At 43.0% G+C, this 71893-nt stretch overlaps 3 protein-coding genes and 1 long non-coding RNA gene across 5 annotated transcripts; 2 read left to right on the top strand and 2 right to left on the bottom strand.

The window, feature by feature from the left end:
* Positions 1-15741: 15741 nt before the first annotated feature.
* Positions 15742-19590, top strand: LOC136499918 (WUSCHEL-related homeobox 6-like). The gene is made up of 3 exons (XM_066495408.1): positions 15742-16696; positions 17834-18009; positions 19115-19590. The coding sequence occupies exons 1-3, from the start codon at positions 15949-15951 to the stop codon at positions 19130-19132; spliced, it is 942 nt and encodes a 313-aa protein (XP_066351505.1). The 5' UTR covers positions 15742-15948; the 3' UTR covers positions 19133-19590.
* An 11772-nt stretch (positions 19591-31362) lies between these two features.
* LOC136545713 (uncharacterized) lies at positions 31363-37018 on the top strand. Of its 2 annotated transcripts, none has more exons than XR_010781136.1 (5): positions 31363-31487; positions 33787-33876; positions 34324-34828; positions 35488-35602; positions 36597-37018. It is a non-coding gene; the product is annotated as an uncharacterized lncRNA (long non-coding RNA). The 2 variants fall into 2 exon arrangements; XR_010781137.1 differs by having other exon boundaries at positions 36601-37018.
* LOC136545701 (myb-related protein 2-like) lies at positions 31865-34658 on the bottom strand. The gene is made up of 7 exons (XM_066537695.1): positions 34520-34658; positions 34194-34407; positions 34038-34114; positions 33901-33958; positions 33732-33819; positions 33595-33664; positions 31865-32768 (listed from the first exon to the last, which is right to left on the bottom strand). Exons 2-7 carry the CDS (start codon positions 34405-34407, stop codon positions 32214-32216), a joined length of 1062 nt encoding a protein of 353 aa, XP_066393792.1. The 5' UTR covers positions 34520-34658; the 3' UTR covers positions 31865-32213.
* Positions 37019-38494: 1476 nt separating the features above from the next.
* LOC136466379 (two-component response regulator ORR1-like) lies at positions 38495-39856 on the bottom strand. Its single transcript, XM_066464760.1, has 4 exons — positions 39830-39856; positions 39112-39453; positions 38736-39010; positions 38495-38620 (listed from the first exon to the last, which is right to left on the bottom strand). The coding sequence occupies exons 1-3, from the start codon at positions 39854-39856 to the stop codon at positions 38861-38863; spliced, it is 519 nt and encodes a 172-aa protein (XP_066320857.1). The 3' UTR covers positions 38495-38620; positions 38736-38860.
* Positions 39857-71893: the final 32037 nt, after the last annotated feature.

Genomic DNA, 71893 nt, shown 5'->3' on the forward strand with positions numbered 1-71893 from the left:
GGCAGCACGCAAGGAGTCATGGTCATCGCTCTCTGATTGGAGTTGACCCCACACCTCAAAGAGTTGCCCCTATAGGACTGCCCAAGCCAAACATCAAGGAGCGTCAGAAAACTGACTACGAACGTCAAGCAAAAAGGTAACCAGAGCCTTACCTTTCACTTGCTCCTCGATGACCGACTTCTCCCTCTAGAGCATGCCAACATCCCCAGTGTAGGCGGCGGCCAGGCCCTTGGCTTCTTCCTTCAACTTTTGCTCAATTTCGAGCATGCGTCGAGCGTCGACGCCCACTTGACGAGCAAGGTCAAGGGCTAGGCGGAGTCGTTTAAGCCCCGTGGCATCTTCCCTGACCTTAGCAACCATAGCCTTGAGCTTGTCCTCGGCCCCATTGGCATGTTGATGGGCTTCCCATTCCTTGGTCTAGAGGCTTGCCACCTCCTCCTGTAGCCGCAACACTTCGGCAGCAAGCCCCTAGACCTTCCTCTCGTGATGGAGGAATAGAGACTTCTCCTAGTTGCGCATCAGAAGGGACTATGAAAAAATTAGGTTAGAATTATATAAATAGGGCTCAAAAGTAGAAAACATGTAGACACGACAAACTAGGCTGGCTGGGGCAATGCCATCCTTCAACGCCCCCAACACATCGGTCAGAGAATGGACCGTGGACTCAAGTCCCGAGCGCGTGCTCGTCCAGTCCTTCACCTCCATCGGGTCATCGAGGGTGAACACCAAGTTGCTTAGGTCCAGCCGCCTGGCCCAATGGAGCTGGTTTCTTCCCCATGCGAGCGGATCGTTGCTCGCCCAGACAAGGGACCAGGAGGGCCCAGCCCTAGCCAAGGGGTCTACCATCGCAACCATTGGCATCGGCCCGACGGGAGCTGATGGTACCTCCTCCGTCATCGGCGCTCCCTCAAGAGCGGACCCTCCGATGGCAGAGGAGGCTGGCAGCTTGGGCTTCAAAGTCCGAGCCATCACCACGTCTATAGGGGATGCCTCGATCGCACCTCCCCTCATCTACTCAACCTCGAGCACATCGATCGGCATGGGCGTCGATTGTAGGAGCGCCGCCTCTGGCACAATTGGTGCCTCTGCCTCCCCCGCTTCCTTAGGTGGCGCTGTGTCTGCCTCAGTGCCATCACGGCATGCCTCGGCACCATGCCAGTCAGCACCTGGGGGATTGGCCGACGTGCCAGAATCTTCTACGGCGCTAACTCTAGGCTATTGTTGGGGCCAGTCCTATGGAAAGCACCAACGTCACATGACAAAATCCAAGAATGTAATGAAAGGGCAAAGAAGTCGTTAACTCACATTGACACCATTATCCGAGAATGCTTTGGGGCTGGTCACCTGACTCTGACTCCGCCATGTTAGCAATTGGCCGCTTCGATATCCTGGTGAGGTCGGTCGTAGCAGGGCGGACTTGCTCCTCCAACCTCGGGGGCGCGACCTCCCCCGTTGATCTTGGAAGCACATCATCTTCGGTTTGTGCCGGGCGTGCTATGGAAACAGGGTCAAATTGACCTGCCCCACATCGGCCTACTCCTCTTCATGCTCAAGCGCGTCCTATGGGATGTTGGGGTCTGACTCCTCCTCCTCTTCCTCCTCCTCGTCGTCACCGCTCTCCTCTGAGCCTTGCCGGCCTTTCCATGCTACAGCCTCACTCGCTCCTTCTTCGCCTTGTTCCACTCCTTCCTAGCCTTTGCCGCCTTAGCCATGGCACGGTTCGCCGCCCTCCTAGCCACGTCCTCTAGCAGTGGTGGGTCAGACTCATGTGCGAAGAGGCCGGGCTACAAACCCTAGCGCTTAGAATCTAAGAACAGAGGAGGGTCGGCCAAGAAAAGAAACTCGAAGAAGACTTACTAGTTCAACAAAACTCACATTCGGCCACATCGTGGGATGCCTTAGGACCGGGTACACCGGGGCGAGATCCACCGATGGATCCGCCGGACACTCCATTGCCTCCATAATGTGTTGTGCCATTTCATTGATGCTGAGGGCCTCACCGGCGACCATCACTATCCCTTCAGGCGTGGAATCCTACGTCATCTTGTACATTGGAAGGGCGCGCGCCATCAACGACATCAGCCTCCTGATGTGGTATGCTCCGACGATGCTAGTCCCACAAAAATTGTGGCCCTTCAGAGTCATGATATACTTTGAGGACCGGCTACCTCGAAGATGGATGCTCGCACATCCCATCGGCACAGCCAGGTCTAGCTTCTTCCTCTCCTTCTTCTGTAGCTCGACGATAAAGAAATACTTCCACAGCTCAAAGTGGGGCTTGACCCCTAGATACCCCTCGCACAGCACAACGAAGGCTGAGATGTGCTGAATCCCGTTGGGATTTAGATGCTATAGCTTAAGCCTATAGTAGTGCAGCATCCCTCAGAGGAATGGGTGGGGAGGAGTCATGAGCCCATGCTTGTGGAAGGGGACGAAGGAGATGACACAGCCATCGGGTGGTGATAGCTCATCATCGCCACCAGGTACGATCCACTCCATCACTGCGGCCCTTGTGTGGAGATGGCCTTTGTTAACTAGACCCTCCATCCACTGGTGGAGAACATTGGAGCGAGGCCACATCTCCATCGAGGAATGGGGATGGCGATGCGGAAGATTCGATGGTGGCGTAGGGCTGGAGAGCGAGGGCTTTGCTGGTGGTGGAGCAGAAATAGTGGAACGAAGGCTGGAACTCAAGAGTGAAAGGCAGAAAGATTGGAGGGGTAAGGATGTGGCTACGCATACGGAAGCTGGGGAGAAATGGTTCCGTTTATAAGGTAAGGGCGGAATGGGTGAGGGGTGAACCATCCTCCTAAATTAACATGCCCCATGCCTTGCCAGATTCATTTCCTTTGGGGTCATGCCCTCACCGTTCCATGCCACGTCAGTCGTATCGCTGCCTCGAGAGACGAGCTATGGCAGAACCGCCTGAAATAACTCACTTACGAAGGCACTGGTCTTCCACCAGACACTAAGCACCCTGAAAGCAAGTCACAGCAGGTGGGTTCCGTCGGGCACACCCCAAGGGCGAGCTCGAATAGTCCACATTTTTCCCCAAGGATCCAATAATGAGAATGAGTTATAATACTTAATCCATTTCATACATCCAGAGTTCTTAGAAATTCATTATTACATTGCCAAATTCAGAGTGCGGAATATTAAATAGCGGAATGATAATAAACATCTATCGATAATGAATAAGGATCCATCTGTGCCCACCAGAAGAATCCTTCACACAACGAGTACTCCTCAAGTGGAACCTACAACAGGGGTAAATAAACCCTGAGTACACAATGTACTCGCAAGACTTATCCGACTAGTGGAAATAATTTCCCGACTCCAAGGAATATGCAAAGCTTTATGGTTTGCTAGGTTTCTTTTTGTAGAAAGCAATGCTAATAGTGAATCCTTATTTATGTTATTATTAGCAGTCATGATTAATTCTTTATCTAGCCATTCTATGTAAGCACTTGTTCAACTTTCAAGCAAGGGTTGAGCACTTAGTTCCATCTCATCATCTTTTAGTTCTTACTATGGTGCTAGACTGTAAACAAGCCGTACTAGATTGTCTGGTGATTCGTGAATCAATGCCCCCAGCTGGGTACCCCAAAAACACATGCCCCATTTGTACCCCAGGCACAAGCAGGACCAACCCACCACTCTCCTGTCACGGGGTCCAAGTCCCCGTCCAAACTTAGACTCCAAGCCCCCGCTCCTGAGTCCTAGACTCAGTGCGGTGCAAGGACCTCCACCATCCCTACCTCTAATCAGTCGATCCGAAAAGAGCCAAAACCCATGACAAGAGAGCAACAAGTCTTCCCTACGCCCATACCTAAGTATGTGCTCGGGATAATAAGTCTATGACTTGCCTAGAACCCAATGCAACGATCGGTCCTTAACCGACACAGATAGGGAAAAAGTGTAACAAAGTTATGCCCTATTGGCCACAGGACACAACCTCTTACACCCACCAATACCCAAACCATATCCCTACCCGGTCTCCATTTTTTCTTTCCACCATTTTATCATGAGTGATCAACATTATCACCTATTGTGAGTAACAGCAGGTTACTTATGCTACCGATACTCTGAGCATAGCAGCTACTCTTGACCTATACTAGTAGGACTCATAGGTAAGTATATCTATGCATGTAGTTTCCATAAAATGTCTGTAACGTAAATGCACATCATATATATTCAGTGATCATTCAAAAATAGGGGTTATGCACCGGGGCTTGCCTTGGGCAGGCGATGTGTCAACAAAGTCAGCAATGAACGGCTCTAGGGCTCCCTCCTGTACGAGAACCTCCTCCTTGTACTCCTCAATAATCTCCTTGTAGTCCTATTCGTCTGCAGGCACGAACTCTACCAACTCATGATCTACATGCATAAAATGATGATGCAACACTTAGTAATACGGCTACAACAACTCTTAAAATAAAAATACATCTATCAAGCTACTAATCTAGTTCTACCGACTAAGGTGCTAAGTTACCTACTGTTACCACTAACAAATATGAAGCATGACATATATTATCTTAGCAACTAAAGGTATTCTTACTCTTAATACCGATTTACTCTATATATGATAAAACAAGGGGTACTAGCTACTCTATTTATCAACCTACTCTCGGGCTACCAAAATTATAGTTAACACATAATAATCTAATGAGCCTACTATAAAAATTTCATGGCTAAAGCTATCACCAATTTGCCACAAAAATTCCTACAAATATTAAGCTTAATAATACTAAGCTTTCTAAAGTGAATTTATGATTCTATCATTACCATAGCTAACAGTAAACTAACTACACCAACAGATAGATAGCATTTTTATGAACCTAACAAATTTTATTTCACTATTTTTGGACACCTATAGAATTTACTATAAATTTTCAAAGTTCAGCTCAAAACTAAATTGAATAAACATTTATTACTTCCCTGGAAAATGAAAAACCGAATTCAAACCGTAGCCCACTAATCACGGCGTGGCCCATGTCTGCACGGCGCGCGAGCGCCTACGCTCCACCGGCGTGGCCCACGTGGGGGCACGACCTAGCCAAGCGATAACGGCACGCGATAGGAAGGCCCACGTGTGTCGGTGTATTTGTTGAAACACCCTTTCTCTAATATCGAATCCAACTGAGGTCCACAGCACTATTCCCTCAGTCAGCTATCTTACAATTCCACCCCCCCCTTTCAATCTTTACCATGGCCATACCCTCGCCCCCCCCCCCCCCCCGCGCGTGCGCGCACTAGCACGGCAGCGCTGGCACCGAGTGGTTACGCCGGCCAGACCAGTCCCTCCCCACTCTATCTAAGGAGCCGATACCTGCCTAGGCGCGAACGCAAAGCACTAGACGAAGAAAGCGTGAGCCGAGATGCCATAGCAAAGCCGATCCACGGTGGCGGAGCTCCTGCACTAAAAACGGTGATGTTCCAGTGAGCTACAACAGCGCCAGAGAAGTTGGGGTAGCGAGTGAGCTCAAGGAACTCACCATGGACATAGACGAGGTGGTGGTTCAGCTAGAGACGGCCCGAGTCGAGCTGGCCGCATGCGCGTAGACTATGCGGTGATGCGCCGTAGTGGCAAGACTACGTCAGGGGTGGCTAGGAGGTGGTAGCAACTTGGCAAGGGTGCGTAGGGTGATGAGTAGGTGGAGGCAAAGTTGGCGGTGCAGCAAATAGAACACGAGGGGCACTAGAGTAGGGACCTTGCCATCGACACATGCCATGACGGTCTTAACGACCCAACGAGAGGAAAGCTCCAAATTGGAGCATGGCTCAACGAGTAACATCGCTCGATGGGGTCAGGTGGCTGGCTGACTACACCGTGAAGCCATGGACCAAGCTAATTGAATTGAGGTGGCTCCACCAGGCTGAATTGACAGGCGCAGTTCCAACAACCACGGCGATAGAGGAATAGGGTTAGACAGGCACGGCTAGGCTCATCGCTGTCGTGGCGGGACGTGGCTGACAACTCGGTGCACAAACACGCACGGGCTATAGGGCAATGGGGGGACAATGAAACATGCTCTAGATGTTGTTCGCATGGCCATAAATCGCAAGCCAACGACGGAGTCTTGGTCCTACGCGCCGCAGTGGGTGGCGCCGGTAGCATAGCATTGCATCGAAACGGATGTGATGGCAATGCAGGCGGGGCAAGACCACGCGTGGCAAGGCGACGTGCGGGTAGGGCCATGCGCCGGCCGCAGTAGGCCAAGTGTGGCCACGCACGCACGGTACCGCATAGGCGAGTGTGAGGCGACAAAGCGGCTAGGCGGACGCGACGGTGGTGGCAGAGCGCATGCGGGCAACTTCGCACAAGCGACCGCAGCTAGCGGTAGCGCTGTGATGCGACGCACGGAGTCAGCGACATGGTGAAGCGGTGGCAGTGGACTAGCTAGGGCAACAGGCCCGCGACAACAGTGGTGGTGGCCGAGCGGCCAAGTCGCTAGGCACGGCGTGCGTGTGCGTGCTTGAATCGCGTGCCCAAGGCGCGGCAACAGCGGTGTGGCCTGCGCAGCGGTGCGCATGTGCACGCCAGGACAAGCCCACGCTGTGGCGCCGAGCCAACCCGAAGCCTAGTGACCACGTTCAGAAGCTGAAGCCAACTGGGAACATGCCTTGCACGCTTTTTAAAGCATCCTAAAAATCCACCTCAGGGATCCAATTGCTAAACCACCTATTTAACACTCAAGATGGTATGTCAAGCTACTAGAACACACCCTAAGACCATACCACTACTTAGCCCGATTCTTCTACAAAAATTGCCGAACTTAGCTTCGTCAAACCATTTTCTAACTTAAGAAATGTGACTACGTCTTGATCGGTTTCGCGTCAAATGCGATTTCCAAGCTATTAAGTAAGCTAGCTAGTGAATCCTGTTCTCGACCGCACATATTTCATCATCACCTATGAATCTTATACTACAAACGTTATTAAAGTTCCGTATATGCATTCTATAATATTTTTGTTCAACAAAAATTCGTTTAGAACTCTAAGCGATATAAAGCGACATGAAATATAGCATTCGTTTCGCGTTTTCGATGAATGTTTCGAGTCACAGGAATTGATTTACACACTATAATTCAGACACTGTCACATAAACATGATGCACATGTAGTGTTTTAGCAAAAGATTTATAGTGTAACACCAAGGGTGTTTACACGAGCGCATGCCTATCTAAATCTTCCTCGCGAAGGATCCACCAGGTGACAGTTCGCCTTCAAAGGCTATAGGCCACCGCAGGTAAGTGGGATACGGAGCTAAAAATGCTCCCACAGCCCATTAACGCCTAGGAGTTCAAAGGCGGGCCCACCAGTGGGTTCATGGCCGCTCCAGGGCACCCTAGAGTAAGGGGAGGTTAAGGACGGGCCCGCTTGGGGCCAATGCCTGAGGTGCGCAAAGTGCCATGGGCGTCCCGGCCCTCGTTTCGAGTCTTGGATGATGCAAGGTCCATGCTTTTTCCCCAAAAGAAAGGCATCGAGCCCTTGGACTGGTCGAACGGATCCGAGAACTATATGAACCGGCCACCAAGAATCTGGAGTCAGTCACCAGCTGATCTCGAACCAGACCCCCATGAAGGGGATGCCGGGGCTCCACTCGAACAAGCCCGTTAAAACTCACCGAGCATCGTGCTCCATCTAGTGAGGAAAGCACGGCATGGCTTAGCCCCTCTGTTCTAGCGAACGGACCCATGAGAGACAATGATCACAAGACGAACCGACCCCCCGACCGGACCCCTGCTACGCTCGGGGGCTCGGCATCACAAAGAGACCAAACACGCGGTCGTAAGCAAACGACGAGTCACCTCTGGTTGCGGAAACCATGGATTGATTGCAAAGCGACAGTAACGAACAGTACTCCCGTGTGCCCTCAAACGATAGATCATAAAAAGCCTTTGCAGGAGTGTTTCACTCCTCCAAAGGCTTGGGGGCTACTATCGGATATCTATATCCAGGTATTCAAGCCAAAGGATTAATGAGTGTCATATCGGCTCATCCGATGATTAAAGACGCAACTACGGCCTTATCTGACCTCTAGGTTTTCGCCTCGTCTGACCCCAAGGAAGGTTTCCGCCTCGTCCGACCCCAAGGCGTGGGCTCCGACTCGTCCGGTCCCACGGGGAGGGCTCCGCCTCGTCTGACCCCCGAGGGTTGGATTCCGTCTCGCCCAGCCCCCAGGGCCAGATTTTCGCCTCACCCATTCCCTGGGGATCGGATTTGCTACCGGACAAAAGTAGTGGCCCCAGGGTGGGACCCAAACCGTTTTCAACCACTACGGCATGGAGCGCACGCCCGAGAGCACGTCTCGGGTGCATCCTGATGCGACTGACGATCGCATCAGGCCATGCTGGGAGACTCATGTCGCCCATCGCGTCAACAGGCCAGCACTGTGCTGCCAACTCCCTGCCTGACCACCGTCCAACGTCAGTCAACCAACGTCAGTTGACTGGCACTGTACCGCCAGCCCCCGTATGGCCTCTGTTAGGGAACCCTTTGACCATTTCGTCTGCTCGGATGGAATGGAAGACAAGAACGGCGCACGACGCCCGCACGTATACTGCAGCGGCCAACAGGACCCCGGTGCGACGTCGCTGCCACCACGATCTATAGGGGCAGTGGGACCCACGCGAAGAGGAGGACGACATATCCCCGGGAGCCTTATTTCTCTTTCTTTGTTTCCCTCTTCCCCTTCCGCTGTAACCCCTGCTTTTTCTTGGCCTATAAAAGGGAAAGCAGAATGTCCCACTAAGGGGCATCGCACATCGCGGCTATGGTTCACCGCACCGCATCAGATCAAGAGCACTAGCGTCAAACCTCAGGCAAATAGCTGAGCAGAGACCAAGCTCTTGGCATCCATTCGTTTTTTTTTACCAGAGACATGGGACTTGTTTCTCTCTCGCTAGTATGTAAACCCCTACTACAAACTCAGTGCTAGTAACACGAGCAGTCCGAAACTGGACGTGGGGACATTCGGCCCAAACCATTATAATCCTTATGTCCTCTTAACACACCATCCAAGACGGACGCGTAATCATACAAATTTGCTCGTGGATGGTTTCTCAAAAGACCGACGTATACGAACAGGCACACTGCCAGAACCGGCATGCAACTTGCTTTAGCGCGTGTTTAGTTGCCCAAATTTTAGAATTTGGGCTACTGTAGCACTTTTTCGTTTTTATTTGGTAATTAGTGTTCAATTATGGACTAATTAGGCTCAAAACGTTCGTCTCGCAATTTCCAACCAAACTGTGCAATTAGTTTTTTTGCGTCTATATTTAATGCTTCATGTACGTATCGTAAGATTCGATGTGATGAGTACTGTAGCATTTTTTGGGAAAAAAATTTGGAACTAAACAAGGGATTACGTTTTTTATCCCATCGTCGTACCGGAAAACGACAGTCCTAATCTCCTGGACTCGTCGTGGTTCTCGGAAAGATTTCAGGTTGGAAAAGCAAGGACTCCTACCAAGCGTGTACGTACAGTACAGTAGTAGTGGTAAAGTACAGCTACTGGATTGATCGAGCAGAGTAGTACAATTTTGTGCAGGAAGTGGGAGCCTGGAAGCAACCAAAGTGCAGTGGGGATGGGACGGACCGGCTCTGGCGCACGCACGCATGCATGCCAGCGGGCATCGGGATCCGATCAGGCAACGAGAGTACAGTACTACTGGTAGTAGCAGGACGGTTGTACGAGTAGTAGGAAACAAACGCGGCGAATGGTCAAACTCTCGGCGCTGCGGCAGTACTAGTAAAAACTTTTGATGGATGGAATACTGGATGGATCCCGCGGATCCCCATGGCGAGAAGAGAACGCATGCCGCATGGGCGCCCGCACAACCGCCAGCCGGCGCGTCGACCCAGGTCGAAGCGGACGCGAGACGAGAGGCAGGTCGGCGAAAAGCTACAACGTGCGGACGCGGACAGGGCCAGGGTCGGGCGAGCCGCGAGCGGAAGCGGCACGGAAACGGCAGCACTCGGGTGGCGACAGGCGTGACGCCGTGCCCTGCACCCCCGGCGGACCCGCGTCGTCGCCTCCCGATCCCGGGCGGGGCGGCACCGGCACACCATTTCTGGGCCTGCCGCGCTGTCTGTCGCTTTCCCTGCCAGCCCGGCCTCCTAGTCCTAGCGCGTTCCTGCATGCGTCCTGCGGGGTGAGCCAGCGTCGAGCGAGCAGAGCACACACGGCCTGGCGCGACCGACCCAGGAGGCCAACCCGCATGCACACGCCGCTGCGCTCCCTTGTCCTCTACCTCTCCGTCGCGTCTGCGGGCTCTGCATGCACCCCCTTTTTCCCCTTCGGTTTACGCGGGAGACGTGGACGGCCGTGGCAGAATGATGGGTCGTCGTCGCGCGAGCCGAGAGGAGGATCTCTTTCGATCGATGCCTTCGCCGCGTTGCACTGCTGCTGTGCCTGCAGGAACTGACCCTTCCGCCTGTTACTGCCACTGCCAGGGCCGGCAAGGGCACTGTCACGTCCACTCCACACCACGTCAGCCCTAGTCACTCTGACATTGGGACCACATAGGCTTGGAGCCTTGGATTCTCTCGATTTTAATATGACTCCACTCTTTCTATGGGCTGTACTACCTCACGTTCTACAAGGAATACAATTGGTCTAAGGCCTGGTTCCTGCACCCTAAAATTTCTGTCATATCGAATGTTTGACACATGCATAGAGTATTAAATATAGACTAATTATGAAACTAATTGCACAACTTGCGACTAATTTACGAGACGAATCTTTTAAGCCTAATTAGTCCATGATTTGACAACATGGTGCTACAGTAAACATGTGCTAATGACAGATTAATTAGGCTTAAAAAATCGTCTCGCAAATTAGCCTCCATCTATGTAATTGGTTTTATAATTAATCTATATTTAATGCTCCTTATTAGTATCTAAACATTTGATGTGACATAAATTTTAGAAGCGACTAAAGAACCAAACACCCCCTAATAAAAAATCAAACTATCATAAATTTGATCGATTTTATGAAAAATAGTATCAAAATATATAACTTCAAATAACAGATGTACTAAAATTTGTTTCATGACGAATCTAATAATATATATTTAGTACAGTAAACATTATGTCCTTTTATATAAATTAGTCAAATTTGACAAACTTTGACATAACACAATTATAGATTTGCATTCTTTTTAGGACAGAGGTAGTATTTTCTACTAGCAGTTAACTATAAATAACTTCGAAGAACAACATTCGTCATCATGGTCTCCTAGGATAACAATACACTTGTGTGCACCAATGTTCGAAACCAACAATACACTACTATAGAAAAAAAAAAAGTCTCTGTAACCACTTCTTTTCACATGCAGCTATAGTAGCAGTTGAATAACACCAGACTAAAGGGTTGGTTGGGCGAGAACGGGTTGTGATATGCTATATCAAGCTAGCATAACCGAATTGTGTGCCACAAACCGGTTGCAATGCCTAAGGTGGCCATCACAATCGATTTGTGGCACAATCCGATTAACGATTGTAAAGGTCCTTGTAACATAATTGGCTTGCTTACAAAAAAAACGAGTTGTCACCTAGGATAAATTAATCTCTAACTTTTAAAATATACCGAAATGCTCCTTTATAGATTTGTGTAGCCATTTCCTTTGCACTTTCAGACTTTTGGATTGCTTGCTCTTCTTCTGCTTTAAATATACACTAAAGTTTCATTTCTCTCTAGAAGACCTAATGTTCCTATATTGAGCAGCTAGTTGTTTATCGTCTCGCATTGAGTAGCAATATATATGGTTTGATTTAAGTTGGACCCTGCAAATCCTGAGACAGAGAGAGTAATGTTCATATATTGAGATCTATATGTTGCCATCTTTGCGTTCAGTAGCATTTGGCTTGATTTAAGTTGGACCCTACGAATGCTCGGTAATATCACTCTTCCCTATGGCTAGTTATTTCCTATATATGTCAATTCCAACACAAGTAGACATGTGTACATGATATGATTGAACTAACTCACATTTATGTAATAATTATATATGTGTTGTGGACACGTTATAGGTATGATTTGTTGCCTGCATAAATCTAAGCATGCATAGTAGCTTATACATGATACCTTAATCTAGACAATTGTATGCAATTAGATGGTGTTTGTTCGCCTGTGGCATAGCCCCCTGTGCATTGTTAAGTCTGTAATTGATTGACTGTGTAAGTGTTTTGTCTGTGTCACGTGTTACATATATGACACCAGCATAGCTAGATATGGGGAAATCAATTGTTTTGTCAGATATAACTTGGATCTGCATATGGGTTTATGCAGAACAAAACAAGCGAGAAGTGTAGTATGGTGGCCTGGATAAGAGATAATGCAGGCAGGAAGTGTAGCATATGGTGTAGCACTTTCACTGTCATTTTTTTAGTTGGGAGTGATATTGATACCCCAGGGTATCTGAGTAGAAATTGATTCTGAAGGGATGTTGCGAACCGATTGTAAAGACCATTTCTTTAGCAAAGATGCTTATTTCTAGAATAAAGCAGCTTTGCTAACAAAAAAAAATGTTTGTATGTACTCTACCTTATTTTTATAGACTCTAGTCAAGAGGTAACGGCTAGAGTGCATTTTTAACCGACCTAACACATCATTAAGCTATTGAGCAATGATTATATCATTTCACCAGATGCCATAACGACGGTTGAAGCTTGTGATCTATGCATAAACAATGAATCCGCCGTCCAAAGTAATATCAAATTGGCAACTCCGATCCCGTCTTATGCACCACCCGAGGCTTCCGACCTTGGATGCTACTCCACAACAAGGTGAGGCTAAACCCAACACATAAAAGATCGTTAAAAAATTACCAAGAATTTGTTTATTCTGATAAAAAATCATGGCATGAAAAGTAATCTATTTAAGTCGCAATAATAGTTGAGCTACCAATTTGGCATTCTATATTCTAACAAAGTTTGTCTCCAAAAGTAAACTATTGATGAACAATAGGACTATATATATATAGCCAAATTTTGGAATCAAACCAAGAAGTGATAAGAAGTTTGGTTGAGCTAGCTTGGACACTCTTAGCATAACAAATAGTGTTTGGTTTATCTGCCCATGGCAAAAAGGCCAAGGGCAATTCATTGTTAAGCATGTTTGTTTCAGTATAAGATTGTTGATTTTATTATAATTCCTAGCTGAAACAAACAGGCAAGTTTTGACCCTAAATTCATAATTCAGTTTTTCCTAGATTCCATAATCTAATAGTTTTTAATCAAATCAAAGTTTTACTTGACTGTGACACAATATTTAACTCTTATACCCACATGTAAAGTGAGATAAATAGCTATAAGTTTTTGGACCCTCAGCTTTCCACAATCCATCTTATGGTCTATCTACAAGCTGCTCGCAAATCCAATTTTAAAACAAACATGCTGTAGGGAAACACAGGAGGGATACTGTTTGCAGGGACCCATCACTATCACTAAATAAGGTCATGGCAAAGCCAAATCTTGGGACCCACCTGTCCCGTCCTGATTCCTGCCTTCTAACACCACATGTGATTTGGACTCTCTTTGGGTACCCATCACTATCACTAATAAATAGGAGCATCTGCCCTAAAGAATGCGAGGGGGAGTCCTCACTTTATTTAACATGCATGGTGAAATAGGTACACATCGCTAGATTTTCTTTGTGTTGGATTCATATTAAATTAAGCAGTTAATTTTGGCATGCTTAAACTATAACCATTATTATATACTGATTTTCGTAGACAAATACCTGAAAGTTGGGTACTCTATTTTGAAGTAACCCTGCAACTAACTTCTGCCTTCCGGCCGGTGACAAGGACAAGACAGTTAATTGGTGGTCCGTGTTGTGGTTGATGTAAAATAAATCGAAGCATATTTCTGTTGTTGATTGTCGACAATTAAATAACAGACATCTTATCTTACTATTATAGATTTTTTGAAGCTCCCATGATAATATAATCTTCATAAGATGCACAATGAAAAAGATAAATCCTAGAGATTCTCACAAAAGTTAATGTAAACCCTATTCAATGGACTATAAGCATCATATCTATATCAAAATATCTATTCAATATACTCTATTTTTTTAAAAAAAATATCCACACCTGCCATCACGAAAAATATAATGTAACCCCCTATATTTGTATCTAAATTACTCACCTCTATCGTTATGAAAAAAACCTAAATTTTCCCCTAATATGTATCAAATTACCCACTAGTGTGTATGTACCTTTAGAAAAAAAGAACTTTAATTTATAGGCTTTATGCTTTTATATGCAGAGGTTGGAAGTTGATCTAAAAGTGGCTGTATACTTGTATCTTAACTTGATGTAATTATCCTGAGTTCGATAAAATGCTTCCTTAATAGAAAAAACAAGTGGCGCTGTTAATACTAGTATGCTAGTTGTAAATATAGTTGGTTTACCCTCAAATTAGGATAAGACAATTTGGTGTGACGATAGTGGGAACTGAGGTGCTTCTCTTTCCATCGTTGAACGAGAATTGAAATCACGGATGTCTGTTCTTATTTGTTTACGTATTGGCCGCATGATTTGATGGCCACGAGCCGAGCCCTTTATGTGATGTTGATCGATGCAACTCGCCATTTGATTGGAGAGGAACCTAATCTGTCATGCCATTGATCATGGACGTCAGCTGCAAAAAAAAAACTAATTAAGTGCAGCGTGCAAATTTGTGCGAAATAAAATATTTAAGACGGAAGATGTTGTTGGTTATCTGTTGCAGCATGCAAACAATCTACTTTTGTCATGCTAGGAAGAACGCTAGTTATACCCAGTAACGGCTGAGGAGAGAATCTCACCAGCTAGCTAACACAGATGAATCAAGGCAATAACCATGCTTGTAAACAAATTTTGCATCTAATATATAATAAGGTGCAAGCTTATATATAAGAGGGGTTGTTAAATAGAAGTATAGCTACACAGATGAGGGTTAGATACGAAGCACCTGCAGGTAAAGATTCTTTTTTCTTTCTTGGGCCATTACGCCATCCTGACAATGTTGCTATCACTAGAAACACTGCACTATCCTATAAAACCAACCAATAGTAATCAGTGGGCATCTTAGTCATCATGCTACCTACTTTCTCCTGGTTTTTCTCCTAAATTAAGGCCTATCACCTCACAAGCACTCCTAGCCAAGAAGAGCACAATAATAAGCACTAATTCCAACAAGCTAAATCGATGGTGTATATATATGAAGACACGCCAGCAGTGGGTTCTCCACCAGTTTTGTACCCCTGCAAAAGTAGCAAGGAATTTCCAAACATCAGGAAAGCTTCACATGGAATGTTCATCGTACATAATTATTCACCTCCCATGTCCTCCAGTGATCTATCCTGAGAGATAAGAACATGGGAATGCCAAATGTTCCCCAAGTAGTATTACTTTTCTTAGTACATAATATGTACAGAGTTTAATTACTGGGCGTCAATCATCAGACTAGCTAGTAGAGAAAATTAATTAATAAGCTGGTTAGCACCTAAGCAACACTAGCAAAGCGCTTGCTTCTCCGGTTCTCCTAACCAACATGGAACTTTTTTTCCCTTTTACAATGACAACAACCTTGCAGTAAAAAAAAAAATTGTACCACTCTCCAGTAGAGTAAGATAGCTATGGCTCTATAATGGATCGGAGTTACTCTTCCTCGTCTAGCCCCCCGCCCCTCCTATAAGTACAACCCCACAACAAAGACATGAGTGTGCAAGTGTGGTTGTCTTCTAAACTGGGTGCCTCTAGCTCTTCCTCAAGTTAGCCACTTCACTTCTCTCTCGATCGAAGTCGAAGCACAAACCTACTGCCCTCCCACCTCCCACGTAGTGTGTGTGCTACTCAATCGTGTGTCGCGCGCGCACACAACCTTCCAAGAACCAAAGATTCCTTGAACCAACGTTCTTCTTCACCTAACTAGTAACCAGCAGTTCGATCGATCGATGGAGGGGAGCAGCAACAGTCCGGACAGGCAGTCGTCGGGCGGCAGCCCTGAGCGCGGAAACGGTGGTAGCGGAGGCCGGGGCACCGGGGAGCCGGTGCGGTCGCGGTGGACGCCGAAGCCGGAGCAGATACTGATCCTCGAGTCCATCTTCAACAGCGGCATGGTCAACCCGCCCAAGGATGAAACCGTCCGCATCCGCAAGCTGCTCGAGCGCTTCGGCGCCGTCGGGGACGCCAACGTCTTCTACTGGTTCCAGAACCGCCGCTCCCGCTCGCGCCGCCGCCAGCGCCAGATACAGGCCGCCGCCGCCGCCGCGGCGGCGGCAGCGGCAGCGGCCTCCTCCGCGGCCAGCTCTCCCGCGGCTAGCGCCACCGTCGGCAGCCTTCCTTCTGGTGCTCTACAATATCGTCCCTTGGCCATGGGCGGGACCGCCTGCCAGTATGAGCAGCAGGCGAGCTCCTCCTCGTCGTCGGGAAGCACTGGGGGCTCTCTTGGGCTGTTCGCGCTCGGGGCCGGGGTGCCCGGCACCGGCGGTGGGTACTTCCAGGCGTCGTGTGGCGCTTCGTCGCCGCTGGCGACAGGGCTTATGGGGGACGTGGACAGCAGCAGTGGCGGCAGCGACGATCTCTTCGCTATCTCCCGGCAGATGGGGTTCGCGGCGAGCGGCCCCGTCGCCTCGGCCTCGGTGGCGCCGAGCACCACTACGGCACACCAGCAGCAGTATTACTCATGCCAATCGCCTGCAGGTGAGTATACTACCGAACACTGATCTAGCTTAATTTTGTGGGTTTTGTCTTCGAATTCTGGATCGGTTGCTTTGTCTATTTCATGCATGTATTTCTCAACTCAACTTTGATGGAAAACGTTGGTTTTCACCGCTACAATTTTGTGCGTTTATTTTCATTGATGAAGTATCAGGGAATTGATGCAGAATTCGAGGAGATCTAGCTTGGTTCTTTTGGACTCGCATGCTTTATTTTGGTCTTCCTTGGTATTAATTAATTGCATCGGTTCTTGTTCTTTAGTTCTTCAGTATTGTTCGGTTACCTCCCATATTCCCATGTACATAAGATCATACCACATGATACATATGTTGTCCTCTCTCGCTCCCGCCACCATGTATATCCATACGTATACTTGACTGTTTGTAGAAATTTAATTAAACATCGTGTGGTTGGGAGGCAAAGTTGAACAGTTAGGACTAAAACTAAACCTGAATATTAACACTCATGTACTGAACATAATATGCATGCATGCATCGACCACTACTTGTTTTTGCCTTTTGGTCTACTTAACCCTCGCTCCATGCGACCATGCATGGATCTGAAACTTTTGAGTACCATTAATTCAACCATGTATTTGATACCTAGTATGTTAAACCAGAAGTTCAATTATTTACATATGCCTTTGAAATAGTAATTGGGTTGGCACTTCACCATTTCCTGCATGTATACTTCTGCCTTACATTTAGCATCCTCGATTAACAAAAAAAAAGTTAGGTATTGCCTCTAGCTAGCTAGCAGGTTAAAGCAAAGGAACTCTGTGCCGTACAACAAAGCTAATGGTGCTGTAATCCAAGCATGCATGCAACTACTACTGATCAGTATCTGCTCCTCTCTGTCGAGAAAAAACCTAGACCCAAAACGTGAGAATGAAGACCGACTTGAGGAGTATATTATATATACTAGTATATAGCAACGACTAAATGGCATTCATAATCATCTCAAATTCAATCAGAACTCCGCATCCATTTGTTAATTCTGTCGTCAGTTGGCAGCTAGATATAATTCTAAGATGCCGCTATTTGATTTCTTTTGGAGTGGATTCTGAACTAACTGGCTACCTGTGTGGATTGATTGGCTGTGATTGCCTTCTAATTCCAGCGACGATCACGGTGTTCATCAACGGAGTCCCAATGGAGGTTCCCAGGGGTCCAATAGACTTGCGAGCCATGTTGGGCCAGGACGTGATGCTCGTCCATTCCACCGGGGCCCTCCTCCCAGTCAACGACTATGGAATTCTAACGCAGAGCTTGCAGATGGGTGAAAGCTATTTCATGGTAATCTCCCATATCGCCTCTCTCATCTACTTCCTCTATTCTAAATTGTAAGTGTACATATTTCTAAATACATAGCTTTTGATACGTACATAGATATATAAATTATGTCTAGACACATACTATATTATCTAGAAAAGTCAAAACAACTTACAATTTGGAATGAATGGAATATATATCTAATCTAGTCACCGGTAGTTAATCCACTCAAGCACTCTAATTAGATGCACATTGGCGTACGTTACGTTGTATATATATACGCATACAACATTCATGTGCATGCATATATGAGTATATATATGCATCTATGAGATCAGTTGAAATAATGCATTTACCATTACTGGTAATCATTGTTTATTTTCTTTCTCCTTGCAATATACTTCATTCATTCCAAATTATATATAAGTCGTTCTGTCTTTTTATAGATACATAGCTTTTGCTCCATACTCTCTCATTCCAAATTATAATACATTTTAGCTTTTCTATATACATAGCTTTTAATATATATTTAGAGACATATTATATATCTATGTGCATAGCAAAACCATATATCTACAAAAGTCAGAACGGCTTACAATTTGAAATGAAGGAAGTATAGCATTGTTCATGTACATATACATATATATATATATATATATATATATATATATATATATATATATATATATATATATATAACTACTATCCTGTAGCTGGCTACAGAATAACTTATTCTCTAGCCACTTTGAGTTACGATAATTACTATGTTATTTTACGAGATTATAGTAACTCCTTACTAAGTGGTTTAATATAACGTTATGGTAAATATCCCCATGTGTTATAGTAACCCAACTATCGTAAATATGTATTTATATTATGGTAAATTAGTATATAAAATTATAGTAAATAGAGGTGGCTACAGAATAACTTATTTTGTAGCCGGCTACTGAATAGCCTCTCCCTATATATATATATATATATATATATATATATATATATATATATATATATATATATATATATATATATATATATATATATATATATATATATATATATATATATATATATATATATATATATATATACCTTACAAGTTACAACAATTGTTTTGCTGTTATCCACACAGGTAGCAAGGCCAACTTAAAACTGCCCGCACGTAGCTAGATTGTAGCGCAGTCTGCCGGCCGGTCTCTACTCCATATTCATCGGTTCAGAGATGGGATGCAGTTCATGATCAATCAAGATGGGACATCTGCAATCAAATGATATATCTGTCCATCGTCCATATATAGTCCTTCGAGAAGAAAAGTTAGCTAGCACCAAGAAAATATATGTATATTGCACCTCAAGAAAGTACCTACATATGTCCTTAAAACATAAGAAAGAGCGTACGTGGGCGGTTCAGTTTTCCGATTGGATTATGAAGTTGGTGTTCTCTCTCACGCACCATTTTCTTTACAAGATATGCATGTGAATGCATGCATGAATCTCCTTGACAGTCGAGCTACACATGTTCATTTAGCTCGACAGTTGCACCTTTGTAATAATGATTAAATTTATAACTGTTAAAGCTGTATGTCTATATATATGTCGGCTGGTGGACCGTGCTTGGAATGTCTGTCCTTATGTAAGGCCAAATAATGGAGGTCTAAAATATATGATCTTATTGCTACGGCCTCTAGTGCATATGACAATGAAATTTATTATTTTTATATGAATTTTTGCAAAACGAGTTTGAATCTCAAATTTTGTGACAATACACATCTAAAGATGCACTATCGGTGTGCATAGTTTTAATTTTTTGAAAACTCCTAAGTATAGTTTTGCAAAGGGTTTTCACGATTAAACCGAAAATATGGTTTGCACTGAATATTTTGCCCCAGTATCATGCAGGTGTTTTCACTCTCCACATGAAGCTACGCCACCACTGTTTCCCTGCAAACTCTATTTATTTATATATAAGTACTACTCCCTCCGTTCCTTAATATAAGCCATATAGATTTCTAAAGAAAATTCCAAAATATAGGTACGTATCAGCTTCCACGCCGATTAGTTTGGAAATCTTCCCACCGTACATAGCACATGCCCCAACCAATCTCTTAGATTTATGAAGCAATCTGATTGGGAGAGAGAAGATGGTCTGTTTTTCCTTTTTTTTCTCGGTCTCACATCCTTCCTCAAGTCGTGCGTTAATATTGGTGCTAAAAACTATATGGCTTATATTAAGGAACGGAAGGAGTACTATAAATCGGCTCAAACGCACTAAACTAGTGTGTCTCGCGTTCTTCTAAAATCGTTCGGCTCTTGTTGTTGGTATACGGTGTCGAAGTGTAGCACCAAGCACATGCCTATCGCACATGAGCCCACATGCATGCAGCAGACAAATATATATCTCGTACCGTACCTACGCACGGCCGATTCGTCGCATGAGGTTTAGGAAATTCTCGCAGCACGTAGTGAAACAAAAAAATCCATATATTACACCATGGCCCCGTTCGCTTGTCTTAAATTTGGCTTGTTCGGCTTGTTTTTTTAGCTGGAACAGTGTTTTTCAGCCAATTTCAGCCAAAGTTCAGACCAGCGAACGGGGCCCATATCAACATCAGACGTGCATGCAGCATGAACATATATATAACGCCATAACAGCAAAGGATGCAATTGAACTGAACATTTGCTTGCCGCAAATAGTGCAGGAACAATGATGGGGGCGGCCGCTCTCGCTCGTGCAGAGGTTCCTGAGCTAGCTGTACCCGAACGGACGTGTCAAGCGTGGCTGAAGTCGGCCGGCTCCGACGCCGGCAGGCGGCACCTGCCCTCCACCGCCCCATGTAGCCTATCCGGGAGAAAAGCGCGTCGATCCCTCGTCATTTTCCCCGAAAAGCGCCCATTCTTACACGGTTTTTTGGGGCGCCCTGCATAAGCACACGGTTTGGAGGCTATAGAGCCTTGGACCCTGTAGCACTATATCTGCGATCCTGCATGCATATGCACCTCGATCGATCGATCCTATATGTACCCTTGATGGGTGCAGGGCTTCAGGCTAAAGTATTTGGAAGTAAAAAAAAACCCGGCCTGGAGTGGGTAGACAGCCCGGCAGTTTTACGTCAGAAAGAAGACCTCTCACGCAAGCCGAGAAAATCTCCGAACCCCATGCTTCGTTCTCACACAGGGGCCCGTAACCCTATGAATGGATCAGAACCTTCCTACCTGTACTTTGAAACGCGAGACATATGAGAGTTTTTTTTTCCTACGCAAACTACGCGCATACCGTAGCTGTACCTGCGGCTGACGGAAGTCAACCTCCCAACCGGGCCTTCCCACGACGGTGACGGAACCACTCGAGCTCACCCTCGCTCTCAAGTATTTGGAAGTACGTCTGTGATCTGGGCGAGTGTAGCCAGGCGTGATGAGTTGTCCTCCCTGACAACGCGGGTAAGATGTCGGTCGGGTGTCGTGCTCTGGCACGTCCCCCTCGAGGGATCGGCGCGTTAATTCCTTCCCCCGTCTCGCCAAACCGAGAGTTTGGCGTCGCTCGAGGCAAAGGAATCTGCTCTCTGCCACTGCATGCACACCGAGTCAAATCAAATTATTTAAGACTATATATTCACTCTCCTGCGTTGAACTGAAGACTAGTGCGTTCTTCTTGGCCGAAGTGTTCATGCACAGGCTCGATCGCCAGCTGTAGCGAGCTCTTCGACCCTGCCGAATCAACGTGGGGAACAGCGATCGGCGATCTGGCCGACACATAATTTGCGCATCCAGCGGCGATACTCACACTGGAGTACTTCGTTCTTCCTCCGCTATTAACCTTCTCCCATTCTAAACGTCGATCATTTTAGAATTTTATTTATTCCGTCAAACTTTTTTAGCTTAGATCATCAATTTATATAAAATAAAATCATATACTGGTTGTGTTATTCATTATATATAGAGAAATACCTTCATATTAGATGGTGGTATATTTTAACAAAATTTCTAGTCAAGCTATCACATATTCACATTGGAGACCATGTTAAAATGTCACAAATGATCCATTTTTATAATCAGTTGGAAGTATATGACATCATTATCTTTTTTTTCTAAACACCAACAATATTCATTTAATTATTTAGTTAAGTAAAGTCAAATGGGAAACACTTTATTTGGAAAAACAACTTTAAACTTAACATGTTTGTTTATGACATCATTAGCTTTTTCTCAGACGTTGACCAACAATATTCATTTAATTATTTAGTCAACTTTAAATTTGACTTGTTCGTTTATGATATCATTAAAAACTACTTTGACCAACAATATCCATTTAATTATTTAGTTAAGCAAAGTGAAAAGGGCAACACTTGATATGTCAAAAGAAAATTGAACTTGACATGTTTGTTTGACTATGTGCACAAATATTTATAACAAAGATGAATAGTCAAACAAAATGAAAAAGTCAACAATGCCCGTTTAGATATTCTATAAACTATATGCGATAGATTTTACTATTTACTTTATATGTGTTTTTCTTTTCTCTTTCCATTGCAACCATGCACGTGGGTTCTAAATACGTGTATAGTTGATACCTTAGTTGAAGTTATATCAACCCTTATGGCTATTTTTGTGGCATCGTGAATAGTGGATATTTTGGCTTTCAACATTTGTATCGTATTATTATATTTTTAAATATATATACATATATGTGTGTGTGTGTGAGAGAGAGAGAGAGAGTGTGTGTGTGTGTGTGTTAAGTTTAAAGTCTAGTGGTCATTTTATCTTTTACTAAAAACATGGAATATTGGTTCTAGAATCCACCCTTGTTTACTACAACGACATATAAATGGTCATTTCAGCCTACACCACCATTTCACTCAAGATGTTGGACTTTCTCTATTAAAGAATTATAAGTGTAGTAGTATTGTTCAAATAAGAGTTATTAACTACCATCATTTATATGCCATAATGTTCCAGTTACATGTATAAAATTATCTAAATTTAATAACTTATAATTTTGCTATCATAGAGTTTTAATATAATTTAAAATGAATTGTCAATTCAATAGTGTGTAGTTTGTTAAGGGAACATTGTAACGATAAAAAATATAAAAAAACTAATGAATACAATATTTTAGCTTATGAAAACGAATGATCGCTAACTTATATATGTATACATGGTATACATGGTGACACATAGTGTTTAAGATTGCTATGAATATAATGGTGAAAAAGTGGGTAATTATGCTTTATAAGGCACATATGGGTAAAGATATTTTGGCTTTCAACATTTGTATCGTATTATTATATTTAAATAAATAAAAATATATATATATATATATATATATATATATTTATGTGTTAAGTTCAAAGTCTAGTGGTCATTTTATCTTTTACTAAAAACATGGAATATTGGTTCTAGAATCCACCCTTGTTTACTGCAACGACATAAATGGTCATTTCAGCCTACACCACCATTGCACTCAAGATGTTGAACTTTCTCTATTAAAGAATTATAAGGCCTACACCACCATTTCACTCAAGATGTTGGACTTTCTCTATTAAAGAATTATAAGTGTAGTAGTATTGTTCAAATAAGAGTTATTAACTACCATCATTTATATGCCATAATGTTCTAGTTACATGTATAAAATTATCTAAAGTAATAACTTGTAATTTTGCTATCATAGAGTTTTAATATAATTTAAAATGAATTGTCAGTTCATTAGTGTGTAGTTTGGTAAGGGAACATTGTAACGATAAAAAATATAAAAAAAACTAATGAATACAACATTTTAGCTTATGAAAACAAATGATCGCTAACTTATATATGTATACATGGTGTACATGGTGACACATAGCGTTTAAGATTACTATGAATATAACGGTGAAAAAGTGGGTAATTATGCTTTATAAGGCACATATGGGTAAAGATATTTTGGCTTTCAACATTTGTATCGTATTATTATATTTAAAATATATATATATATGTGTGTGTTAAGTTCAAAGTCCAGTGGTCATTTTATCTTTTACTAAATACATGGAATATTGGTTCTTGTTTACTACAACGACATAAATGGCCATTTCAGCCTTCACCACCATTGCACTCAAGATGTTGAACTTTCTCTATTAAAGAATTATAAGGCCTACACCACCATTTCACTTAAGATGTTGGACTTTCTCTATTAAAGAATTATAAGTGTAGTAGTATTGTTCAAATAAGAGTTATTAACTACCATCATTTATATGCCATAATGTTCCAGTTACATGTATAAAATTATCTAAAGTAATAACTTATAATTTTGCTATCATAGAGTTTTAATATAATTTAAAATGAATTGTCAATTCATTAGTGTGTAGTTTGTTAAGGGAACATTGTAACGATAAAAAATATAAAAAACTAATGAATACAACATTTTAGCTTATGAAAACGAATTATCGCTAACTTATATATGTATACATGGTATACATGGTGACACATAGCGTTTAAGATTACTATGAATATAATGGTGAAAAAGTGGGTAATTATGCTTTATAAGGCACATATGGGTAAAGATATTTTGGCTTTCAACATTTGTATCATATTATTATTTTTTAAAAATATATATATATTTATGTGTTAAGTTCAAAGTCTAGTGGTCATTTATCTTTTACTAAAAACATGGAATATAGGTTCTAGAATCCACCCTTGTTTACTACAAGGACATAAATGGTCATTTTAGTCTACACCGCCATTGCACTCAAGATGTTGAACTTTCTCTATTAAAAAATTATAAGGCCTACACCACCATTTCACTCAAGATGTTGGACTTTCTCTATTAAAGAATTATAAGTGTAGTAGTATTGTTCAAATAAGAGTTATTAACTACCATCATTTATATGCCATAATGTTCCAGTTACATGTATAAAATTATCTAAAGTAATAACTTATAATTTTGCTATCATAGAGTTTTAATATAATTTAAAATGAATTGTCAGTTCATTAGTGTGTAGTTTGTTAAGGGAACATTGTAACGATAAAAAATATAAAAAAACTAATGAATACAACATTTTAGCTTATGAAAATGAATGATCGCTAACTTATATATGTATACATGGTATACATGGTGACACATAGCGTTTAAGATTACTATGAATATAACGGTGAAAAAGTGGGTAATTATGCTTTATAAGCACATATGGGTAATTTAGATTCAAATTAAAGGAATTACTTTATGTTATCTTTGAAAATAGCATAGATGAGTAATTTAAAAGCAAATTTAGGTTTTCTTTTGAATTATGTTTTATAATAGAAAAGGTTGATAGTTTGGTACATTTAGGGGTTATTTTTGTTTTTCGTAATAGTAGAAATGGTAACATCTTTTTGGAAACTGAATAGATCTAATGGCACTTTTATCTATGATGGTTATAGATGGGTGACATGATGACCAGATGTTTCTAATTCTTATGGAAATATCTAGTATTTTTTCCAACACATCTTGTGAAAATTAATGTGGAAACTAAACTTTGTTAAGAGACTCCACTTAGTAATATTAAGATATTTGTTGACATCCTTTGCAGCTATGTGGATCTTTAATATGTCTTTATAGTTGAAACTTAAGCTTAATAAGTTGTATCGACTTTTGATTCATCCTTTTCTATGACACCATGAATCTATATTTTGACTTTACATTTTAATCTTATTAGTTCTTATATATTATTCTTCTATTAAGTTCAAACTCTAATATTTGTTGCATCTTTTATTCAAAGTTTTTCTTTTATATTTTATTAAAAATAGATTCTAGGTCCTAAACTACACTCTTAGCAACTACGGTGGCATAAAGGTCATTTCAGCTTGCACTACAACACTCAAGATGTTTTGCTATATCGAACAATTACTCAGTATTGTTTTATAAAAATATAGAGTGCTTAAGTTTGAATTACCAGCATTGATATAATAGTTTAGTGTAAATATATACGTATATAAAACAAGAATTTACAAAAATTATTGTTTTATAGTATTACTATAATTTAGAGTGAATTGATACGTGATTGCTACGGGAACATTTTGTTCATGAATAAGGAACACTAAAATAAACATTTATTCTAATTTATGCATAATTGTAGTTTAACATGATAGAAGTGTGCAATTTAGAAACATATATAGCGTACATAGATTTGAGCAATATTTAGTTTATTTTTATACCTGTAGACGTGGGTGATTAGATACAAATTAAAGGGTTATTTTGTATTATCTTTCATAATGATGGGTGTTGATAGTTTAAAAGCAAATTTAGGGATTATTTTGCATTATTTTTTATAATGGAAAATGTGGGTTCTTTAGATACAGATTTATGGGTTATGTTGCATTATCTTTCATAATGGCACAAGTGCATAATTTACATGACATTTACAGAGTTATTTTAAATTATATTTGATAATGACATATGTAGATATTTTAGATGTAATATTAGGGGTTACTTTATGTATTTTTTATAATAGTGTGGGTGGGATCATTCTTTTAGAAAATACTATAGATCCAATGACTATTATTGGTGGATGGTTATAGAGTTTACTAAATTAAAGGCAAGATGCTTAAATTTTTTAGAATTTTTTTCTAGCGTGTGTTGATTTATATTTTTCATAACACGTTTTATGAAAATCAACATGGAGGCTGCTAAAATTGGCAGCGGATCGGGTTTGGTGCGGATATCCGCGGGTTTCGGGTTCTCGGGTCTCGGTTTTGGTGCCTATTTTTCGCCCACGGATTTGCGGGTTCGGGTACCCGAAACTCTGCGGGTTTGGGGCAGACTCTATTTTTCACCCGTGGATACTCCATCGGGGCCCCGAATACGTAGCCCACTAAAAGCCCAGCTAAGAAACCCTCTCCCCTCAGACCCTCAGGCCTCAGCCACAGGACCGCAGTCCGCACTCCGCAGGACCGCAGTCAGCGTCCGCGTTGAGAGACCGCGAGTCCGCGTCTGGGGTTTAGGTCCGCGAGTCCGCTGGCAAGTCCGCCGTCCGTGACCGTGACTCCGCGAGTGCGACCATGGCAGTGCGGCACCGACGCACGGCGGCGGTCTCGACCTGCACGGCGGCGGGCGGTCGCACGCCCACTCCCACCCGGCGCCCCGAGCCAGCGAGCCCTCGACGGGAGCCCTCGCCGGCCTTGTCGCCTCATCAGTCCGTGACCCTAGTCCGCGTCCTCGCTGACCTTGCCAGCCTCACCGACCTTTCGAGTTCCGACCTCGCCGGCGAATCCAATAGGCCAGGTACGACGGCACATCCCTCCCCTAGATCTAAAGCTGCTGTATGTTCCATTTTCTCAATCTTGTCATGTGACCATGTAATAATGTATGTTCCTTTTTCATTTGTCAGGAAGGGTGAGCAATGTCGACTCCTGGTGATACAAGTGGATCTCAAGCTGCTGCTGTATCTCAATCTGTGGGTTCTTGTCCTCCAAGGCATCCTCATCTTGCATCCGAGTCAGCAACACCGCCTGCTGTAGCCGGTTCAGCAGCACCGACAACTGATTCTGCAACTGTAGGTAACACTGATGTGGTAGAGGTAGAAGATAATGTCCCTGTTGGTAGTAAGAGGAAGTTAAGATCTGAAGTATGGAAAGACTTTGATTTGATTAATGTAAAAGGGGTTTGGAAAGCAAGATGCATATGGTGTAAGAGAGATTTAGGTGGGGAAACAAGAAATGGTACAACTCATTTGAAGAATCACATAGCCATATGTCAGGATAGAGCTTGTAGAAAGGGTTTAACACAGTCTTCTCTTAAATTATCTGCAAACCCAAAGGATGGCTCAGTCACATTAGAGAAGTATGTGTTTGATCAAGATGTTGCTAGGAAAGAATTAGCTTTAATGATCATTGTCCATGAGTATCCTCTGTCCATGGTGGACCACGCTGGATTTAAAAAGTTTTGTGCTGCATTGCAACCAGCATTCAAGCTAGTGTCTAGAAACACAATCAGGAAGGATATCTTTGATATGTATCAAGTTCAAAAGCAATCCATGGTGAATTATATCAAGAAATTGAGTTCTCGTGTTGCTGTTACTACGGACTTGTGGACAGCAAACCACCAGAGGAAAGGTTACATGGCAGTTACAGCCCATTTTCTTGATGATGATTGGAAGCTAAAAAGTTTTCTTATTAGGTAACAATAAATTGCATCATTTTGTGTCCAGTACAATCACTTAACATGCATTTTGCCTATAGAGACCAATCTGTCCAGCACAACCACTTAACATATTTTATTGTTGTAGGTTCATTTATGTTCCAGCACCACATACAGCAAAGGTTATAGCAGAGGTTCTTCATGAAGTTCTCCTAGATTGGCATATTGAGAGGAATCTGTCGACTATAACTCTTGACAATTGTAGTGTCAATGATAACCTCATGAAGACTATGATCGGCACCGATGGTGATGACCTTTCAAAGAATAAGGCTGCTATAGAAGGCAAGTTACCACTCCGCTCTTGTATGTTGAAGGGAAAATTAATTCATATGTGTTGTGCTGCACATATTTTAAATTTGATTGTAAAAGATGGAATGAGTGTCATGGAGAAGGGAATTGATAAAGTGAGTGATAGTGTTGCATATTGGTCTGCAACTCCTAAAAGACATGAGAAGTTTGAGAAAATGGCAGCACAAATGAAAGGAAAATATGAAAAAAGAATTGCTCTTGATTGCAAAACTAGATGGAACTCTACTTATACTATGCTTAGCACTGCACTACTTTACCAAGATGTTTTTGAGCGTCTTGCTTCTCGTGCTCCATGTGTTCCATCTGCAGAAGATTGGAAGTTTGCTAGAGAGCTTTGTGATAGGTTGAAGATGTTCTATGATGTAACTGAGGTACTATCAGGCACTAAATATGTGACAGACAACCTTTTCTTTCCCAAAATATGCAACATTTTTATGGCAATTAGGAAGTGGCTAAGTAGTGATATTCCTAAGATAGAAGAAATGTCTATTAAAATGAAAGAGAAATTTAACAAGTATTGGTCAGATGTGCATGGTTTGATGGCTGTTGCTACTGTCCTGGATCCTAGGTTTAAATTACATCTGTTGAATGCTCTTTTTCATAAAATTCATGGGTCAGAAAGTGTAGCTGTGGAATCTTCCAACAAAGTGAAAGACTTGTTGTATAATTTGGTTTTGGAATATCAAGATACTGTTGAGGATGTTGCCACAACAGATGGTGCTGAAACTAGACCTAGAGCTCCTACTTTGAGGGACGATGAAGATTGGATGGACACTTTTGATGATTGGATGTCCAAAATACCAGTTGTGACCTCCACTTATGTGCGAACAGAGTTGGATTTGTACTTGGAAGAGTCACTGCTGCCTAGGACACAAGATTTGGATATCATACAGTGGTGGCAAGTTGCAGGGCTCAAATACCCAACATTACGAAAAATTACACGTGATGTTCTTGCTATTCCTGTGACAACGGTGGCATCCGAGTCAGCCTTTAGCACTAGTGGGAGAATAATCAGTCCACATCGTAGTAGGCTTGCACCATCAATGATTGAGGCACTTATGTGTATGCAAGCATGGTCTCATAATGACATGTTAGGTAAGTGCAATTTCTGTAAGTATGTGGTCTTCATTCTATTTAAGTTGTAAAACTAATTTGTGAATATTATATCTATGCAGGGTCTCATTCATCTTTTGTTGGTGCTTTGATGACTTGTCTTGATGAAAAAGATGAAGAAATGGTACTGCTGTTGTTTCCTTCTATATTTAACTTGTGAATTTACAATGCATTGAAAGTAATGAGCTAGTCCCTATTTTTATTTCACAGGATGAAGATGAGTCCACCATAATTGATGAATGATGAACTTTGTTGTAATCTGGACAGTGTGTGCCTCAAGTGAAGATGATTGTCTCAAGTTGCATATCTATTTGATAAAAAATACTCTTATTTGTTTGGGCTGTAAATCTGTAATATGTGAGCTGTACTGCTGTAGTAGTACTATACTGAACTTGCATGTTTGATGTTTCTGGTTCTAGAATCTGGACATGGCTATCGGCTACCTGGTAGCCTGCTTCTACTTGCTAGTACATTTAGAATCAGCAAGCTATTATGCTAATATATCATGTTTTGTATTGCTCATTTGCTCTGTCTGTTGATCACTTGATCTGTTGTAATTTTCTCGGGTTTCGGTTAATCCGTCGGGTTTTGGGGATCCGCGATTTCGGTTTCGGGGATGGATTTGCACCCGAATCGGGGTTCGGGGCGGATTCGGGTTTTACTTTCGGGTTTCGGTTTTTGTTCTGCGGAGACTCCACTCGATCCGAATCCGCCCCGTTGCCATCTTTAGAGGCTGCGCTAGAGAACTGCAAGTGATATTAAGATACACATTCAGCGGCGCAACCAAACACACACGCAAGTCACCGCTAGCATTATTGCCTCGGCCATCTCTCGTCTATCTGCAAACTAATACTACTTCAGTACTTTGCATATAGTGATAGATGAATCATAAAGTTAGCTTTACGACTTCAGCATGCATCGGATAAAAAGAGATGTTGATACGTATAGAATGGGTGGGACAAAGGGAACTTAGGATAAGAGCACTTGACGTACGGGGTAATCGCGATGCAAACCCAAGTCAAGCTTGTAGGATTACTCTATGCAAAGTAGGATTTGAATAAATTGAGAAGCGTCAGATCATCTGTGCCAAGAGTGCAGAATTAGGCAGCCGAATCCTTCAGTAGCGATTGGCTTTGCATGGTACATCTAGCTAGCTTAAAGAGGGCCATAGGCTGTAGCTACTAGCCTGCAGGAGCAATGTTCTGTAGTATAATTACCTAATAAATGGTTTGTAGCAGAAGGGCACTGCGTGAGGAATGAGGACCAATGAGTTGCGGTCATGGCAATTGCAGGGTCTTTCTCGGACCAGACCAGGTCAGCATATACGGCACTCGGTTCGCTTTTTGACAAAATAACCATCTGGTCAGCACAATTGTAGAGCAAATCTTACGGCCGGTTGCTGCTCGCATCGACCATCCTCAGCTCTCAGGCCTCAGCTGCAGCGAGCTTTACGGTGGTTTCTCCACAGAGACGGCTCGATGAATGACGATGGGGATGGGCTTGCATTAGACTGTTCGGCGCAGCAGAACGAATAAAATGATGGGCTGCGAAGTAAGCTAAAAAACTGATGGGCCGCGAAGCAATCTAAAAGGGCCGACTGCACATGGGCTTTAGTCCTCGGCAAAGTCCCCCAGAAGAAACGGTCGTTCTTGATGTGACAGCTGCTCCGAGCCTCCGACGGCTTCCCGTTGCACGTTGGCGAATGGCGACCTTCAAATCAAACTGACAAATTGGTCGGAGCAAAACCCAAGTGGAAGTATATAGATAGATTCTCTAATCCCGCCCCCCCCCCCCCCCCCCCCCCCCCACCCCCCCTGCTCAGAATTGGCTGAGCCTTTTTTTTTTTACCTTTTGGGAGGGAAGAAGCGGCGGCGTTTGTTTAGCAGGGGAGATCCCCTTCCGCGGTCATCCAACGGGCGCCACCACCCAGATCAGTTTGGAGGTACGATTGATTTATTTACCTTTGCAGCTCAGCGGCTGCTAGATTTATCTGCCTTGTCATCGAAGAGCAATCCTGATATCTTATTGGATTTGCGCATTGGGAGTAAATCTGTTCCATTCCAGCTTCGTGGCCGCATGAAAGTATGAAACCACTGTGTATAATCCCAAAAGGAACACGAAGCAGGTGTTTTCTACGGTGCATCCGCCCCTTTTGTTTTGTGCACCAGTTGCTGTCTTGTAGATTCATCATTTCACAGCAGGACGCACGCTTACCTGATGGCAAAACAAGGGGTGGGGGTTGGGGGGGGTTGCAATTGATTAAAAAGAAAGAAATCAGTTCCTGGGCATTGTCAATCCCAACAGCAATCAGTAACATGGTTTTGTGACAAAAATCGTTATATTTATATGCTCGTACAGAATCACAATATAAGGTATAGCCGAAGAACACTGGATTCTCTCAAATACACTCTACCGATCTACATGACCTACTTATTTTTAATTCCATCACTTATTTCACTGAACTGTGATGGGCCGACAGCACCGCTGTTCCGAAGGTCACCTAGGTCCTGCCATGGAGGATATGTCAATGCTGCTGATCTTTGGAAGAACTCATTCGGTTTCACTTCCTTCTCTTTGCTGGTATCTTGGCAGAAGGAGCCAATCTCAAGCTTGTCACTCTTGATAAATCAAGTCAGATTTAATTTGCAAGGTCTTTTGCTAATTCTTCTTAGGTCCAGTTGAACCCATTCAAGTCAATTTTCTTGCAGTTCTGTGGCCCGTCAGTGGTGTCATTGATATTCAGATCCAATTTTGCTGCCTTGCGTGTCATACTAAAACTGTCTCTCTCACGCCTGTCTAGGTGGCTTGGAGGCGTCATGCTTAGCTTGTCAAGGAACAAATCCTCTCTCCCTCTTTCTTTTGCTTGTATATCGAAGGTCATGCCTCCTATCTCCTTTCCTCTGTGAGCAGAAAGGCTGATTGATAGGATATCTTGATCTTTCTGTGAGCCATCACAAGCAGTTAAGCAGCTGTCAACTGACCCATCTCCAAGTTGGATGGTGTGCCCTTGTAGAATTTGGGAACCTTCAATCTCAAAGCCTGTAAATGCATGCTGGAGGCATTCTGTCGATACCTTTGAGACTAATTCTGACAGTTGCATCTTCGCGGTTTCTACACCGACTGACCCTGCATTCTGCTTTGAAATTGTCTCCTGTGCCTTTTCTAGCACAGATTGTAGGTACTTCCCTTGTGCTTCAATGCGGAGTTGCAAATGTCTTTGTACCTGTTGAAAGGCATCGTTTATGTGTAAGGTATTAGATATCACATTATCAGTACTTGAGCACTAACAGTAAAGAGGTTGTGACATGAAAAGAATAAATTATTGTTTTACAATTGGTCAGGTTGTTTGAACTTTTTTTAGCATCATTAGTTTTTACATGTTCTTTTTTAAACCGTGTTCAGTCAAATTATGACAAGAATATATCCATAGACAACCATGACTAGACCCTCTTGCATTGTGAGCCTCTTAGAGGTCATGCTCTGGTGTCCAGCATATACTTTTATTGATAAATGAGCTATAGATGTTCATTGTGTGAATGACAAGCTATGTGGATGCTCTAAAGCTAAAGATATGCATACATTACATACATTTTTTCTCTTGGATTTGTTACTCTATCAGTAATATAGGAACTAGTGCTTGGCTAAAAAAATTGGGGTGATTGGAGCAATTACAAGTGATGTTTTTTTCTTAAAGGAATGGTTATTGAGATGTCATTTATTGACATGTAACATTATACATGATCTGACCATGTCCCGGAAGTTTACCAAATGATGGTTAAGCTACTTAATTTTTCTTTATTTGGATGTCTGTACATCAGGTACTTTCATGGCAAAATAAACCTTCATTCGATGAGTGTCCTAGATCTACTTAAAGCCTGGTTTGGGATACATTTTGCTATATATTTGGCCACACAATCTACTCCAGTTTTGTACACTATAGCTCTCCTAGGGATGCATCAGTTAGAAAATGTAAACATTTGTGTATTCGTAAGGAGTGTTTAAATGGTAACTTAGTTGGTAATATGATTCATTTTCTTCTGCTTCTGTACCTCTAGTTGCTCATGCAGTTGGCGCTGTACTTCAATTTGCATCTGAAGGGCTTCACCTATGTGCACAGATCTGATAAAATGCAAATCCATGTTATCTTATGCAAACATGTTGAAGCAAACATTTATTCATCTCTTACTTGTTTGTCTGGGTTCCAAGGTTTAAGTGGCTAGCTGGTGATCCATTTCCTTCAGGTGGTTTCTCCATTGCCATGGCGCAGCCAACCACTGAAGAGCAGAAAGGAGATTCAGTATGAAGCTTAATTGGAGGCTGATAACTGCTAGGTGATGAGAGAATGCTATAATTACCATTTTTTGCATTTCCACCATTAGCTTGGGCGTGAATGTTTTTGCTTAGCCTGTATTTCTAGTAAAAGACAAATCAACTTAGTTTCTTGCCACAAGGCGTACAAGGGAAAACACGATACTAGAAATTCCATGTCTACCTGAAGATGACTCTTAAGGTGGTATAGTGTTAGTCCAGGGACGCCCATGAGTCTCATGATTGTCTTTGGTGTAGCTTCTGCAAATTTCAGAATTTAGATGGTAATCTTCCTTATGTTAGCTTATATGGTAGATATAGGGTTTAAACATGTACTTACTATCAGGCCCACCAAGTTGATTTACCGCCTCCACAAAACGCTCATGTAGTTCAGGTGTCCATTTTAACCTAGGTTTAGCATCAGTCGAAAGCACAAGCCCTGACTCTGCTGGAATGCTCCCTCCTTGCAGAAGCATGTGCCTTTCTGGAGGGAATGTCTGCCTAGAAGTCAGGAAATGGCTGTGGCTCTGAAGCTGTTGTTGATGATGATACATCTAGCATGAAGACATTGCAGGCTTAAAGGTTAGGACGTATGAGGAGATCTCCTCTCTTTTTTTCTCCTTTGTTTGAGCAAACCAAATAATATGCACATGATACATCTCATACCTCTTCAATTCTGTTATGTACTGATATCTGGTTGCAGACTCCACAATCCTGATAGGAACTGTCTCTTGCAGTTTATCAGCCCTTTGTTTTGGTGAACTAAGGGTTGTTCGTCACACAATGGCGTTATATTCCTTGGGGTAATGCTCTAACAAACTATGACTACTCATGCCAAGATGTTATGCAGAGTCTGGTTTTATAAGGAAGGCAAGTGAGGAGAGAATATCGAATCGTTAGAACAAACACTCAAGCCTGGCCCAATCTTGGTGGCAACTGAAAAGAGGTATAGAGATATTATCCTTATTCCTTAAGGTACGTGTGGACCCTATGCGCACCTATCTTTTTATTTGTCAATTCTGCAAACACATTTGGATTCTGATTCCAACACTAACAAATATAGTTGATATTGCTTTAACTGGCACAAAGAGGTGTAAGGGGGTTGCAGGCATACATATTTGTTAAGTTTATTCTTCTTGCAGATAAAAGTGGGAACCTTGTTCTCAGGAAGAACATTTGAGATGTAGTTTGTAATAATGCCTTTGCGCTTGTAGGCCTACTATATCTTATATGTTCAGCACTAATTCCACTCTCCACCATACTTGTACCATGAAATCAAAGGGCAACATCTGTGCATAGTCGGCATTGATTAGGATTTAGGATTTTGTATGTTCAGCAACCATGGATTCTAGCAAATGTATGCCTTCAGGTTATACAACCATGGGTCCATGGCATATAGACGATAGTAGAATAATTTTTATCATTCATACGAGAGCGAAGTTTAAATTTCTTTTTGACCAGATGCATCCAGAAGAATTCGATAAAAGTTTTTCATATAAATAAAGTGAAAAGGAACTCATTCCCTTAGTGATGCCTTCCTTGGGACTGCACAAAAGCAAAGCATGGAATATTGGAATAAGCATATGGTTCTCTTTTGTCTCCTCATGTAAGTTTTGTACTTGTTCGGCTATCAGGGAAACGGAAAGTGGATAGACGAATCTGATGGGCTGTGCAACTATATGGAGTCCTCTGAGTTTGGCTACTATTTGTTCTACGTAAGGCGTAGAAAGTCTGGGCTTAAAAATGACGGTTAGTTCCTTTACTTCACTGCTCTATGTTGCTTTTGCTTTGAAAACATGCTTATCTGAACCGACATGGTTAGTTTTGTTTATTCGCCCCTCCATACTTGAGCAAAACTGGCTTAGGTTCAATGTTTGATACCTCTAACTGCCATGAAGTCCAGTCATATGGAATAGGCGGTGCTTACCTTTGTCTTATCTAGAGTGTTTTTTCTGTAAATTGTGAGGTGCTACAATTTTGCGCTGTAAGAGTCCCTTCAGGTTGATTTGTTCTGTAGTCCAGCTTTTCCATAAGAGAATAGTCTAGTTATTTTTTTTCCATGATTCCATTTGTTCTGGTTATTGTGAGTTACAAATGCAAGATGTGCCACCTCGTAAGTTGTACCTCAGAAATCAAACCATTAACATGGTAAATCAGATATAACGAATTGCATTAAGATCCTCTCAGGCCTTTTCAAAAATAAAAACTTGACAGGCATCCTTTGAAAAGCAACTTGTACGAGTGGTCCAACGCATCTTCTTTATATCTTGCTATTTTGCAAGGTTTGCTTGTTGCCATTTCGTGGTTCAACCAGTCTTCTCTGAAGTACTTATAGGCCCTTGTTCCATCCATTAGGATAAGAAAACCGTCCTCCTGATATGATATGATATAATATGATATGATCTGTACCCCCATTCCTGTTCAAGTGGGGCATGCTGGTGCATTTCTGTCGTTCCAAACCAAAATCACCCTATGCATGATTCCACGAGCATTGGCTGGGGAATTGTGTTCAATTATGGCCGATCATCAGCAGAGCTGAGACCACTGCACATTAGAACATGGAATAAGCTCTTTCTGGCCGTAGCTTTATCTTTCGCATTGAATCCAACGAAAGCGAGCAAGGGGAGGAGAACGGAGAACTTTCTTTGCGCGGGGATTACATTCAGTTGTTGCTTGTTAAGTGCTCGGAATCGTATGCTCCTGCTTTCTCTGTAAGCCCTCTTGACAATTATCGTTTTCGCAGGCAGACCGGCGAGCACGCGATCCCGGGGAAGGGAATAAGGAAAAGCGATGTTGACAAAGCTGCTGAAGGGGAATCCTGCGCTTTTTTGGAGGCAAAGATGAGAAGGAATATATCGCCTGTGTCGACCTCGCCTGCTTGGTTCTTCTGTTCCGTGACTTTGTGCTCCGCTGGATCGTGCTCGTGCCAGCCGCCAACAGGATGAGCACGTGTGAACCGTGGCGTAGGTATGTTATTGTTTGCTCTACTACGAGTGTTTTGCTCATCAGACGTTCTTTGTTTACTGTATAAACTGATCCATTCGTCTCGGTTGTGGAGTATGGGAACACTTCAAATGATGCGAATTGGAAAGTATATAGAGTAAGACCTCTAGACAAGCTGTTTCTATAGTTTGGTGAAATGAACTAATGATACTTATGCTCGCATAAAAAACTAATGGTTCATGTACCTATTACTAGTACCCTTGTGGATGTTTTTATTTCTCACCTCGTCAGAGAAGAAACATGTTTGCTTCTGCTCGTGTAGAGTAGGCAGAGCAAATATGGGCGTTCCACAGATTAGTTGCCTAGTTGGAGACTTGGAAGTTATTCTGGGCTTAGCAGCTTTGATGAAAATTGATCAGATGAACATGGCGGATCTATCACTAGCAAAGCCGGAGCCTGGCCCAGCAGCATGGCAGCTCTCTGTGGCCCAGCTGAAGCTGCTGAAGTGCTGAACAATCGAAAACAGGCTGCCATCGCTCCTTGCAAGTTGCACCCGACCCGCTTTTTCGGCCGGGCTTCACGTGTGGCGCCGGCCCGCGATCCTCACTGTCTAGCGGCTAGCGTACACGGTACACGGAGTGAACCGTGGTAGTTGGTCGTTCCCCTAAAAAATGTCGGGCCTGAACCTACGCACTGGATAGGTCAAGGTACAGATTCGAGGCTCAAATCAGTCAGCTTCTTTGCATACCTAGCCCAGCCTGACTTTTGCTTAGGTCTAGTCGTCCCACACTAAATCTATACCATTGCATTGCCTGGGAAAACCTTTGCTTCTGCTTATATAGACAAGATAGGAAGCTACGCCGCTCGCGTGCGTGCTTGTGGTGCTGCATGTCTCTTTCTATGATTCTATCACACCATGCACTGTTGTATATTGCCCGTGCTAGCTACGGTGCCATTTAGAAACACAAATCAACCAACAAGAAGCATAATAACTCAGCTAACAAAATAAATAAGCATAATAACTCTTGAAAGTGAGATGCCCTACACTAAAAAAATATCAGTACATCACTTTAGTCTAATTGGCTGCTCTAATACACTAATCACCAAGCAACTGGTGTGATTAGCTTGGACAAATTCTAAAACCTCCTTCCATTCTCAAATCTGGAGCAAATCAAAACCTTTCTTCATATTTGGGTCCAATAAACTTACAAATTCATTAATAAAGTGCATGCTTACCTTTGTTTCAATGTTACCAGATCATTCTTGTAGCATTTGGTTTTGTACTGTAGATTATAAGTGCATGCATACAGATTCATTCACAGGATAGCGTTGAGTATATAAAGCTACCATGTTTTCTTACCGAAGAGTAGCCTTTAATAGATTTATATTTCCTGAAGAATAGGAAAATCAATTTAGCATGATAATGGAAACAAAATGAATCAATACAATAGAAACATACCACTGAAGCTAGCTAATGCTTCGATCTTTTCTGAATACTTAAAAATCTTAGCTTTTGAAATGCTGAAAATATAACAAATTTTCCCTAAACATGCTCTGGTCATTCAAAAATATAAATAAGCAACAGGTGGTCAGTTTAACAAGGATTTTTCTGGAAGCAGGTTAATTTAGTACTTTTGACTCAAGAAAAGGTTATGTTGTTAATGATAATAAGTCCATCAATCTAAGTCTTATTTTTTTGGGGGTCATCACAGGCAACAATTCTCATCTTGCATTTGCATAAAGGATATGAAACATGCACTTTGCAGCTTCTAGGAATCAACTCCAGCACCTTCTGGTTGAGCAGCGACGTCATCCATGCAGTCCCTAAATCCACCATGTGAAAAAAAAAACAAATAAATCTTTCATGCAAAAAGACGCTCAAAAATAAAAAATCGCATCATTGAACAAGAGAGGCTGAGCAAACAAAAAGCAAATACACCTGCTTGGTGGAGCCTGAAAATAGCAGTACTTTACTTGGTGCAGCAGCAGAAGAACTTTGCATTTGCATTGGCGCCCAGTACTTCAGTGCACTGCAGCGTTGCTCCTGGCTTTGCTGCTTGCTGCTCAGGCGCACCACAGGGAGAGTGAGCAGCGGCTGCCCGATGACCATTTGTGCAGGAGCTCGACCAGGCACAGCACGGCATACACCAGCACGACGAGCTTGAGCAGGAGCGGCAGGTACTGCGAGAGCTCCAAGCTCGACGACTGCAGCACCTGGCAGAGAAGGAACAGAGACAAACGCGATCAGAGAAATGAGGAAAAAATTAACCTTCCCGTCCGAGGGCGAGTAGTGGCAGCCGGCGCGACGTACGTACCATGGCGACTCCGGCGAGGTTCGCTCGCCGTCCCGACGGCGACGTGGCACCGGCGGTGACGGCGGCATCGGAGGGCGGCAGCACCAGGGGCTTGTTATTCCGCTTGTCCACGACGGCCTCGCACTCGCACGGCGCGGCGCCCTTGCTGGGCCTCGTGGCGGTGGAGCAGTTCCAGAGGCGCTGCACATCCTTTCTCTGGAGGGGCTTCACGATGAAGTCCTCGGCGCCGGCGTTCAGGCATCTGCTCCGAGCAAGCAGCAGATCGTGGAGACGGGGACGGAAGACCGCCGTCGTCGCGGGGCCAGAAGAAGGGGACGGAGGCGCGATCGTGGGCCGAGGGGACTGGATTTTGGAGACGGTCACGATCGGGAGAGGCGAGGTCTGGAGACGGTGACGCCGCCACCTGATCCTGGGCGCGGTCCTGGGGCGGTTGGGCCTGCAGACCGCGAGCGCGAGCGGGGTTCGGAGGCGGGAAGCGCCGGCCGCCGGAGACGGTGACGCCGGACGTGGTGTAGTCGAGGCGGTACGTCAATCGCGGATGTGTTGCCTCGGCGGATGTCGCGCGGATGTGTTGCCTTGCGCGCGGATGATGACAGGGGGCTGAGGAGTACCATACATGCGATCCTGGCCGTCGGATCTGAGTGAGTGAGTAAAGAGAAAGAATAGTGAAAAACAATCTGGATGGTTTATTTGTACGGAGTTGCGTTTCTTGGTATACTTTGTAGGGTGCGTGGAGGAAGGCCATCTCAGTGGGAGAGGTTTTTTTGGGTGGACTTAGCATAGAAAAAAATAGTACTTTAGTAGGGTAGACTCTTGCTAATCTAACGATGTGTCGTTCTACTTTCTCTGCCTAAAAAAATATAAATCACGCTTTTCAAAGAGTCCATCAATCTCAAATTCCTTTAGGTATATAGAAAATATTGTCAATTTTGTATCTCTAAGTATATTTATTGTTAAAATATTTTTCATAATTAATCTAATGTCACGGTAACTAGGACACTTGATATATACTCCATTTTGTCCCAAAATAGATGTCATTCTCACTTTATGAGAAGTAAAACACTTTTAACTTTGATCAAATATATATTAAAAATATTAATATTTATATTTATAATATATAATTAGCATCATTAGGTAGATCGTTGAATATAGTTTCATAATAAATTTATTTGAAGATATAAATGTTGCATACATTTTGTATAAACCTAATTAAAGTTGAGAAAGTTTGATCTGCACGTGTCATATAATAACTTCTATTTTTGGAACGGAGAACCTCACTGGATGATCCGTTAGGTGACACAAACTAGGGTGTTTTGTTGAGTGTCTAGCGAGAGCCTGGATGGAAACGAGGACCATCCCATAGTGGTCAGCATCTCTGCGTACATGCATGACTTGTTTGGTTGGTTGTTCTATTCTAGCCAGGTTGCGTTGATCCTTTGAATGGTTGGATGACTTTTTCGCCCGATTTAGAGACAACAGATGTACCACAAGCCCCCAACCTGCACCACGCCAGCCAAGCTCGGCAGAAACAGTTTCAATTTCGTTTCTACAGAGCCAAGCCGACGGGAGAATCTTGCATCAGCTGGTCCTGTCTCAAGTCCATGTACAGACATCCAAACAACTTTTTCTTGCATCCCATGGGCCAGGCTAACCCATATGCACCCATCCAAACACGCTAGAAGTTACCACCAGATCGTACGGTGCACATGAGTGTTAGGCCACTTGACAAGTTGGTCCTCGGTGAATGATCCATCACGTGTCATAAAGTCGCACCTGACCATACGATGACCATTCAGCAGGGTCTAAGAGCAAGTATAATAAAGCCACATAAGCGGGCTGTATGAGTCCACGTCAGAAAAATCCTTCCTGGATGAGAGACAATGAAAGAGAGAGACGTGAGCTGGTGCTTTGCTTACCGCCCGGTTGAGCACGTCCCACGAGATAAAAACGCCTGCTCCCAGCCGACGGTGACCGGAAAACTGGCGTTTTGCTTTGTACCGAAGAATCTCATTCGTTGTGCGCCTGCTCTTTGCATGTCATGCACATGTACCCAGGCACACCGATAAAGCCAAGCCATTATACTAGTCATTATATTTAGCCGGCTGCCGGCTGGGTTACTATCCTTGCTCTAAGTCTAAAACTGAAACATACACAGTGTCACCGAATGATATGCCCGTCAGGTCTCAATCATCTAGTACACTCTCCGACATTGAGGCCTAGATGTGTTACCTCCAATAATTCTTATATAGTTGGGTAGGGTCTCAATCATCTAGTATACTCTACGACATTGAGGCCTAGATGTGTTGAACCTTCCTCAATCTCTAACAATTCTTATATAGTTGTGCACTTGTACGCCACTATGTCAAGTGTTATCATCACCATCACATTAGGTCACATGGATAAAATTGTCTTCCACGTGGCCACTCTGTGATTCTCATGGCAACTTTAACGTTTGGTCTAAGGGCAACTTTAGGAGTCTCTTTATACCCTTCTTATTAATAGAAATGGAGATTTTAGTAAAAAAAATCTCCAACACTTTCTTTAATTAGATCTTTGTCGATGTTTCACCACCGATAGCCTGCCACGGGGGTACCCGGGGCAGTATGTTCAGGCTTCGGCGTATGCCCAACTCGATGGTTTATGCAAGAGACAGCCGATTTATCCTGGTTCAGGCCCTCGATCGTAGATCGAGTAATAACCTTACGTCCAGTCGGCCTTAGCCTTTGCGTTGGATTGATCGTCAAGTGTTTTGTTGTACAATTGTCCTTCTCTCAGGAGCCCTGCCCTCCTTTATATAGTCAGGAGGCCAGAGTCCTAGTCGGTTTACAATGAAATTTCCTAATAGGATTACCTAATAGTTCTACTACTACGATTATATGGGAAGAATCCTAGTTGGACTAGATCTTCTTTCTACCTTGCGGGGTATCCTGTGGGTCCCGCATCGACAAGCCCCCGAGCACTTCATGGTTGAGCTCTGAAAATCTCGCTCTGCTCCTTCTAGTCTTGTTGAGTAGGAACAAAATGTCATCCGAGCGTTTTCTGGAGTGAAACCTTGTAGCGCTTCTTGGGATCTTTGGGTGGTGAGTGCTTTTTTGAAGAAAAAGTGCATCCATCTGGTTGTAGCCCTCGAGCCTCTTGCTATTTGGAACAAGGAGCTGAAGGATCTTGTCTTGAAGTTGCCCTGATTGTTCGTTGAAATTTTATCAAAAAGAACTCGAACATGGCTTGTTCCGGGTTCTTTTTGCCGTAATGTCTTGAAGTGGTCTGCGTTGAGGAAGCCTATTGGTGACGTGCGCTTTTTCGAAGAAAAAGGGCACTCACTGAGTGTAGCCCCCGAGCCTCTTGCTATTTGGAACAAAAAGTTGGAGGGTCTTGATCCTTTATGTTGTTTGAAAATTTTGTGTTCTGAAGTAGTCCCCGAGACTTGGATTACGTCATCATCCGAGTAGTTTTGCGGTAAGCAGCCTCCGAGCTTATGTCAAAAAATTGCACTCACTGAGTGTAGCCCTTGAGCCTCTTGCTTTTGTTTGCAAAAGTTGGAGGGTCTCCTGCGGCCCCGTGCTTTCTCCGAGTTCTTCTTTTTAGAAAAGAAGTCGGATGAAGAGTCTTGATGTGTCGTCATTGTAGTCTTGAGTTTCTTGTATTCTTGGTCCTTTGTCTTTGGTTCCGAGCCTCCGGGAATAGGTGAAAATGAAGGCCGAGCTCCCTAGCTCAGTGTTGTTTAAGCTATGATGCTGGCCAAGCCCCCGAGCGTATATCCGTGTTGTTTTGTTCAGGAAGAACTCGGATGCGTGGTTTTGGCATATTCTTTGATAGTTTTGCTGTTGTCAGATGTAGTTGTATGATGGTGGTTGAGTGTAAATGCCTTTTGTTCATGGGTTGTACTGTGCTGGTATATTCTTCCGAATATGCCCGTCTTCGAGTACCGCTTCCTCTCGCCTGAGTCGTCCATTATTGTGTCCTATCTTTTCACTGTGTCCTTTATTAGACCTATTTCGTTGGTACTCCTAGTCCATGTGCGCCGATCCTTTGGTCTATAAATACTGTCCCTGAGTGCTTGTTTTCATTCATTGGATATTCTGTTGAAACCTTGGTGGTCATGAACATGGTAGTTTCCAGAAGATGCTGAAAGGAGTGAGCGTCATTCCTCCTGCCGTCTCTGAGTTCTCGGCCATCAACCCGCCCCCAGCTGTGAGTTGTCTATCTTTTTTATTTGAGTTCTTTATGTACTCTTGCTGCATCCGTTCTTGCTTAGCTTTTCCTTGTCTCAGTGTTTTATCTTTTTTCGCAGGAGCTTGGGCAGAATTTTGTTGATCCGATCCCCCTTGGTGTTCTCCCTACCGTGGCGGAGACAGGGGATCGTCTAGCTGGTACTTCTACAATTAGTAAGTCTCAAACCTTTACAGCCCTTCCTGGGGTTTCTTTCAGATTTGTTGATGTATATGAAGAGTATGTTCCTCGTCTAGTCCCTCGCGGTCCTCGCAGTGTCCCGAAGAGGGGGCGAATGGATGGGTCTTCATCTGGCTTGCCTATCTCCAAGAAGCCTCGCAAACCAAGTACTCCCTCAGGTACTCCAGTTGTTGCTAGCATGCTCTTAGGTGAGCACATTTAATACTCTTTGTTCTTTTATTTTCATGTTTCTCTCTTGAACCGAGTGCTTTTCATCTCCTTTTCAGCGGGTGCTCTGGTTTCGTTGGCTGAGGAAGAAGAGGATGATGAAGTCCCCCTCATCATGCGGCGGTGAGTTGTTTTTCATATTCTTGTTGCATTGAATTTCTCCTCTTTGTTTTGAATTTTAGTCTTGGACTTTTTGAAGTAATCAGAGGTCGGGTATGAGTTCTTCCGAGGCTCCCGCGCCGACTTCTTCTGAAGCTCTGGTGTCAAGTTCTTTGGTTGCCTCTGTCTCGAGCTGTACTGCTCCTCCGATGCGGAGTTCTTCTACGGCTCCAGCCCCAGCTTCTTCTTCAGCCCCGGCTTCTTCCACGGCTCCAGCCCCGGCTTCTTCCGCGGCTCCGTTGTCTGCTGTCCCGCTCCCGTCGCCGGGTGGCGGGGACGTCTTCGCCGTCGTGGTTCCCCCTGCGAGGCCTTCTCTTGGTTTCGCGAAGAAAAAGTAGTCGGGTGAGTAAATTCTAGCTTTATCTTTTTGGCCTTTATCTTCCTTCTTCTGGTTCTTATTGGTGCTTCTTTTTATCACTTTTCAGTGTTTCGTCTTCTCTAATTTCTTCATCGACTTCTTCTCTGCCTCCCGCCGTGCCAATGAGTTCCGAGCCTCAGGACTCACAACATTGTGTTGATGAAGTCGCCGCAGGGGCTTCAGAGCTACCAGGTGGAGTTGCGGACTTGGTTGCTCCAGAGGTAACTGTGGCCGTCGCGCCGGGTTCTTCTGAGGGTTTGGCTTCGGCTTCCCTAGAGGTCGCTTTGGTCGTTCCTCCTTCGCCCTAGCTAGCCTCTCCTTCCCCTTCTCTTGTCTCCGGCGGCCCCTCCTTTTCCGGTGACGTGGTGCAACAGTTCGATGCCACTCATCGGTTATCGGAGCTGACCGCAGCCTGGGGGAGCTTGTCGACCCTCGCGACTTCTTTTGGTGAAAAGCTCCAGGTAGGTTTTACTGCCGCTCCTCTTTTGCATGCTTGTTTTTCTTCTATCCTTACGCTTTGTTTCTCTTTGCTTCTTTTTGCTCAGTCTTTTTCTCGTGATCATTCTGGCTTCTTTTTCTCATCTAAAAATGAGAGGAAGTTGTCTTTGGAGGTGGATGCTCTGAAAGCCGATCTTGACCTTCTCTGGGTTGAGTTGGAGATGGAGCATCAAATGCACCAAAAGGAGGAGAAAGCCCTTCGCGCCCGGGTAGTGGAGATGGAGAAACAGAGAGATGCTGCGGTGGAGTCTGCGAAGAATGAATGCAAAGGTGCCGTGGGTTCTGCCTGTTTCTTCTTGTATTTTGACTTCTTTTTCCGCTGACTTGTTCTTGGGTGTTCTGTCTAGCTCTCCGAGTTGAGAAGCAGAAGCTCTCGGAGAGTATTGATGAAATGAGGGCCCTTGTCCGTTCTAGTCATAATAGAGCTGAGGAGGTAATTACTCATGCTGAGGAAGAACTCGCCCTTGCTAGGCTGATTAGGCATGGAGCTGACAGAGATCTTGTGCAGGCCCAAAAAACCATTGAAGGCTTGTCCGGGAAGCTGGCGACGGCTACCGAGAATTGGAATGCTTTGTGGAAATCTTTTCGTTCGGTAGCCGATGTCCTCCGGACTCCAGCGGATGACAGGCAATCTTGGGCGCAGTTCATTCCCCGGATTCTGACTCGTTTCCAAGAGTTCGCGAAGAGGTGTGCCCAAGTATGTACCAAGAATGTGCTGGCCCAGGTCTAGGTCCTTGCTCCAGAAGCGCCTCTCTCCAAGATAGCAGAAGAAGCTGAAAGCCAAGAATATCTTGACGCCGTTGAAAGGATGGAGCCCGAGGTTGAAGATCTACCTAGTAGGGTTGTAGATAGTCTAAATATTGATATTTCCCTTTCTGATGACAACGCCTGACTCGATTGAGCGTCCTCTTGTAATATTACACTTCTTTTTAAATGAAGATTCTTTATTTTTGTCGATGTATTCTTTGCCTGGGTGCGGTTGAAGTTACTTGACTTGCTGAGTACCTTGTCTTGTTCCCGTCTCTGCTCCATAAGACAACTCTGTGCGTTATTCTGATGAGGCCCCTCGATTTGTCGAGTACTTTTCTTTTCTTCCTCCTTTGTGATCCATCGAGTGCTTTGTCCGTGCTATGACTTGTTAGATGTAGGTCTTTGCGTTAACAACCTTTCGCCTGCGCTATGTAAAACGACTTGGTACAGAATGTTGCCTCAACAAACTTCGGCATCCGAGTGCTTTCTTGAGTGGCGCTTGTGCTTTTCTGAGGAAAAAGTATTCCTATCTGGATGTAGCCCCCGAGCCTCTTGCTTTTCGGAACGAAGTGCTGGAGGGTCTTTTGAAGTTAAAATTTCGGTCGACTCAGCCAATTTGCTTTTTGTTAGCTTTTAGCTACCCTCATCGGCGAGTTCAAGCGTTTTTCAGCTATTTTGCTCTTGGCCGGGATGCTTAGGCATGTTTTCAGCCATTTTGCTTTTTGTTTCGGGTGTTAGCTTTTAGCTACCCTCATCGGCGGGCTCAAGCGTTTTTTCAGCTATTTTGCTCTCGGCCGAAATGCTCAGGCATGTTTTCAGCCATTTTGCTTTTTGTTTCGGGTGTTAGCTTTTAGCTACCCTCATCGGCGGGCTCAAGCGTTTTTTTAGCTATTTTGCTCTCGGCCGGAATGCTCAGGCATGTTTTCAGCCATTTTGCTTTTTGTTTTGGGTGTTAGCTTTTAGCTACCCTCATCGGCGGGCTCAAGCGTTTTTTTAGCTATTTTGCTCTCGGTCGGAATGCTCAGGCATGTTTTCAGCCATTTTGCTTTTTGTTTCGTGAAAACAACTTGTTGGAAGTCATGACAAGACATGCTATGGATGAATATCATCTTTATTGATCATGAGTATAAACTAATACATATGTTGTTGAAGAGTATTGTCTTTCGTTGATTGTGAACGTAGGTCCCTTGTGGCTTGCATATCTGTTTTTTCTTGAGCTATTTTTACGCGTAGAATCTTCTTAGCTGGCTGATGTGCCATGTATTGCTGACTTCTTTTCAATCTTCGGTTATTAACTTGTATGTGCCTGGTCCGGTGACTTTTGTGACAATGAACGGGCCTTCCCATGGACTGAGTAGCTTATGTCATCCATCAGTCTTTTGTATCCTTCTTAGCACTAAGTCTCCAACTTGTAGTGATCGAGGTTGGGTACTCTTGTTGTAGTGCCGTCTTAAACCTTGTAGGTATCTGGCTGATTGGAGGGTAGCGTTTATTCTGACTTCTTCTGAGCTGTCGAGTTCTAATCTTCTTGTGTGTTTTGCTTCTCCTTCATCATATTGTTCTATTTTTGGGGATGTCCAGATCAAGTTGGCAGGTAGTACGGCCTCTGACCCGTAAACTAGGAAGAAGGGTGAGTGGCCTGTTGCTCTGCTTATTTGAGTTCGTAGCCCCCATATTACTTTCGGTAATTCTTCAATCCATTTGGACCCATAGTCCACTAGTTCTTCGTATAACCTTGGTTTTAATCCGGCTAGTATGAGTCCATTAGCCCTTTCTACTTGTCCGTTGGCTTCTGGATGTGCAACAGACGCATAGTCTATACTGAAACCACAGTCTTGTGCCCAGCTCTTGAATTCTGTAGCTGTGAAGGGGGAGCCTAGATCTGTGATGATTCGATTGGGCATGCCGAAGCGGTGCATAATGTCTTAGATGAACTCGACTGCTTTGGTTGCGCTGTATTTCGCGAGTGGTTTGTATTCAATCCACTTGGTGAACTTGTCGATTGCTACAAAGATGTACTTGAAGCCGCCTTTTGCTTTTTTCAGGGGTCCTACTTGATCTAGCCCCCAATAGGAAAAAGGCCAAGCGGGTGGGATGCAGATAAGATTGTGAGCTGGTACATGGGCTTGTCTTGTAAACATTTGGCAACTTTTGCATTTTCTGACAAGCTCTTCTGCGTCTTTCAAAGCGGTTGGCCAGTAGAATCCGGTGCGAAATGCTTTGCCAACCAGTGTCCTTGAAGTGGCATGATTTCCACAGCAACCTGAGTGTATTTCGTCTAGGATCTCTTTACCTTCTTCAAATGAGACACATTTTAGGAGTACTCCTGATGATGATGCTCTTCTGTAAAGTTTATCTCCTACTAGAATGTAGTTTTTGCTTCTGCGAACAACTTGGGTGGCTTCTACCTTATCTGCTGGTAATTTGTTTTCTTTGATATAGTCGATGAAAACTTGGGTCCATGAAGTGTTGATTATCAAGATCTGAACGCCTTTGGCCTGAATTTCATGTGTTGTTTCACCGGGTTGTTTAATAGAGGGAACTGATAGCTCTTCTATGAATACACCGGGTGGAACCTTTGCTCTGTCTGATCCGAGCTTGGCAAGGACATCTGCTGCAATGTTGGAATCACGTAGGACGTGTAAAATTTCTAATCCTTGGAAGTGTTTTTCAAGTTTCCGTATTTCAGCACAATAAGCACCCATGTTTTCTTTGGTGCAGTCCCAATCTTTGTTGACTTGGTTGATGACCACTGCTGAATCGCCGTATACGAGTAATCTTTTTATTCTGAGGGTAATCGCGACTCATAGCCCGTGGATGAGGGCTTCATATTCTGCTTCGTTATTTGTAGCTTGCCATAATATCTGAAGGACGTACTTGAGTTGTTTTCCTTCTGGAGAAATGAGGAGAACGCCTGCACCGGCCCCACCTAGTTTGAGTGATCCGTCAAAGTACATCTTCCAGTGGTCGAGGATTGTATCTGATAAGGACTGTTGAATCTCTGTCCATTCGGCCACGAAATCGGCGAGGGCTTGAGATTTGATTGCTTTCCGTGGGGTGAAATTGATGTCAAGAGCTCCAATTTCAACTGCCCATTTGGATATGCGCCCTGTGGCATCTTTATTGTGTAGGATGTCTCCGATTGGAAAATCTGTCACTACGGTAATCTTGTGGCTTTCGAAATAGTGGCGAAGTTTCCGTGAGGTAATGAGTAGGGCGTAGAGTAGTTTTTGTACATGCGGGTACCGGATTTTGGATTCTAACAGTACTTCGCTGATGTAGTATACTGGACGTTGCACTTTATACACGCGTCCTTGTTCTTCTCTTTCTATGACTATTGCTGTGCTGATTACGGTAGGAGTTGCCGCGATATATAGCATCATATCTTCATCTTTCTTTGGAGGTGTCAGGATAGGTGATGAAGTGAGGTATTCTTTAAGTTTTTTGAAAGCTTCGTTGGCCTCTATTGTCCACTCGAACTTGTCTGTTTTCTTTAGTAGTTTAAAGAAAGGTAACCCTTTTTTGCCGAGTCTTGATATGAAACGGTTGAGGGCCGCCATGCATCCTGTTAGTTTCTACACATCTTTGACACTTCTAGGTGGGCCCATTTCTGTTATAGCTCGAATTTGCTTGGTGCTGGCTTCGATCCCGCGCTGACTGACCAAAAATCCGAGTAGTTGTCCTGAGGGAACTCCAAATACACATTTATTTGGGTTCAATTTCCATCTCCATTTCTTCAAGTTTTCAAAGGTTTGCTTTAAATCTTCAATTAGAGTGTCTGGGTTCTTTGTTTTTACCACCACATCGTCCACGTATGCCTCCACATTTTCACCAATTTGATTCCCAAGGCAAGTCTGGATAGCTCTTTGGTACGTGGCACCAGCGTTCTTTAGTCCAAATGACATGGTCTTGTAGCAGTAGGCACCAAACGGGGTGATGAAAGATGTCTTGCTCTGGTCTTCTTCTTTTAGTGCGATCTAGTGATATCTTGAATAGCAATCGAGAAAAGATAATAACGTAGATCCTGCTGTCGAGTCAACTATCTGGTCAATGCGTGGTAGCCCGAACGGATCTTTTGGGCAATGTTTGTTGAGATCTGTGTAATCGACGCACATACGCCACTTGTCCGTGTTTTTCTTCTATACAAGGACCGGGTTTGCTAGCCAATCTAGATGTAGGATCTCCTTGATGAATCCGGCTGCCATTAGTTTTGTTATTTCCTTTTTAATTGCTGCCTTCTTGTCGGGTGAGAATCGTCGTAGCCATTGTTTTACAGGTTTGGAGCTTTTGTTAACATCGATTCTATGCTCAGCCAACTCCCTTGGGACTCCTGGCATGTCGGCTGGCTTCCAAGCGAAGATATCTTTGTTGTCCCGAAGAAAGTTGGTGAGCGCGAGTTCCTATTTTGCCGAGAGGTGAGCACTGATAGTTGCTGTCTTGGAGGTATCGCCTGTGCCTAAGTCGATTTGCTTGACGTCGGCTTCTTTTGGTGGTGCGATGATGCTGGGCTTTTTAGTCGGTATTTCTAATTCTTCTTGGCTTATTTCTGCAGCGATTGCGGCTATTTCTTTTCTTCCATTGTCGGCTTGCGCTTTAGCTGCAATCTGGATCGCCTGAACGTCGCAGTCAAAAGCACGCTTTAAATTGCTTCGAAGGGAAAGGATACCGTTGGGTCCTAGCATCTTAAGTAGTAAGTACGGGTAATGTGGTATTGCCATGAATTTGGCTAGTGCTGGACGTCTGAGGATTGCATGATATGATGAATTGAAATCGGCGACTTCAAATTTGATAAACTCTGTTCGGTAGTTTGAAGGAGTTCCAAAGGTAACAGGTAAAGTAATTTGTCCGAGTGGCATGGCTACTTTGCCGGGTACTATTCCGTAAAAAGGTGTGCTTGTTGGCGTAATCATCCCGGCGAGTTGTAGTCCCATTTTCCTTAGAGTTTCTGAAAAGATGATGTTAAGCCCAGCTCCTCCATCGATTAGTACTTTGGTGACGGTCATACCAGCAATAGTCGGATCCAGAACCAATGGATAATGGCCTGCGTTTCCCACGCTAGTCCATTGGTCTTCTCTGGTAAATTGGATAGGATACTGTGACCAATTGAGGTATCTTGGTGTAGCTGGTTCTGCTGTCATAATGGTCCGCAGTGCTAGTTTTTCTTGATATTTGCTTCTGCAATTCGGAGCCCCTGAGAAAATCACTGCTACCGTTCCCCTAGGTTTTTGGAATCCTTTGTCCTCGTGGTTGTCTTCTTCTCTCTTCTGATTGTCCTCTTTAGTGTTTTCCTTACTATCTTTTCTTGTGTATCGATCATTGAAAGTGTAGCAATTTCCGATAGTGTGCCTCCCACTAGGGTGCAATGGGCAACGTATGTTTTCAATGTCATCATATCTTCTTGGTTTGGGAAATTTCTTTGATTTGTCGGCCATTGCCATAGTATTGTCTGGTCTATGTTTTCTTTCTTGATGTCTGCTATTTTGTTGACTTTGCTTGTCCGGGTTGTCTTGGTTGCTTCTGTCCGGGAACCTCTCTCGCGTTTTTTCTTCTGCAGTAATCATCTTTTCTACTATACGTCTGAATTCTTCATTGTTTCTCGGATTTTCTTTGCAGAAGTCTTGAAATTGCCATCTGGCCATGATTCCATGAGAAAAAGCTTCAATTACTTCTCGTTCGGTTATGTCATGCACTTGAGCTCATAGTTCGCCGAATCGTCGATAATAGTTTCTGAGACTTTCACCTCCCTTTTGCTTGAGTCCTTTTAGTTCTGCATGAGTGATTGGGTGTGTAATGATTCCTGCGAAATTCTCACAAAAAGCTCTCTGCAAATCCTCCCAATTTCTGATAGATCCTGGATTTAGTTTATCGAACCATTGGAGGGGCATGGCCTCCAGTGCCATGGGGAAGAAAAGGGCTTTGATATCGTCGTCTCCTCCGGCTAGTTCAATCGATTGTGAATATATTCTGAGCCATTGTTTTGGTTCAGTTTTGCCATCATACTTGGAGTGATTAGATGGTTTGAATTTGTGAGGTAATCGCACCAATGCGAGCCTGTTCGCGAAACAGGGGAACCTGTCGTGAGCCTTGGTTTCTTTGAATTCAGATTCGGCGCCTTCCTCTAGCCAATTGTCGTTCTGATGGGAACAATTTTGCGAGGTTGTCTGGGTAGGAACCCTGCTCCTAGTCTTCCTTAGTTGTTCAAATCGGTGGCCTTGATTATGTTCCTTCCTACTTCCTCCGTCATGGCTTCCACCCGGCCCAAGTCTTTCGAAGGCGGATTTCCTTTGATTTTGATCTTCTTGCCGGTGGGTTGTTGATCTGGCGGGTAGTCTTGATCGAGCTTTCTCTTCATGTGTTCTCGGGATTGTCGATCGGAGCAAGTCCTGGAGCTGTTCGTACTTCTCACCAGGATGCGAAGTTGCTCCGAGTTCTTCTAATGCTTCTCGAATTTTATCGTAAGGCGTATTCGCTGTGCGTCTCCCTTCGACTTCTTGTTGTGATTTTCTTTTGTCGTACTCAGCCAATTCTGACTCGTATCTGGTCCAAGCTTCCCTGCGCTGCCTAGCACGGTGTTGGCGCCCTTGCTTCAACTTGTTTTTTCTTTCGCTAGCTTGTTTCTGACTATCTATTTCTCCGTCGTAGCCCTGGGCAAAGGGTGATATGTTGGATTCTGATTCATCTGATGATCTGACATCGGGTGCTTCCAGGGGATTTAATGGTGACCGCGGTCATCGAACCATGAACACTTCTCGCGCATGAGTCGTTCTGTTATTGGCGTTAGTTTTCATACTGTCGGAGTCGCTGATAACTTTAGTGGATGCCTCGGTGTCGTAGATCGAGTCTCCTTCTTGGTAAGGTAAAATAACTGTTGTTGTCGTGCTGACTAGTTGGGTTCCGCTACCTTCAGGAACGGAATCCAGCCAGTGGATGATATAGTCCTGCGATGTTATCGTTAGCACGAGGCCCTCCTGAGTTCCTGTCAGTGGTATCCCGAATCTTGGATTGAAAAATCTTTCGACCTGTCCTTGATAGGATTTTGCCATGTTGTCGAGCCCAAATGGAGAAGAACTCGACTTCTTGAGAGAATTCTGGGGGTAATCCGAGTTGTTTTGGGTTGTGCTCCGGAATCTTGCCAAAAAAGAACTCGGTTTCTTGAAAGCACTCGGATAAAACTTTGCCTTGGAGCTTGAATTCGAATCGGATACGAGTGGTCGTGAAATCTGATTTGATTCGGATACTATAAGCTGCGCGAATCAAATGGTGAGCTGATCCATTGTAGTTGTTGGAATAGGAACTTCTTTTAGATGATCTAAATCTTCGAGGAGATGGCTTTGAAGCTTGCCGTTGTTGTCTGCCTCGCAGATCCATGAGCCGAAGATGAAAGTTGATCCCATCGGGAAAATCATGTTGTCGAGGTCCATCGAGCTCTCGGAAGCAAAGTCACCGAAAGCCCCTACCTGGCACGCCAGCTGTCGATGTTTCACCACCGATAGCCTGCCACGGGGGTACCCAGGGCAGTATGTTCGGGCTTCGGCGTATGCCCAACTCGATGGTTTACGCAAGAGACAGCCGATTTATCCTGGTTCAGGCCCTCGATCGTAGATCGAGTAATAACCTTACGTCCAGTCGGCCTTAGCCTTTGCGTTGGATTGATCATCAAGTGTTTTGTTGTACAATTGTCCTTCTCTCAGGAGCCCTGCCCTCCTTTATATAGTCAGGAGGCCAGAGTCCTAGTCGGTTTACAATGAGATTTTCTAATAGGATTACCTAATAGTTCTACTACTACGATTATATAAGAAGAATCCTAGTTGGACTAGATCTTCTTTCTACCTTGCGGGGTATCCTGTGGGTCCCGCATCGACAATCTTCAAATATTGTCATCTTTTATTTTGGATTTTGTTCATTTGCCAAAGATGGAGAGCAAAATTTGTTCTCTAGAGTGAGCACAAGAGAGAGAAAAAACTATTGGAGAGTGAAAAAAATATAAAGAATAATCTTTATTTAAACTAGTGGAAATGCACGTGCAATACGCACGTGTCTACGAAATATTCATATATAAATAAAAGAATAACAATAATAGACTTAGATCTTAAAATAAATATATAGACTAATAAAAGTTATCAGTCTAATATATATCAAATCATGCTAAGACGAACAGTCAATTTCACATAAAATTCCAAGATGCATTACTTATAATCGTGAATAAATTTTTTTATTAATATAATGCAAACTATTGATACAACACAACATAGAGTATATTTCTCTTCTACATAGCCTTACATGTTCAACGCAGTCTAAATTATCATGCTTGGAATAGTTGTTGTGTCTTGCATAAAATCAAGAAACATATAGATTACCGGTAGTATTATTGCTTTCGCCAAATCATAATCATCACTCTTAACCTCATGAATGATAACTCACATCTAAAGCAACCACCTGGTTGCAGAGATTCAATAAAATCAGCTCCGAATGATTAATATACTGTTACAAATAATAGAAGCAATGGCCAGCCCTACGTCATCCACTCATGATAGCCAATAATGCAAAAATTAAACAGGAGAAGAAAGGAAGCAACCAACCCAATATTAAGTGATGTTGGTGATGCTTTGCTGGGGTCGAAACTCGGTCACTTGTCTCTTGCCCCTTGTTTAACCGGCGATCCGATGTCCCGTTCCATCCACAACGCATAGCAAGCATACAATAGTGGCTCATCTGAAAACCATTAGAAATTACTTAGTATTTATTCAATATAGAAATCGATCAAGCATTACCTTTTTTATCATAGCACAGGTCAGAAACATGTAGATTATCGGTAGTATTGTTGCTTTTGCCAAATCACAATCTTCACTTGGTAGCCTCATGAACGTCAACTCAAATCCGAAGCAACCACCTGGTTGCAAAGATTCAACAAAATCAGCTCCAAATAATTAATATGCCAAACCAGTTAGCATATAATTACAAATAATTTAAGCAATGGCGAGCCTACGTCATCCTCCCGATGATAGCCAATTGAAAGTGCAATCAAGCCCTAATTGTGAGTTTTGGTGATAATAACCACGCAATTAGAGAACTAATGAGATTTATCGAAATGACAAGCAGGAAAATTATATTCAACGATGCTACACGAAACGGAGGAGCCCCTAATTACAAATGTAGATGCCTTCAAACTCAAAGGAGGTTTAAATTCTTTTATATTTTAAATTTGAGTATAGGAAAAACCATACTATAAAGTGGGACACAATGCTTAAGCTAATATGTGCTACCAAGTGCTCAAACAACCACATGCAACCTCAGATTCACAGCCAAGACAATATATACTTCACTATTACCCTTGTTGTCTTGCGTGGTGCGGCACTGCCGCACTTGAAGAGAGGCACTGCTACACTTGAGTTGCAGCATAAGGAAGTTAGTGTCCATGCTGACTTCCCTGGATGGCTCGAGATGTATTAAAAGGTCTTGTCCGACCCCAAGATCGTAGGCTCTATCTCGCCCGATCTCAAGGTCGTGGGCTCCATTTTGCCCGACCCTTTGGGTGCGGGCTCTGTCTCACCCGAACCTAAGGACGCGGGTTCCGTCTTGCCCGTCCCCAAGGACACGGGTTCCGTCTCGCCCAACCCCTTGGGTATGATGACTGTTGGAGGCTGGAGGTATATATATATATCTTTCCCCTTCCTCCCCAATGGCACTCTGCATCTTCTTTCTCACTTTAGCACGCCCAAAGCAGAGCAGGAGTTCTCTCTCTCTCTCTCTCCCTCCATTATTGACCTCAAAGCTCCCAAGCAAATCCATTGATTTTCCCATCAATCCTTGAGGGAAAAGGGTCCTAAACTTGATTAGAGAGCAGCTCCATTGATTCCCCAACTCTAAAAGGCACTTGGTTCACGTTTTGGCTGACGGTTGTGTTTGTTACTCTTGAAGCTTGGCTCTTAGCCGGCTAGAGCATTGCCTGTGGAGCTTGCCAACTTGTGTGGTAGCCCTAGGAGATTTGTAACCATCTCTTGAAGTTAGTAAACCCACCCCTCATCTCAAGAGTTAAGTCTCTTGATTTGAGAATGGGGAAGGGTTGGAAAGCCCTAAGCCTTTGATGAGGACATGACACCCATGCTTACGACCATGTTTGGCATATGGTTAGGAGGGGTAGGAGGCTAGCAAGGGTGTCCAAGTCAAGAAGGAGGCCCAAGGCTAATTCGGTTCGAGTCCTCGAGGTGGAGGCCCAAAGCAACTCAAATTCGAGTCTGTCTCGGCCTCTAGGACCAGTCTACCTTAAACTAGTCACCCAGGATGCATCCTTACTCCATTTTTGATGATCCACATATGGTTGGAAAGCTGATTTAATAAGGAAGCCAATGCAAGTGGTCTCACATCAAAATCCCTTTGGAATCAACAGAAATCGTCAAAACAAGTCAACATCCAGAATCTGTCAGGGTGCTGCGACACCATCTTTTGGTCCGTTGGACCGTGTATCGTGTTTGGGCCCATTAGGGGGCGCGTCCAGGTGGATGACGCCCAATTCTCTATAAATAGCAGTCATCGCTCTCCTTAGGGTCTGGGTTTTGTTTAGTTCTTGATTTCCTCATGAAATAGACATCGTTTTGCTACAACTATGCCACCAAGGCTGCATGCTGTGAACCAGGGCCCCAGTTCTTGATCCTGTTTGCCTGTGGCGATTAGTCCTTTTGAATAAAGACTTAAACTACTTCTTGTTATCATAAGCCTCATATTTATTTGTAATTTTAGATTGCGTTCATCCCATTCTTACTTGTGTTCTCGATTCGCTTGTAGGAAAGCCTTCTCGGCGAGGTCAATCGCGTTCGCATGGTTGATAACCAACGGAGCAGTGGTGTAACGATTGTGGGGGTCCAAATTAGCCTTGGTTCGAAGCCTAGATCATGAACGTCAAGTCTCCACCAATCGACGTTGTCATACCTTTTGGAAGATCGGGCCTTTCTACATCAAGTAGTATTAGAGACCTTATTGCCCGTTAGGTATAACTTTGTTTTTCCCCTTTAGATTGTTACTGTTTTTGCTTTACCTAGAGTCCACAAAAAGCTAAAAAAATATATATTGCCACATATTCCTTGTCCTATAGCCCCTTTGTGCCATTGCAATATTATAATTTTAGTTTACTTTATTGAACGATCGTCCCTTGTTATGTCGTTGTGTTCATCATTTTAGGTCTTGTTCTTGGTTTCTAGTGTCAGGTTTTGTTTTCCTTATGTGACGTCCATCAGATTGATTCTCTCCATCTTTCTAGTGTTTCTGGTGTGTTGTTTCCTATCTTTGGTCAACAAACAAAACAAAACACAAACAGGGGAGAGAATTTCCTTCTACGTGAGAGACAGAAACTATAATCCTTGTGCATGGTCACGTTCCATCCCCATTCTTTCTTTGGGCGATATTGATTTAGAAAGGAAAGTCTAGATATTTGGGATAGCTTGTTCCTGTGTTCTTCTCAGTCGCGTTTTTCACAAGAAAGGAAAGTCCAGATTTTGTCATAGCTTGTGTCAGCCACGCATGCGTGTTTTAGACTGATTAGCGCTGAGGTTTTGTGCATCTAAAAAAAAGAAGATTTGCTGCTTGGTGCATTGAAGGTAGAAGATCTATGAGCACTTGTCTTGCGGCACATTCTGTTATTATAAAAAAGATAAAAACAAGGTAACGCAAAAGGCAAAGAGGTGCAAAAAAAAGAAAAAAGCCACACCAAAAGAAAAAGGAAAGAAAAAAAGGAAGGTGAAAAAAATTCAGAAGTGCTTGCATCCTGTTTAGTCCTTGTGCTGAGATATTGTTGCTTATTGAACTAGGTTCAGGACGAGTCTAGGCAAGCGACATAGACTAGCTTGGGACTACTTTTCAATCTTGAAATTTCTAAATTAAATTATTGCTATTCCTTGCTACTATATTATGCCTGTCCAAGCTCCACTTTCTTCTAACCAAGTATAGGTTCGCCTTGCAACTGTTACACTCAAGCTACAATGGTATCACAGTTATCGACCGATTGCACCGCCTGTTGCTTTGGTAAGAACACTTGTAAGACCGTGGTAAGACGCTTGAGAGTGTGTGACTTTACTCCTTGACCACATCCTATAGTAGCTAATAGAAAAATACATACTTGTGTGTTTTCTTGTTTGATTCTAACAATGATAGGTTGTTCATATCCACCGACTTATGATGGTATAGGTGTTGATGAGTACATGGAGTGGGAAATTGCCATAGATAACATATTTGCTACTCACTTTATGTGTTCAAGGATGAAGGTAAAAAATGCAGCTAGTGTTTTGCGATATTCTGCTTTATCTTGGTGGGAGTTTTTAGATCCTTCTGATAAACCTTAAACTTGGAATGATATGAAACTCCTTATGAGAGAAACCTTTGTTAATCCACCTCCTGTTTTGACTTCATATGTTGAGGTGTACTATTTAGAGGAAGAGTCTGTTGTTATTTCTTTTGTTATGACTAACCTTTTGTAGGATAATGTACATAAGCGAGAGGATGACATGGAAGAAAATGAGGAGCTCACAGCCTCATGTGAAAATTCAGAACCATCAACTATTACTTTTGCTGAACATGAGAGCAAAGGTAATACCTACGATGCTAAACTGACGGAAGGTGAGAGTTCTCTTGATGTGCTGAATTTTTCCACCAATCATGCTATGATAGAGCAAATTTTAATGGAGCCTTCGCTTGATTTACCTTTGTCACAAGGTGATTTGCTTGATGTTTCTTGTGATGAAGATGACCTGCATGATGATATTTATGTTATTCCCATGCAATCATTGAAGAATGATCATGCTATATATGTGCTGAAATCAAGCACTTGTGCTGAAAATAGACTTATTATTCATAATGCTAGTGAAGTTGATGAGCTGAAATTGTTGTCTTCTTTAAATACTTTGGGTTACATTGAATTTGATGTTCCATGTAATCTTAGTTCTTTAGAGGAGAAACTTTATGCAAATGCTGATTTGCCATGGTTTTCTAGACATACATATCATGTTTTTGGCAAATATAACAACCAAGGACAATATTTGATACAATGAGTTTACATTTGTATAAATCTGAATTCTCCTTTTATTGTGCAAAGTAATGATCAACTAGAGGATAGTAAAATCAACACTGTTGTTATACCATATTCCTCTAGTTTTGGTTTTCGAACACAAGTGAAATCCAAAGAAAGAGAGCATATGTTTCTTGTTAGTACTAATCTTTTGTAGGATAGTATTGGCAAAGATCGTGTGTATTTCAATCGAGCAGACTACATGTCTGTAGGATAAGACATGCTACAAACCTAGACATATGGTCATATTCTTTCTCACAATATTGTCCACTCCCATTATTTTGGAAACCTCATTTGTCCTCATGTTGTGTAGGATCGACTTCAAATAAAATCAACATCGAGGATGGCTTTTCATCAAGAAGGGGAGGATGATGAGGACATGACAGCCATGCTTACGACCATATTTGGCACATGGTTAGGAGGGGTAGGAGGCCAGCAAGGGTGTCCAAGTCAAGAAGGAAGCCCGAGGCTAATTCGGTTCAAGTCCCCGAGGTGGAGGCCCAAAGCAACTCAAGTTCGAGTCTGCCTCGGCCTCCAGGACTAGTCTACCTTAAACTGGTCACCTAGGACGCATCCATACTCCATTTTCGACGTTCCACATATGGTTGGAAAGCTAATTTGATAAGGAAGCCAATGCAAGTGGTCTCACATCAAAATCCCTTCAGAATTAATGGAAATCGTTGAAACAAGTCAACGTCCAGAATCTACCAGGGTGCTACGACAACGTCTTTTGGTCCGTTGGACCGTATATCGTGTTTGGGCCCATTAGGGGGCGCATCCTGGTGGGTGACATCCAAGACTCTATAAATAGCAGTCGTTGCTCTTCTTAGGGTCTAGGTTTTGTTTAGTTCTTGATTTCCTCGTGAAACTGAAAGCTCTAGTTTAGTTTTGGTGAATTGATGAAACCCTAAGTGCTAACCTAGTTTATTAAGTGATCATGAGATAGGTAGCACACTTCAAGTGGAGAAGCTGATGAAGATCATAACATGACAATGGTGATGGCATGGCAATGATCAAGGGCTTAAACTTGATAAGAAGAAAGAGAAAAACAAAAAGCTCAAGGCAAAGGTATAATTCGTAGGAGCTATTTTGTTTTAGTGATCAAGACACTTAGAGAGTGTGATCACATTTAGGTTTGATAGCCATACTATTAAGAGGGGTGAAACTCGTATCGGAATGTGGTTATCAAAGTGCCACTAGATGCTCTAACTTATTGCATACGCATTTAGGATCTAGTGGAGTGCTAACACCCTTGAAAATGTTTGTGAAAATATGCTAACACATATGCACAAGGTGATACACTTGGTGGTTGACATATTTGAGCAAGGGAGAAGAAGTTAGAGGTGAAATGGAGTTGGTCGTAATGACACTGGCATCGGTCAACTGACCGGACGCTGGGTCGCTCTACGACCAGACGCTGAAGGGCTGCGTCTGGTCATGTTGTCAGTCGGCACAGCGATTAGGGTTAAGCACCGGACGCTAGGCTATGTCCGGTCAAGCATGACCGGATGCGTCCGGTCGGCAAAAACATGTTTTGGACCCTTACTGTAAATGACCGGACGCTGGGGGTCCAACGTCCGGTCAGCTCTATCAGAGCATCCGGTCAATATTTTGACCATTGAGATCAAACGTTCACTGTTGAACACAGGGGACACGTGGCCGCCATCGGGCGATCGGACACTGAGGAGCAGCATCCGGTCAGTTGGATCAGAGCATCTGGTCCGCCCGTATTATGCCCAGTGAAGGGGTATAACGGCTCTATTTCATGGGGGCTTCTATTTAAGCCCTATGGCCAGCTATGGCTCATATCTTTGGCCATTTTCATTGACATAGCAACCTTGTGAGCCTAGCCAAAGTCCTCCCACTCATCTCCATCATTGATTCATCACCATAGTGAGATTGGGAGTGAATCTAAGTGCATTGCTTGAGTGATTGCATATAGAGGCACTTGGTGTTCGTGTTTCGCTGCAGATTTCGCTTGTTACTCTTGGTGGTTGCCATTACCTAGATGACTTGGAGCAACGAGGATCGTTGAGCGGAGGGTGGTGATTGTCTCTGGCTCCAATCAAGGTGATTGTGAGGGGTTCTTGACCTTTCCCCGATGGAGTGCCAAAAGGTACTCTAGTGGATTGCTCGTGGCTTATGTGATCCTCGTCTTGTGTTGGTTGTGCAGCACCCTATTGAGGGTTTGACATGTGAAGCCAATTAGCACGTAAATCTCCAAGTGAGTGAATCGCCACAACGAGGAGTAGCTTGCCGGCAAGCAAGTGAACCTCAATAAAAATCATTGTGTTCATCATTGATTCCGAGGTGATTGGTCTTCATTGTTATTTATCGTTGTGATTGATTGGTTCTTTCATCTACACGGCGGTATAACCTTCTTGATCACTCTCTTTACTTTACCGCAAACTAGTTGATAAGCTCTTTAGTGTAGCTAGTTGTGAGAGCTTGCTTGCTTGGTTGGTGTGGCTCTTTAGTTAGCCTTTGAGAGCACACTAACATAGGGTAGTGTCATAGCTTTTATGTGACTATACACTATCTAAACTAGAATTATGGTAGGTGGCTTACATCTTGAGTAGGCTAGCGCAACACTTGCTTCGCCCCATAATTGTCTAGCCATTTTGTTAAGTGTTGTTGTAGAAATTTTTATTAGGCTATTCACCCCCCCACTCTAGCCATTAGGACCTTTCAAGTGGTATCAGAGCCAAGGTTACTATCATTTGAGGCTTAACAACCTTCGGTGTAAAAATGACTCAAATCAACAACACTAAGAAGCCACCCCAATTTAATGGCACAAATTATCCTTATTGGAAGTCAAAGATGACCACACACATCAAGTTAATCAATAGAAAGGTGTGGAAGGTGGTAGAAACCAAAATTGAGATTGGTGATCCAGAGAATCCCACCGCGGCCGAAGAAGTGCTTCTCCAAAACAATGATACTGCTCTAAGTGTTATTCATGATGCAATTGATGAAAGAACATTTGAGCAAATCAAGAATATTGAGATGGCTCATGAGGCTTGGAAGAAATTGGAAGAATAATTTGAGGGCACTCAAGCCATGAAGGGTGCAAAGGCTTACATTCTCAAAGAAAAGTTTGCAAGCTTCAAGATGAAGGATGATGAGAGTGTGCCGGAGATGTTCCATAGGCTTCAAGTGCTTATCAATGATCTCAAAGCACTTGGAGAAGAGGTGAAGGACAAGGACTTCTCCCATAAGTTCTTGAGATGCTTACCTTTAAGATTTGGCACATTGGTCACAATTCTAGTGAGGAGTGGTTTGGACACCATGACACCAAACCAAGTATTGGGAGATATTATGACCGATGATACATATAGAGATGATGATAAGAAGGAAGAAAAGAAGGAGAAGAAAGATGAGAAGAAGGATGAGAAGAAGAAGAAGAAGAGCATGGCATTCAAAGCCACATCATCCAAGGGCAAAGCTAAGCAAGAAACATTAAGTGAAGAAGATGAATCTTGGGATGATGATGATGATGAGAAGATGGCTCTATTTATCAAGAGATTTGGCAAGTTCATGGTGAAGAAGGGATACCATGCTAGAAGAAAGAAGTCTTCATCCAAGAACAAAGAAGAGTCAAGAAGGTGCTTCAAGTGTGGAAGCAAAGATCATCTTGTTGCTCAATGCCCATACAATAGCGACAATGATGATGACAACAAGAAGAACAAGAAGTATACACCCCAATCAAATGGCCTTGTTGAGAGGAAGAATAGAACACTCATTGATATGGCAAGATCTATGCTTACTGAGTACAATGTGAGTCAATCTTTTTGGGCTGAAGCTATCAACATGGCTTGCTATTGTAGCAACCGCCTCTATTGTCACCGATTGAAAGAGAAGACATCATATGAGCTCTTGAATGGTAGAAAGCCCAACATTGCATATTTTCAGGTCTTTGGTTGCAAATGCTATATCTTAAAGAAAGGCATAAGATTGGGCAAGTTTGACAAGAAATGTGATGAAGGATTCCTACTTGGTTACTCCACTACAAGCAAAGCATATAGAGTTTGGAATTTGGATAGTGGTACTCTTGAGGAAGTTCATGATGTTGAATTTGATGAAACCAAGGGTTCATAAGTAGAGAATGAGAACTTGGAAGATGTTAGAGGCATTCAACTCTCAAATGCCATGAAGAACATGGATATTGGTGAATTGAGGCCTAGAAAAGTGAATGATGATGAAGATGATCAAGTATAAGTGCTCTCCAACTCAAATGTGCAAGATGATACAAATCAAGCTAGTACAAGTGGATCTCATGACAATGAACAAGATCAAGTGGCTAGTACATCATCTCAACCCAATGATCAAGCAAGTGCAAGCAATCAAGTTCTAATCCTCCAACCAACCAATGTTACAAGAGATCATCCATTGGACACTATCATTGGTGATATTTCTAGAGGTGTACAAACAAGATCAAGATTGACATCTTTTTGTGAACACTTCTCATTTATGTCATCCATTGAACCAAAGAAGATAGATGAAGCATTGAAGGATGTTGATTGGGTGAATGCTATGTATGAAGAATTGAATAACTTCACAAGAAATCAAGTATGAGAATTAGTAGAAAGACCAAAGGGACACAATGTAATTGGAACCAAATAGGTCTTTAAAAACAAGCAAGATCAAGATGGGATAGTAGTAAGGAACAAAGCAAGATTAGTAGCACAAGGCTATACTCAAGTTGAAGGTCTTGACTTTGGAGAAACATATGCCTCGGTTGCTAGATTGGAAGCAATAAGAATCTTGCTAGCCTATGCTTGTGCCCACAACATCAAGCTCTATCAAATGGATGTTAAGAGTGCATTTCTCAATGGCTACATCAATGAAGAAGTATATGTTGAGCAACCTCCCGGTTTTGAAGATGACAAGAAGCCCAACCATATGTACAAGTTGAAGAAGGCTTTGTATGGCTTGAAGCAAGCACCTAGAGCATGGTATGAGAGATTGAGGGATTTCCTACTCTCTAAAGGGTTCACAATGGGCAAAGTTGACACCACTCTTTTCATCAAGAAGATTGGAAAAGATCTATTTGTATTGCAAATCTATGTTAATGATATCATATTTGGATCAACAAATCAAGAATTTTGTGATGAGTTTAGAAAGATGATGGCTAATGAGTTTGAGATGTCCATGATTGGAGAGTTGAGTTACTTCCTTGGTCTTCAAATCAAGCAATTGAAGAATGGTACATTTATAAGTCAAGGCAAGTACATCAAGGACATGATCAAGAAGTTTGGCATGATTGGTAGCAAAGTCATTAGCACACCAATGGGAACCAATGGCAACTTGGATAGTGATGCAAGTGGAAATATGGTGGATCAAAGGTTGTATCGGTCCATGATTGGAAGCCTACTCTATGTGATCGCATCAAGGTCGGATGTCATGTTTAGTGTATGCATATGTGCAAGATTTCAAGCCTCACCAAGGGAAAGTCATTTGAAGGCTACAAAGAGAATATTGAGGTACTTGAAGCATACACCAAATGTTGGTTTATGGTATCCCAAAGGAGTAAAGTTTGAGCTAGTTGGTTACTCTGACTCGGATTATGCGGGATGCAAGGTTGAAAGGAAGAGCACATCGGGCACATGTCAATTGTTGGGAAGATCACTTGTCTTATAGTCATCAAACAAGAAAAATAGTATTGCATTATCAACCGCCGAAGCCAAATACATATCCGCCGGTAGTTGTTGTGCACAAGTACTTTGGATGAAGGCCACTTTGAGTGATTTTGGAATCAAGTTCAAGAAAGTGCCATTGCTATGTGACAATGAGAGTGTAATCAAGTTGACAAACAATCTGGTTCAACATGCAAGAACAAAGCACATTGATGTCCGCCACCATTTCATAAGAGATCACCAACAAAAAGGGGACATTTGCATTGAGAGTGTAGGCACCGAAGATCAACTTGCCGACATATTCACCAAGCCTTTGGATGAGAAAAGGTTTTGCAAGCTAAGGAATGAGTTGAACATATTGGATTTCTCAAATATGTGTTGATGCACCCCCACTAATATGGCATGCCTCTCCTTCGAGCAATCTAAGATAAAAGTTGATTGATATGACATACATCCTTGCTAAGGACATGTTTAGTGCATCTAGTCATATTTTCAATCTAATTAGGACCTTTCAAGTGGTTCTATTTTATTAGGCTCATTCATAAAAATCAAATGATTTTGATGTTTATATGGTATCACTATTGCTTCTATGCTTGATTTGATCTAGTGATAGCATATGACATATTTATGGGCTTGTAAACCTAGTGTTTGATCTAGAAAATGAGCTATAAGTGTTTAACTCAACATGGTACAAGATAACCCTTATTTGGAGGTGTGAAGAAGCTTGTCCTTGGATCAAACCGAGTTAAATATCTTTAGCAAATAATCTAGACTAAACCAAATTTGGGAAAATGATCCTCACCCCATTGATTAACATTGATAATTTCAACCCTACAAGTAATACTATCTATTTTAGAACCTTTGTGGTCATTGATGACAAAGGGGGAGAGAAACAAAGATAGTGAAAAAGGGAAAGAAACATAAAGATATCTTGATATATGACATAGGGGGAGAGATATGACAAAGAAAAGGGATCAACTAAAATTTTGAGCACATAAGTAGGGGGAGCAAGCTCATGAACTTGTATGAAGCATTTGAATGTGCATTTCATATGTTTGCTTGCATGGCATAAGTTCTAAAATTCAAAATATCCATACTTGTGTGATATATGCTAATTGTAAGATTGAATGATGAAATGAAATCACTAGATAGCTTTCATTTCCAAGTAAGTCTTTACAAGTGGTATCTTTTCAAAGTATGTTTCCAAGTGATATTGAGCTAACCATGGTGCTAAGGATGGTATATTGGTGCACTCCGATTGGTATCATGCTTCAAAGGTCCATCTTTTATACCTTAGCATCATTTAGTAGACATTGACTCCTATATTTCCTATCTAAGCATATGTGCAAACTTCAATCCAAACTCTTAGCACATATGTAGGGGGGAGCAATTGCTATCATTTGGGGTTCATGAAACTTGTCCATATCCTTTTACACATGGTAAATATGCTTGGGCAAGCAACATGGATTCAATTGAATTTCAATTCATATCTTTGTATAAGGGTTGTCATCAATTACCAAAAAGGGGGAGATTGAAAGCTCTAGTTTAGTTTTGGTGAATTGATAAAACCCTAAGTGCTAACCTAGTTTATCAAGTGATCATGAGATAGGCAGCACATTTCAAGTGGAGAAGCTGATGAAGATCATAACATGACAATGGTGATGGCATGGCGATGATCAAGGGCTTAAACTTGATAAGAAGAAAGAGAAAAACAAAAAGCTCAAGGCAAAGGTATAATTCATAGGAGCTATTTTGTTTTGGTGATCAAGACACTTAGAGAGTGTGATCACATTTAGGTTTGATAGCCATACTATTAAGAGGGGTGAAACTCGTATCGGAATGCGGTTATCAAAGTGCCACTAGATGCTCTAACTTATTGCATACGCATTTAGGATCTAGTGGAGTGCTAACACCCTTGAAAATGTTTGTGAAAATATGCTAACACATGTGCACAAGGTGATACACTTGGTGGTTGGCACATTTGAGTAAGGGAGAAGAAGTTAGAGGTGAAATGGAGTTGGTCGCAATGACGCTAGCGTCGGTCAACTGACCGGACGCTGAAGGGCTACGTCCAATCATGTTGTCGTCGACACAGCGATTAGGGTTAAGCACCAGACGCTAGGCTGTGTCCGGTCAAGCATGACTGGACGCGTCTGATCGGCAAAAACATGTTTTGTACCCTTACTGTAAATGACCAGACGCTGGGGGTCCAGCGTCCGGTCAGCTCTGCCGGAGCATCCGGTCAACATTTTGGCCATTGAGATCAAACATTCACTGTTGAACACAGGGGACACGTGGCCACCATCAGCCGACCGGACGCTGAGAAATAGCGTCCGGTCAGTTGGACCGAAGCATCTGGTCTGCCCATATTATGCCCAGTGAAGGGGTATAATGGCTCTATTTCGTGGGGGCTTCTATTTAAGTCCCATGGCTGGCTATGGCTCATATCTTTGGCCATTTTCATTGACATAGCAACCTTGTGAGCCTAGCTAAAGTCCTCCCACTCATCTCCATCATTGATTCATCATCATAGTGAGATTGGGAGTGAATCCAAGTGCATTGCTTGAGTGATTGCATATAGAGGCACTTGGTGTTTGTGTTTCGCTGTGGATTTCACTTGTTACTCTTGGTGGTTGCTACCACCTAGACAGCTTGGAGCAGCGAGGATCGTTGAGCGGAGGGTGGTGATTGTCTCTGGCTCCGATCGAGGTGATTATGAGGGGTTCTTGAGCTTTCCTCGGCGGAGCACCAAAAGGTACTCTAGTGGATTGCTTGTGGCTTGTGTGATCCTCATCTTGTGTTGGTTGTGCGGCACCCTATTGAGGGTTTGGCGTGTGAAGCCAATTAGCGCGTGAACCTCCAAGTGAGTGAATCGCCACAACGAGGAGTAGCTTGCCGGCAAGCAAGTGAACCTTGGTAAAAATCATTGTGTTTATCATTGATTATGAGGTAATTGGTCTTCATTGTTATTCATCTTTGTGATTGATTGGTTCTTTCATCTACACGGTGGTATAACTTTCTTGATCACTCTCTTTACTTTACCGCAAACTAGTTGACAAGCTCTTTAGTGTAGCTAGTTGTGAGAGCTTGCTTGGTTGGTTGGTGTGGCTCTTTAGTTAGCCTTTGAGAGCACACTAACATAGGGTAGTGTCATAGCTTTTGTGTAAATATACACTATCTAAACTAGAATTATGGTAGGTGGCTTGCATCTTGAGTAGGCTAGCGCAACACTTGCTTCGCCTCATAATTGTCTAACCATTTTGTTAAGTGTTGTTGTAGAAATTTTTATTAGGCTATTCACCCCCCCTCTAGCCATTAGGACCTTTCAGAAATAAACATCGTTTTGCTACAACTATGCCGCCAAGGCTGCTTGCTGTGAACCAGGGCCCTAGTTCTTGATCTTGTTCGCCTATGGCGATTAGTCCTTTTGAATAAAGACTGGAACTCCTTCTTGTTATCATAAGCCTCATATTTATTTGTAATTTTAGATTGCATTCATCCTGTTCTTGCTTGTGTTCTCGATTCACTTGCAGGAAAGCCTTCTCAGCGAGGTCAATCACGTTCACGTGGTTGATAACTAATGGAGCAGTGGTGTAACAGTTATGGGGTCCAAATTAGCCTTAGTTCGAAGCCTAGATCATGAACGTCGAGTCTCCACCAATCGATGCTATCATACCTTTCGAAAGATTGGACCTTGTCTACATTAGCCTTAGTGGCTAACCTCAACGGCGTGGAGATAGGCAGGCCTTGGTGGCGAGTCAAACCACGGGATAAATTGTTGTGTCACTTATGCTTGATTTACATTACTTGCATGACATATTGTGGTTGATGTGATTTCTAGGGTTTCTAGTCGATCTACTTATGTGTGGTGTTCCTACCACTTCTAACTCTTGATCTATGATTGTTATATCTGTAGTAAGCTAGGACATTTCTTCGATCTAAGTTTTTGTTCATGGATTTTGAACTATGATTTGAAGTTGTCTACAGGTATGGCAGTGCTGCTGTTTTGGCCTAGCAGTGCCACAGTCCGATAGTGCCACCCTCTAGAGCAGCAGTTCCATAGGGTGAATTTGATAAAAGTTTGAGTGTTTGTTTTAACAGGCCTATTCACCCCCTCTAGGCTAACCAGAGATCCTACAAGTGGTATAAGAGCAGGTTATCTCATATACGCTTCACCGTGTGAGGTATGGAGCCTAAGGAGGAACTAGTGGCATGAAGCGGGTGGATGTCGACACGGACAGTAGCTTGCTGAGCGCATCGACAGCAAGCAACACCATGCTACCACATCTTGAGGCTACCAATGCTGAAAGAGCTCTCAATGAGAATGAGAGAAGAAGAAGGAAGGAAGAAAGAAAGCTAAAAAGAGAAGCAAGAGATAAGAAGGAGGAGTAGAGATTAGAGAAGAAGAAGCAAAGAAAAGAAGAAAGAAGGCTCAAGAGAGAAGCATGAAGAAAAAGAAGAGAAGCTAGGAAGAAGAAGGAAGAAGAAGGTAACAAGTGCATCATCAAGCATATCTAGTAGTTCTGAAGATGAAGATGATGATGAGTCATACCAATTGTCGAAGGGGAACAAGAAGGAGAAGAAACAAAAGAGCAATGCCGACAATAACAAATATGATGTCGTATCCTTTAACTATTCTTCTATTACTATGACTAACCATAATCGGAGGTCTTTCATCAATGTGCCCGTGGGCAAGTTACCTCATTTCAATGGGACTAACTTTGTCAAGTGAAAGCACTTGATGAGAACCTATCTCATAGGTCTTCACTTCAGCATTTGGGAGATTGTTTGCAATGGTTTTGAGCCACCAGTTGATCCTAAGAACCCAACACTAGAAGATATGAGACTCATTCACCTTAATGGTCAAACCACAAGTGTGTTGCTTAGTGCCTTAAATGGTGATGAGTAAAATAGAGTGATTGGAGTTAATGTTGCCAAGCAAATATGGGACACTTTGCACCTAGCACATGAAGGGGTTAACAAAGTGAGAAAGGCAAGAATTGACTTGTTGATGTCAAAGCTCAACCGGTTTGTAATCTTGGATGGAGAGGGGCCACAAGAGATGTTTGATAGGTTGATAACAATGGTGGGCAAGATTAGAGGCTATGGTTGTGATGAGCTAGATGATCATAAAGTTGTCAAGATTATGTTAGAGGCTTATTTACCTAGAAATGAGACCGTAGTGACTCTAATTAGAGACAAGAAGAAGTTTGAGTACTTCACACCAAATAATGTACTTGAGAGGATCTTGACCTTTGACACGCAAAGAGAAGAAGCAAATGAGAGGAAGAAACTTGGAGGATTATAAGCAAAGTTAGAGGGCATCAAGATCAAAGATGTAGCTCTCAAGGCCAACAAATCAAGCAAGCAAGGCTCTACAAGCAAGTCCAAGATTAACCAACAAGGTTCAACTAGCAAGCCCAAAGCAAGCAAGCAAGTTTAAGAAAGAGTAGAGACCACATCATCTTTAAGTGAATGTGAAAATGATGATGATCAATATGAGAAAGTTGATGATGTTGCTCTCTTTATGAAGAGGTATCACAAGGGACTAAAGAAGCAAGGCTACAAGGTAGTGAAGAGAAGCTTTTCAAACAAGAAAAAGAGGACATGCTACAATTGTGGAAGCACCAATAACTTTATTGTCAAGTGTCCAAATGAGATCAAGGACAACAAATACAAGGACAAGGAAGAGGAGAAGGCTAACCGTAGAAAGAGCAAGAAGTACATGGGAGAGGCTCACATTAGGCATGAATGGGACTCAACTAAGGAGAGCATAAGTGAAGAGGATGAGAAGGTTGCAACTATTGCTATTCACAAGTCATCCCCTACACCAAGACTCTTCAATGGCATGTCCGATGATGACTACTACTCCCCTCACATTTGTCTTATGACAAAGCGTGAGAAGGTAAAATCCAAATCAAAGGCCAAATCTCGTCCACCTCCTAGTAATATCTCTAGTAGTGATATTAGTGATAGCTCTAGTGATGATGAATCTAGTGATGAAGAAATAAACATGATAACTAAAAATTTGAATGGAAAGACCAAATTATTCATCACTAAACTAATGGAGGATCTAGAGAGTGTCTAAGCCAAGCTAGAATCTAGAGAAGAGACTCTTATCCAACAAGAGAATGTCTACATTGCTAGCAAAGAAGCTCTTGCATTAGAGAGAAGTGAGGTGGAATCCTTGCGCAAGGCCTTGGCCAAAGAGCAAGAGGACCATGCTATCACAAAGAAAGCAAATAAAGCTCTCAAGAAAAAGTATTGTGACTTAGATGAAAAGCACAAAGAACTTGAGATGCAATATAGCATTCTTTGGGATAGCAACTCACATCTCACTAAGGCAAAGGAAACCTCTACTCCCTCTACTAGTCAAGGTTGTGGAAAATATTTTAATCTTGATTTGAGTGCCTATTCCGCTAACCTTGCAAACATGGAGGCTATGAGAAAGGAGATTGCTAGGCTTAATAAAATTATTAAAAAAGGGTGGATGGGTGAGACTCAATCCAATGACAAGAAGAATGATGAATCAAAAGGGCCACAATTCAAGCAAGGAAGGCATCCCTCAATCAAGCATGGGCTTGGACACACAAATGGAGCCAAGACAAATGGAAGAAACATAGTGAATGGCTATGAGTGTGTGTAGTTTGAGAGGAAGGGTAAAATCGGTACAGTCAGCCTGCACAGATTACGACAGTGTAGCATCCTTGAGCGGTAGTGCCGTGGTGAAGGGCGGCAGTGTCGTGCCCCACAAAAATGGGAAGGCTATCAATTCTGCTCCTGATCAAACTAAGCCCATGAAGAAGGTATACCGGGAGAAATAGGTTTTCTAGAAGCCTAAGGAATCAGTGTGGGCCACCAAGAATAAGTGTGCTATCAACCGAAGACTTATGCACCTCAACAAAGCTTGACATCATGCTTTGTTTTGAGGAACAACAGCAGTGGGAAAGTGGTTGCAAAATATGTTGGAAAGGAAACCAACATATATAGAAATACATCTATTTGGGTTCCTAAGATTCTTGTGACTAACATGCAAGGCCCAAGTCAAATTGGGGACCTTAATCTAGCAACTAAACTTGTTTTGTAGGCATACTCCTCCAGTTGATCAAGTTGGGTGCTTGATAGTCTATGTACAAATCATATGACCAGAGAAAGGAGTATGTTCTCATCATATTCCCCAATGACACACTCAAATGAAAATATTGTCTTTGGAGACAATTCAAAGGTGGGTGTGATTGGTCTAACCCTTGAGCATTCAATTACAAATGTATTATATGTTGATTCATTGAGTTACAATTTGTTGTCCGTTTCTCAATTGTCTGAGATGGGCTACAATTGTCTCTTTTTGGATAAGAGTATGGAAGTCTTTAGAAGGGAGGATTCCTCTATTGTCTTTATGGGTCAATTAAAGAATAAGCTTTACTTAGTAGATTTCAACAAAAGTAAAGCTAAGCTTGAGACTTGTTTAGTGGCAAAATCTAGCATGGATTGGCTTTGGTATCGCCAACCAGCCCATGTTGGGATGAGGAACTTGGCCAAACTTTTAAAAGATGAACACATCCTTGGACTAACAAATGTTCACTTTGAGAAAGATAGGATTTGTAGCGCTTCTCAAGCTGGAAAGTAAGTTGGCGTACCTCACCCACCAAAGAGCATCATGACCACCAAGCAACCATTGGAGCTAATATATATGGATCTCTTTGGATTGGT

The sequence above is a fragment of the Miscanthus floridulus genome, chromosome 1, assembly GCF_019320115.1.
Source record: "Miscanthus floridulus cultivar M001 chromosome 1, ASM1932011v1, whole genome shotgun sequence".
Taxonomy (NCBI): Eukaryota; Viridiplantae; Streptophyta; class Magnoliopsida; order Poales; family Poaceae; genus Miscanthus; species Miscanthus floridulus.

Bases quoted from the DNA above. Each gene is read 5' to 3' on its own strand.
- LOC136499918 (XM_066495408.1), top strand. From the start codon at position 15,949: ATGGAGGGGAGCAGCAACAGTCCGGACAGGCAGTCGTCGGGCGGCAGC. The intron at 16,697-17,833 runs GTGAGTATACTA...TTCTAATTCCAG, and splicing joins CTCATGCCAATCGCCTGCAG to CGACGATCACGGTGTTCATC.
- LOC136545701 (XM_066537695.1), bottom strand. From the start codon at position 34,407: ATGTATCATCATCAACAACAGCTTCAGAGCCACAGCCATTTCCTGACT. The intron at 33,959-34,037 runs GTAGACATGGAA...GTCTTTTACTAG, and splicing joins ACCTTAAGAGTCATCTTCAG to AAATACAGGCTAAGCAAAAA. The intron at 33,665-33,731 runs GTAAGAGATGAA...GCATTTTATCAG, and splicing joins CTTGGAACCCAGACAAACAA to ATCTGTGCACATAGGTGAAG.
- LOC136466379 (XM_066464760.1), bottom strand. From the start codon at position 39,856: ATGGCCTTCCTCCACGCACCCTACAAA. The intron at 39,454-39,829 runs GTATACCAAGAA...TCCAAAATCCAG, and splicing joins TCCTCCACGCACCCTACAAA to TCCCCTCGGCCCACGATCGC. The intron at 39,011-39,111 runs GTACGTACGTCG...CTTCTCTGCCAG, and splicing joins ACCTCGCCGGAGTCGCCATG to GTGCTGCAGTCGTCGAGCTT.